The sequence below is a fragment of the Halichoeres trimaculatus genome, unplaced genomic scaffold (genome assembly GCF_033239565.1).
Source record: "Halichoeres trimaculatus isolate MK-OKI-2021-1 unplaced genomic scaffold, fHalTri1.1 fHalTri1_scaffold_37, whole genome shotgun sequence".
Taxonomy (NCBI): Eukaryota; Metazoa; Chordata; class Actinopteri; order Labriformes; family Labridae; genus Halichoeres; species Halichoeres trimaculatus.
In genome coordinates this window covers 114436-186524 of record NW_027437215.1, presented here as the reverse complement: position 1 = coordinate 186524, position 72089 = coordinate 114436, and the positions used below count along the sequence as shown (strand labels likewise).

At 42.2% G+C, this 72089-nt stretch overlaps 2 protein-coding genes across 3 annotated transcripts; one reads left to right on the top strand and one right to left on the bottom strand.

Annotated features, from left to right (window-relative positions):
* Positions 1 to 29203: 29203 nt before the first annotated feature.
* LOC141786518 (uncharacterized) lies at positions 29204 to 42204 on the top strand. Its single transcript, XM_074665130.1, has 7 exons — positions 29204 to 29270; positions 29598 to 29795; positions 40726 to 40854; positions 41008 to 41148; positions 41384 to 41495; positions 41611 to 41824; positions 42120 to 42204. Exons 2-7 carry the CDS (start codon positions 29757 to 29759, stop codon positions 42202 to 42204), a joined length of 720 nt encoding a protein of 239 aa, XP_074521231.1. The 5' UTR covers positions 29204 to 29270; positions 29598 to 29756.
* A 7175-nt stretch (positions 42205 to 49379) lies between these two features.
* On the bottom strand, positions 49380 to 53097 carry LOC141786521 (uncharacterized). 2 transcript variants are annotated; one of them, XM_074665132.1, is made up of 6 exons: positions 52975 to 53097; positions 52510 to 52675; positions 50699 to 51430; positions 50539 to 50607; positions 49856 to 49899; positions 49380 to 49619 (listed from the first exon to the last, which is right to left on the bottom strand). In XM_074665132.1, exons 2-6 carry the CDS (start codon positions 52631 to 52633, stop codon positions 49602 to 49604), a joined length of 987 nt encoding a protein of 328 aa, XP_074521233.1. In that variant the 5' UTR covers positions 52634 to 52675; positions 52975 to 53097; the 3' UTR covers positions 49380 to 49601. The 2 variants fall into 2 exon arrangements, with proteins under 2 accessions (XP_074521233.1, XP_074521234.1); XM_074665133.1 differs by having other exon boundaries at positions 52987 to 53051.
* Positions 53098 to 72089: the final 18992 nt, after the last annotated feature.

Here is a 72089-nt window from a genome sequence, read left to right as displayed (position 1 = left end):
GAGTGGAGGGCTGACACCAGGTTGTCAAGTTCAACGTCAGTAAGCTCACTATACAGAGCCCTTACAGACAACCCCCAATCATTCATACGCCTGCGCAGAGTCCGCTGAGAAACCCTGACAAGCTTTGCAATGCACTGAACTGACAGGCCCATGTTGAGAAGCTGAGTTACATACCGGTCGTCGTCATTGAGCACAACTCTGGGGCACCCCCCAGTTTGCCTCTCCAGGACAACAGTTGCACAGGTCTCCTTGTTATTCTGACCAGTCACTAGGTGATGCAAAGCTGTAAGTGCATGATTAACAGCTCGTGCGGTGTCAAGCTGGCTTGACAATGCACTGAATAAAATTAACTCTTGATAGTCTAGGGCCCTCCTCACAGGAGGGCGGCCCCGTATCATCTTGGAGTCGGCATCAAAACATGTATCACTGTTTACACATCGTATTGTGCATAGGCTTGTGCATTTACATAACGCAAAACTGTCGTCGGGTTGCCCGTCTGGTTCTGCTCCGAGGCGGATTCCACGTCAACAAGTGCTCATGCACGCGTAACATGCTGCGTCTCTGCATGAGCACTTGTTGTTGTTGCCATAGCTGGTGTTGTTCATGCTCTCTGAGAAAATGTTGATATAATAGTGGAAGCAATATTTGTAGCTGCTGGAACAATATCAGGGGCCTGTACTACGAAGCTGGATTAAGTCATCCAGGATAACTCTGTGACAACTCGCTGAACTTCACCGGATCTCCGTTATCCAGATCTGCTGTACTACAAAGCTCGTTATCAACTCAATAAGTAAATCTGGCTGGGAGCTGTGCGCGCACACATTAAATGGGCGTGGTTAGTGGCCCCAGAGCATTTTCCACAATGGAGAAGAGAGCAGCCTACTTTAAGGCTGAGGAGCAGCTAATAATCCTGCAAAAAATACGAGGAGTACTGCAGTATTATCCAGGCTGGAGGGATTGCTGCAAAAAATCACCGACTCTGTGAATGCGTAAATTTCCAAAATGCTGATATTAATAGACCTATCTCATCACGTGACGACACGGGCAGTTAGGTCCTTATTCATTAATGTTGTCAGTCAGTGTGTGTGTGATCAGCATCATATCCGACCTCATAATTAGAAAGAGTCAACTTTCCTACAAATTCCAAGGAAAACGCTCATTATTGGCAATTTGTATTGCAGATGCAATAGCAGTGGGGGAAAAAATGACGTGGGAGCCCATAAAAAATAGATATAAAAGCATCCTTCCAAGTGGTCAGTATGAATTTCCTGAATTTCTCTTTGGTATTTTTCATTTAGTTTCATGTCATGAAAGATTCCATTTGCACACACTTCTACTTTTCCCTGACAATGTCTCAGTTATGATAATCAGTAAGATATCGTTTGCTCACAGCCCATAAGAAAAAATGGTGGGCCAAAAAGACAGGGGGCGGTCCCGCACCAGAGGACTTCACTCCGGCTGAGCAAATTGGTGACTGAGTGGTCTTTCATGCCCGCCCGAGAGAACCAATTGGTCAGCGGGCGGTCTGTCACACCCTGTGAGCTCTTATCCTGGAACTTAACCTGCTCTGGACCAGGGCTGTTTCCCAAAGCCCAGGTACCTTGCCTTGCCTTGCCTTGGTAGGCGGTGCCTCCGGAGCCACTTCCTTCCAATCCAAGGCAAGTGTCCTGCCTCTGCTCAAAAGGAGATGCTAATGGAACAGCCTACAAAGGCATATTGTGGGAGGAGCTCAGACGGCTTCAAATATTGTCATAACTTGCCACTTTTCTACACTTTCTGCTTTTTTATTGTCACATCATTGACACTCTGCAGGTGCAGCTTCTCAGTAATTATAGTTATGTGAGTGACACACAAAAGAGTTAAGTGGTGGACATGGTATAAGTTGTTATTTTCAGAGGTGTATTTTGTTACTTACATTTAATTTGGAATTTACCACGCGCCTCCGCTGGTGCGTCTTTTCCTTCCATTTTTTTTTTCCTTTTTTGTAGATTCACGCGTTGCATGTTGGGTATTTATAGCCATGGCAAGGCAGCGAAGGATAAACCTGTGTATCCTTGGTCAATTAGCCACATGCTAACCAAACGGAGGACATATGCCTCCGGAGGACATGAACATTGGAACAGCACTTGGGCAGCGACTGATGATGTGGATGCCTGCCCACGCCCACCCCACGCCCACATCAGACCAAGGCAAGGCAAGGTACCTTGGCTTTGGGAAACAGCCCAGGTTTGGCGTTCAGCATCAGTTACCGGGGCAACGTGTCTGGATAATCCACAGTCGTAGTACGGAAAACCCGAAACTTATCCTGGAAGTTGTCTCTCTAAGAGCTATTCCAGCTTCGTAGTACAGGCTCCAGAATCAGTCCGCCTGTCGCCATCGTTGTTGTTGTTGTGTGTGACATCGTGGGTTGGGGGGCGGGGAGTAGGAGGGGTACTATGAGGTCACCGTCTTTTCCGGACTTATCGGTTTATACCAAGTACAGCATGAAGACGAATACACAGATATGCACCTGTAGACCCGTTTTCAAAAAAGATGCGGAGTCATGGACAAATACGGGTCTCTGTGTGTCAATATCACTGGATCGATACTTTATTTTACCGGAGTCATAGAAATTCGTACTCATGTAAGACCCACATAGGTCCAGTGGGGCTCGGTCAAGGAGACTTGAAAGTATTATGGACAGCCTGTCCAGTAAGTGATTCAAGAGCATGTCCTAAAAGAGAAAGAGACAGGGAAGGGGTTGCAATAGTACATACAATAGTACGATAGTACAATAGTACATAAATAGTATGTACAATATGTGAGGAAACCATGAAACAAAACATTTTATAGTATTTTGTTTTAATATTACTGTTGCATAGATGTGTATGTTGCCTTTTACTGCTGTTTTTATTCAGGGCTATGCTCACTTAAGTGTTAAGAACTTGAGCACAGAAATACAAACACAAATGCAAGACACAAAACAGTGGGCAAAAAAGAGTATAATCAGAGTCCAGGCAGAGTTCGCTACACAAAGAGCCTTCTTTATGCCTCCTCACCTGCACCCGCTCCCGTGACCACATCACCCCCGTCCTCCAACATCTCCATTGGCTTCCTGTCACCTTCCGCATACAGTTTAAAATTCTCCTCCTCGCCCATAAAGCCCTCCACCACAGGTCCCCTCCTACCTCACTGACCTCCTCCACCACCACATTCCCTCCCATAACCTCCGTTCCTCACACACCAACCTCATGTCTCCCCCTCACAGAACCAAGCCCCGAACCTGGGGAGACGGAGCATTTTCCATAGCTGCCCCCACTCCCTTGAACTCTCTCCCCACGTAAATCCAAAACTGCTCCGACTTCTCTTTATTTTAAATCTCTGTTAAAAAATCACCATTTTAGATTAGCTTTTAACTTGTGATTGTACTGTTTTTTTGTTTTGTTTTGTTTTGTTCTGTTTGACTTCTGTTTGACTTCTGTTTGACTTCTGTTCATTGCTTGTATTGATTTTAACAGTTGTTAAGTGTCTTTGAGTTCCTGAAGAGCGCTATATAAATAAAATTTATTATTATTATTATTATTATTATTATTATTACAAAAGGCGGTCCAAAACAGGCAGAAGAAACAGGCAGACATGGGGCTAAAAGTAAGGTCAAAAAAGGCAGGCAAGGATCAGAACACTGCAAAACTCGAGGTGCGTTTCAAAGCAATAAAGTTCCATCCTTCCTTCCTCCATTTGCGTCGTTCAATTGCATCTTAGTCCCTCCCACCAGAGATGCACTGAGAGAGGCGAGGATATGAAGAGAGGAGCGAAGATGGAGGAGATTCGTTTTTAGAGCAATGGGACATCCTCTCCTCCAGAGCGTCACATGAAGCAACGTGTTTCATTGATGATGGCATCAGCTGATCACCTCTGGATCATCCGTCGTTCAGCTCTAACAGCTGTTTGTGTGTCTGCACATGTGTGCTGTAACAACTCTGATAAAACATAAACAGTAACAGAACTTTGTCTGTTCCTGAAACCAGTTTAAGAAACACATTGCCATGAAAAAAACCTGCTCTCTGTTTATTCTGTGTGCAGTTAAGAAGCTCGAGGATCACTTTACCGGTAAAATGTGTAATTGTTAGATTTGTGAATTATTTATCCTTTACCTAGATCACATCTGATCGTGAACTCTGAAACGTATTAATAAAACCAAGTTTATTGTGTCGCAGGAAGATGTTATTTACTAAATTTTAGTATTCAGTATTAATCATCCGTCATGTTGATTCAATGATGGTTGTGTTCAGTATTTTGTGCTTTAAACTTACAACATTTTATTACCAGCTTTATGATCAGTTTCGGAATGATCCTCAGTGCCTGTTTTCAGCTCTTTTTTTTTCCTCATCAAACTCTGTTGTGTTTGTGAAGTTTCATGCAGAGAAGTCTGAACTGCTGCAGCGTTCAATCAGAGAGTGATATTCCATATGGGGGCATGTTTGTCACTGAAAAGACTTCCGCAAAGCCAGCTCTCCTGTTTTCTCGATGATGGCTCCTCCAATAAGTCTCCTCCCTCCTCTCCCCTCCGCTTTGGGGCAGCCTTAAAAATGGCGACTCAAAGTACTTCCGGTGCCTCAGAGGAGAGAAAAGAGAGGCGGCATGAAATTATCGCTGAGACGCACCCTGACTGCGACTGTGAGTGAAGGCTGGGATAAAGACTGTAAAGTACAACAAACTGGCAACAAGACAGTGAGACGCATAAGACACACAAGAGGTAATGAGGGTGATGCATACCCAGCCATCAATATGTCTTAGGACGTCTTAAGATGTCTTGATAACGAGATCAAGACGTCTCAAGACATGTTTGTATGTCAAGACGTCTTAAGGCATCTTAAGACAAAACTTTGAAGACGTCTTAAGACATGTCAGAGCAGAACATGAGATGCACCTGGACCAATTTGTGTCTTGAAGACACTGAGTGTCTCAAGATGTCTTAAGACATGAGACATTGAGTGTCTTAAGACATCTTGAGACACTCAGTGTCTTCAAGACATTGAATGTCTTAAGATGTCTGAAGACACTCAGTGTCTTCAAGACATTGAATGTCTTAAGACATGCTTCCTTTGTCTTGAAGGCATTCACATCTTAAGATTGCTTAAGACATGGTATGTAGTGTGGACCAATTATAGACACTTTTAAAGTGTTGGTTTTAACTCCCTAGGAGTTGAATCAACACTTCTGAATTTGCTGTGCAGGATCTTCAGACATTTCCGCAGTTGATGAACGTCTCTGCTGCATATTTTACTTCAACAAAAACACAAATAAATGGACTCCCACCGAAAAAATCTGATATCGGTCTGCATTCACGCTTTATTTAGAGAATTTTCAGCGTGTTACTGTCACGCAAAAACACAGCTAAATAGGGCTCTAGTTGTCACCGTGTCTCTTCATCCTGGCAGACTACCTGCATTTGTTTATTTCTGGCACGCTGCACGCGGACTGATACACTAAGCGGCGAGCATCTCGTAGCCAGCTGTGGCTCTGCAGCTGAGGTAGCGCCGTTTTACAACATGATGAGAACTAGTGCCTTATTTAGCGGTGTTTTTGTGTGAAAGTAATGCGCTGAAAATTCCCTAAATAAAGCGTGAATGCAGACCGAGAGATTTTTTCGGTGTGAGTCTGTTTATTTGTGTTTTTGTTGAAGTAAAATATGGCCCCGTCTGAATGCATAGGAAACCGGCTGACGAGCAGGGAGGGGGTGTTTGGTGCGAGTGCTCTGGGCTTCTGCTGCACAAAAACACTGCTGTAGGGGTAATTTCTGCCCTAAACCTTGTGATAGGACCCAACTTGTTCCATTCCAGAGTATCACTCTAAATGTGTTTTATGATTCATTATGCGACTGATCACTGTCGGCCTGTCTTCAAAAATGTATTCATTCATTCAATTCATTCAACACAGTGCTTTTTTATCAGTGCATCCAGCACACTGATATGCTCTGTGTTGTGATCAATGCCACATTTGTGCTCTCTACTTGCTCCAAAAAGCTTTCAAAATTAAACATCAAACTCCTGAGGTACCCACAAAAAGCTGACAGAAGCGATAAAGATATCTTCAGTATCTTAAATCATAAATTGAATCATGTCGTGGTGTTTTTTTTTTTGCTCTACAAAGACTTCTATGCATTAAACTGTAATGTTCTCTTTGTTGTGCTAAGTATTTAACACATTATCCCTTTTAAGCTCATATCACATAGCTTTAAGTAATACTTTTTGAATGAGTTGTTGCTGTTGAGTTGATGTGCTAGTTCACTCTGTAGAGTAGAAACTCAGCTATGGCTTCTAAAAACATAAAGGGGTTGTTGCTTTTTAGTGAGAAACTTACTAATCAACGCTCACAATATTTTCATTTGCTTCATAATACAATATCAGCAAGTTGTACTGTCTTTAAGGTACTTGGAACTAAAACGTGAATAGAAAACAAACCTTTACATTGTGACCACAAGATGGCAGCATGTGACTACAAGAGAAATCACTGCAAAAAATGTTATCCTCGTATTCAGGCTGAACAATATTGAATTAAAGATACAACACCCACCAAACCCAATTTATGAAATTAACGGTACAGGTGTGATTTTGGTATGTCTTGTTTGATGTGCGCGCTGCACAGGATCTCATGTGTTCACCTCTACTTTATTGTTTGAACGGTGGCACAGCAGCAGCGTTTGGTTTTCTCTTCAAGCCCCTCAAACCTTTTCTGTGCATTTTCTGATTGATGGGAGTTCCCAACTAGATCATCAATTTTTCCCTGCCTTGCATTTTTGTTAATCTAATCTCTAACGCTGTGATAACTTAAATCACTGACAGTATTACACACAGGAATTTACGAAAAGTGACGATTAATTCATTTCAAAATACAAACAGAAAACTAAACTATACCAAAAAGTATTGGGTGTATGAAATCAGTAATGTCAGTGGTGTACATGTGGGTGTGTGTGAAGGCATTAGAGTGTATGCGGTGTTGAAGAGTGCGTTAACAAAATCCAAACTAAAACAACGGGTAACTCCAGCTCCTGGCCTAGGCAGAACAGAAGAGAAAAAGGAAGGGGGGAAGAGCAAGAAATGCCCCCTTTTATCTGGGTAGAGCAATGAGCCCAGGTGCTCCAAATCACCCCAGCACCTTGAAAGACACAGTAACAACTGTTAGTCAAAGACGACCAGTAGGGGTCATCACAGTTATCTTATCTTATCTTATCTTATCTTATCTTATCTTATCTTATCTTATCTTATCTTATCTTATCTTATCTTATCTTATCTTCAGGGACCATGAGTATTTTTCTTGAAAAAAGTGTGGGTTTTTTATTTGACCCAAAAGGATAATGATAATCGCTGAAATTAACCTAGTGTGGCAGATTGCACTGCCAATCACTTATTTTAGACAACACAAGGCATAATCACCCAGAGAATTACTTTCAGATGATCTGCAGCATGAAAAGGAGACACACATTCCTCAGCTTAATAAACGGAACACTATTGACAATTGCCCTCATCTTGGTCCATCATAAAGGAGCACTTTTTTTTTTTTTTTGAATGATCATTGCTGCTTTTGCCAGATTCTTCCATTTACATTTTGAGTCCAGAAAAGAAGCAACAAATCCAATATAAAAGTCAGTTAAGTTCGGGGGTAGTGTTTTACTCTGTGCTCCACTAGAGGGCAACGATACTTCAGTGTTCAATGTCTATTGCTCTGTCATCTCTGTCAGTCTACTCTGTGTTGGAATAAATATCACTCTTCTTTTAAGGATTATTTATCCCCTAAAATGCCCCAGCTTTTAAATCTCACCCCTACAGAAAGCTTTATCATTTATTTTGTTATGCATAAGCTAACCAGGAGGAGCCTACATCAAGTCCCATCTGATGCTTACGATAAAGTGCTTGGTTAGTTGCATTAGGTGTGCTTGGGACAACACCTGACTTTCCTATGTGTCCTCTTAGATGCAGTTCTATTCATGGAGTTGAATTATTAGAAAAGAGAACAGCTATTACAAATTGAATTTGGTTTTGCAATTGGGTATTTAATTATTAGTTATGTTGAATTATAATATATATATATGTAATGTAAATAGAAACATTGAGTATTACTTACGTATCTAGTTCAAACTATTTATAGATGTGGGCAGCTATGAGCCAGAGCAAATGTGCCCAAACTTACTTTTGAAAAAGGACAAGGTCAGGCAGCTTTTGCTGATGTATTGTTTCACCCTGAAAGTATAATCTGAATGCTTTGTGTGAACTCTTTCTTTGAGTGATTTCTGTAAAATCAGTCCCTCAGTGAACTCAAACCTCCTTGTTCCATCTCACAGACTAATGACATCAAAGCTCACCTGTCCCTCAGGTGTCTCTGATCCCAGATGATCAGTGGTCAGTTTTCTGCAGTATTACGTGATTGCTTATACATCGGTAAACTCTGCTTCTGAACCAGGAACACATTTTCCATTAGGGGGCAATATGAGCAATACAAATCAGGATGTTTTTATGTCATGATCAGGATCTGGATTTGATCAGGATTGATTTTCATGTTCATACTATTCCGACCTCAAACAAGACTTCTAGACCAAAATACAGGTACATCTCAAAAAATTAGAATATCTTGAAAAAGTTAAATACATTTCATCACTCATTTCAGAATGTGTAACCCATACAGTATACAGATTTATTACAGATAGCGTGAAACATTTCAAACATTTATTGCTTGAAATTTTGGTAATTGTGGCTTATAGATAATGAAAACTTAAAGTCAATCAATCAATCAATCTTTATTTATATAGCGCCAAATCATAACAAATGTTATTTCAAGACACTTAACAAAAGTGTCTCAGGATATTAGAATATTACTTAAGATTAATAAAAAAAGATATTTTAAACAAAATGTCAGGCTACTGAAAAGTATGTTCATTTCCATGCACTCAGTACTTGGTTGGGCCTCCTTTTGCATGAATTACCGCATCAATGCGGCGTGGGAGCAATTAGTGTGTGGCACTGCTCAGGTGTAATGGAAGCCCAAGTTGCTTTGATAGCAGCCTTCAGGTCATCTGCATTGTTGAGTCTGGTGTCTCTCATCTTCCTCTTGACAATAATTGAGTTTGCTGGCCAATCAAGCACAGTAACACCATGGTCCAACCAGCTTTTGGTACCTTTGGCAGAGTGGGCAGGTGCCAAATCCTGCTGGAAAATGAAATCGGCATCTCCATAAAGCTGGTCAGCAAAAGGAAGCATGAAGTGCTCTAAAATTTCCTGGTAGATGGCTGTGCTGACTGTGCACTTCAGAAAACACAGTGGACCAACACCAGCAGATGACATGGCTCTGCAAATCATCTCTAACTGTGGAAACTTCACACTGGACTTCACAACATGGATTCTGTGCATCTCCACTCCTTCTCCAGACCCTGGGACCTTGATTTCCAAATGAAATTGGAAATTTGCTTACATCTGAAAAGAGGGCTTTGGACCACTGAGCAACAGTCCAGCCCTTTTTCTCCTAAGCCCAGGTAAGATGCTTCAGACGTCTCTGATTCTGTCCACTAAAAACAGCCTTGAGACCTACTTATGGGCCTCCATCAACAGGTTCAGAACCACCGCACTTGTAGATTGAATTTGAAGCTCGATCCTTCAAACATTGCTTTTTTATCATGAAGAATATGAGACCCGGGTAACCTCAGGATGAAGTAATCATTTTGAAAACAGTCAGTCAGTGAAACAGAGGATCAGAGCTGGGAGTGGCTTGACACGAAGAATACAACATTTGAAGCCCATTTCTAAAATTTGTCTGTGTGAAGTGGCTCTTGATGCACTCAGGATACCTTTGCATGTGTTTTGAGTTAATTAGTTGATTAGGGTGTGACACCATGACTTTACAGGAGAACTTTTTCACAATATTCTAATGTTCTAAGACACTGCAATTTTGGTTTTCATTATCTATAAGACACAACTATCAAAATTTCAAGGAATAAATGTTTGAAATTTTTTACTGTATCTGTAATGAATCTATGTAATATATGGGCTTCACATTCTGAAATAAGTGATAGAAAATTTTCATGATATTTTATTTTTTTGAGATGTACCTGTATTTCTGATTTCTTCATTCTGAACATTTTTTTCTGCCCCATTTCTAACTTTAATCTGCTTGTGTTTTCTGATGTGTTTTTTTGAAGTCTCACATTTTCACATCCCGATGAATCCAAATTTTTAAAGACATCAGCTGAAGAGTTGTTGAGTTCTGCTGAATGTACAGAGCTTTAGCTTCAGACCAGCAGCCTTTGCACATTCCAGATGGAGTTTAGTGAGATCTTACAGATAGACTTTGGTTTGGTTTGTGACTCTGACATAAAATGTAAATGTAAACATGATTTAAAACATGATTGGTAGCAGTGACATACATTGCAAGATGAAATGGAATTTCAAGCCTGACTTTGGACATGCCTGAGTAGAGGGCAAAAAAAGACACTTCATCCAACAAAAGCATTCCTTTAACAGAGTTATTCTAAAACATCAAGAAATGAGTGCTGTGCATAGATGTTACTTTGATTACTTTTGAGTTGGTAATTGTAAACTCGTTTCATACAGAGATAATCAAAGGGATCCCACACATGCAGCAGATGGTCTTGGGTCTGTCACCACAGGGCACTGCAATGTGTAATTTGATTTAACCCCTATACTTTAGCATGAGAACACGTGCTCGCTGTTAAACCACAGCTCTCCTGTTGGTGACATTTCACCCATGATGCCTTTATTAAATACTAGATAATAGCAACATAAATATTGCAGTCTAACATGGAATTGCTGTGTCTCTATGTGCCAAAACATGACCAAAAGAACTCAAACCAGACCAAAACAAAAGAAAAACGTTTAAAACTCTCCCGATGTACATGCTTCAGTCTACTACCAAATGGACTGCAGGTGTTAGATAAAACCCGAAATTACAGGCACTCATAAAAACAAGCAATGAAGTATGTGCATGTGTGCTGTTCATACTTTTATGTGTGTGTGTGTGTGTGTGTGTGTGTGTGTGTGTGTGTGTGTGTGTGTGTGTGTGTGTGTGTGTGAGTGAGTGAGTGAGTGAGTGAGTGTGTGTCTCCACTCAGTCACTCAGTGTCCTATTCTGTGGTGAAGCTATAGCCACAATTTGTGCGGGCTTCCTGACACTCCCACCACTCCTTCTGCCAACCAGAGGGAGGACTGTCACCACCAAGTTAGGGCTTCACTCTATCCACTCTCTCCTCACTGTGGCATTCATCACGACATACTGAAAGAGCAAGGTAAGCCCTGTCATGTCTTTTCTGTTGTGTAACTTGTCTTAGCAGCTTTTTAAAGAGGATTCCTCTCATTGTAAACAGATATTGAGAATACCAGTGTCTTAAGACATGGAAATGAACTTATGAAGTGAAAGTGATGTTTGTCTCCAAAAGAAAGCATTCCATCAATACTTGTGATTAGTAAGTGGCCCCTTTTGTTTAATCTGCTTTTTTTGGTTAATAGGATGGTTGTTTTTCATTTAGCAACTATGTATAAATGCATGTTTGTTTCTTGCTGTTACTTTTTAGCTTCTCCTTAACTTCATGTCACTGTTGCATGAGTTTGGTTTAACCACAAGTGACCAGCTATCAGGACAGAGAAGACAAGCTAAATATACAGTATAACTGCATACATGCACCTCTGTGATTATAGGTCAGCGAGGTCTCCTCTGCCTGAGCAGATGGCACAACTTCCCCTCTGTCTTTCGAGCTCAGTTGGCATTTCAAGTTGCATTTTTAGCATAGCCTAAAATAATTTGTTGTTCCAACCAAATTACCGAATATAACTTCTCTAATGTAATTGGAAGAAATGGAGAAGGTGAGTGGGATTGTATGCAAGACAGTCAATGGATGACTCTTAGTTTTGGATGTGTTCCCACACATGCAGCATTAAAGAGCTCACTTATCATGTATTACCACAAGTTTTTTTAAGGCAGGAAAGAAATCCTTTTTGTAGCTTTTCACTTTGAATGGAGTTGTACAAAGATTATTTATAGATTTTACACTACATTGTTTCTTCTTCTCTAAGCAGAAAGTATATGTCTACAAGCAATGAAACATGCACCAGCCCATGTTCAGATTAGACATGACTTATCTTGATTGAAAACAGCCTGCAGAAGCTAGCTGAAGGGAATGTCAATCAGTGTTAACAAGCATAAGACTTGACCTGCATGTGTCACCCTTTGATTTGGTCACATACTCTCTAAACATACTGTGATTAAATATAAATTCAGATCACAAAGCTAACTATGAAAATAGACTAAAGTGGCAAGTGGCACAAATACATTTGATAATATCAAAATTTTTCTGTGACTGTTTAGATCCTGAATAAGTGTGTCAGGTGAGCAGCAGCTAATTTTTACCCTTATATGCAATGAAGTATGTGAGAGTTGGGTGTAGACCTCTGGTGGTTGTGGTTGTAATGAATGGTTCAATCTCAAGCCCTCTTACAGTGGGGGGGGGGGGGGGGGGGGGGCTGACACACTTAACCAGGAGCCACATGAGACACCTAAATTGTGTCAGAGAGCCATCAACTTTCTTTCATTGTAAAATGAATTATTTTGAATAGCTGATACTGATAATCAGAAGGATAAAGCACTCTGTAAATATTTATATTGGGTTAAGTGAAATTGTGGTTTATAGGTCAAATAAGAAAACAAAATCAATTATTGAATCCTTAAATGATAGAGAAAATGTCTTTTCGTCTTTGTCAATCTGCATCATACATGAACTCACTTTTACCAATCGAGAGTGCTGGCAGGCTGCCAACACTCCTGAATATGGAGGCACTCTCCTATTTTTTTTTTTTTAACCCTTTTCCCCGCTGGTCTGCTGGCTTGTGGTTTCTCCTGATTGTCCCCCAACTTTAAGTATATTTCAGTGAGCTCTAATATTTTTCCAAGTCAATCAAGACCCGTACTTGGGCGTTATATTGAAAACTGAAAAAACATCCACCACTCTCTCTCTTAGTTGGTTTGATCCAAAGACGCTGCAGGACACCTCAGAGACAGAGACAGATAACTATGCCGCACTTGTTGATGCAGAGTTGATCAGAGCCTCAACTGTTTTCTTTCTTTCTTTTTTGGTGTTGACATGGCATGTCGTGAGTTAAACTAACCTAGCTCTGCTCTAACGCAGCATCCTCTCCAATAAGGAGAGTTTAGAGCAGCGTGAATCTTATAGTGAGAAGGCTGACTCTAAAATAGTGAAACGCTTGCCTTTGTTAAGCTCTGTCTGTCTTTGATGTGTGATGCGCATACGCGCTGCGCGTGTACACGACAGCACTCTTTCTTCAGAACAGGAGAGAGTGCAGTTGGAGGAGACTGACTGAGCCAGTGAAAGAGGGCAAATTCAAACCACAATGTCTTGGACAGTGCCTGTGATAGATGAAGTATTAAAACATAGAATAGAATAGAATAGAATAGAATAGAACTTTATTGTCATTGTAACGAGTACAATGAAATTGAAGTCACAGCAGCAATCAAGAAAACAAAAGTAAGAAAGTGTGTAGAAAGTGCAAAAAGGTCCATAAGAAAAAGTGATGACAGCGTGTCCATCATTCTCCAGTCAGCCAGCCTCCACCTCCACAGGGTCCAGGACTGAGCTTCTTCAGTCATGCTCCATCTCTGTCTTCTGTATCCTGTCTGCTTACAGTAGGTGAAGCTCTTCCAACATGGCGTTGGTGTCTGATGTTAGCTCTGTTAGCCATGTCTGTGAAAAGCATGATGCTACTCCGCCCTCTGGTTTTCCCTCTGTTGCTGGGTTAGCATGGCTAGCTCTTCCATCATATTGGAGATAGATCTTACATTCTAAAGAACGATGGATGGAACATCGTTGATGACATGGACAGGTCCATGTCATCACTTCTATCATTGATATATGCTTACTGGTGCTAGAATATCATTGCAATTTCCTGTATACGAGCAACAAGATCACAAAGCTAAAGCAAATACTAAGTAAGCACTGTGTTTTCTGTACTGCTTTTTTGTATTTGCTTTTTATTAGATGCAACATGTTGAATATGTTGAAAAGGAATCTGGTGTCAGAGGGTAATGTAAATTTCTTTTTGTGTTCAGTTCTTTAGTCAAACTTCAAGTAGAAAATCCTGAATCAGAGTTTTCTTAGAAACTGTCATCTGCTAAGCTAAGATAGCTGGGGCAGAATAGCCAATGTAAGGCTGGCTCCTCCAGGGTGATGTAAAGAATCAACAAGGGAATGTTTAAAATTAAATGGTAAATGGACTTGAGCTTATATAGCGCTTTTCTAGTCATGGACCACTCAAAGTTGCTGTACACCACAGGTCACACTTACCCATCCACACCCATTTGCTCTCACATTCACACACTGATGGATCCAATCTTTACTATGACAGCTATCCATCAGTACATCTAACACAGTCACGCCCTTTCATACCCATTCACACACCACTGGCGCAGCAGTGGGAGCAAGTAGGGGTTAAGTGTCCTGCCCAAGGACACATCGCCATGTGTCGCCCAGAGCTGGGCTTGAACCTGCAACCTTCCGATTACCAACCAAGCGCATTCTCCAGCTGTGCCACCGACGCTGATGATGTTGATGGATTGAACCATTTCTAATTGACCCTTATCAATACCCACCCCAAAACACCAGTGAATCTTTTCACATCAACAAAATATATAAGCATACCTATAAAATACTTATAGGCTCACGGAAGAAATTTTGCTATTAATCTCAGTCCCACTTTCCGAATCTGAAGACCAGTGAGGCTAAAAAACAGACCCAAGAAAACAAGTCGCACTACTCAATACCCTCAAAAGCAGTATGCAGTACCTCCTGCTACCATCACTTCATTTTCTAAAGGGGCAAGCAAAGTAGCCCTTCAGTCAAGAATCGCACCACTTGATACACCTAAATATTCCCCATAGTGCACCCTTAAACATTGAAGCAAAAATGTTTGTACTGCATTATGAGATATATTCTCTGATGCATCTTGTTAAGTTAAAGTAAGGATGGGTTCATTATGAGAAGTCTGAGCTTTACTGGATGTTATTTTTAATGAGAAGTTTGCTTACTCCAGTCATCTTTGTAGAGAGGTCAAAGACGCTGAGCAATCCAACATCATCTGCACATAAAGAATGCTCTGTGATGCTGAAGCCAGTGGAGTGTTTTGATGTGGTCAGTCTGCAGCACTGCTGGTTTTCCAAATGAAGAGTGAAGTTTGGAGGAATTTAGGTTTACTACCCACCTATCCACACTGTTTGTCTGTAATGACTAAGAGGCTTTAACATGAAAGAGGGATGTATAGATGAATCTGAGGAAGGTAGAAAGTGGAGCTTCTTTTTTTAGGATTCCAGATGAAAGACTTTTAGAAAAGTGACACATTTGATTAATTCTCCAGTAGTATGCTGAGAGTGTTGTTTACTGCAGGCACGAGGCCTCAACATTAGACTCCATGGGCTTCTTCGGGCTGAAAATTCATCACCGTGAAGGGCAGATTGATAGAATGAATGGATATTTGGAAAATAAAGTTGAAGGTTCAACAGCAGGGAAAATAAACAAAAACAACCTAGCAAACACAAATTCATTAAAATCAAACAATTTCTGTTGGGTGTTGACCTGAGGATTTCTATGGGTTTCATGGAGTCTTTGAGCAGTGGTGATTTTAGGGAGTGGCCTGGTGCCACCCCTAAAAACTCATTGGCCACCCCTTTGGCCACCTCAGATCTGATAGGTAGTTGGCCAAGTTCGTTAACACAAGAAACAAGAGAAATGCTGTCAATCAATGGTGATGGCTGACTGACTGATCTAGAGTCAGTTTTACACTTTTAACTACCACAATATGGTCGGACTGAGGCTGCAGAGAGCTGATTTCTGATCACTGGAAAAACAGTGACCATGCAGATCTGGGATCAGTAGAGCCATGAGATGAGCACGCTGCATCTCCGTGTCACCTGTAGCTCCAGCAGAACAGGACAGAGACAACATTCATTGTAACTTGATAAAAACGGATTCAGACATTTGAGAGGTACAGTGTTGGGCAGTAACATCAAATAGCATCTAGTTAGTAATTTAACTACATTTTTCAGTAACGACGTGGTAGCATCGTTGTTTACAAAAAGAAAGAACTTTTCAGGCTTGGGTGAAAGTCGCTGAGGAGACAGGAAGAGGCAGCAGGCCTTGATTGTGATCTCCAAGGCTTTCACACACTCTCCTGTCATGCTTTTGAAACCATAGCTGATTGTTTTTCAGATGCTCATTTGGGCTCTTGGTCTATAAGTGAGCGGGCTCTCTATTCTGCCTGCACTGTCAAAATAGTCCAGCGTTGAGACCCTGGTGTTCATGCAACGCATTACAGGCATGACGCACGTTTAAATTCGCAAATTCACATTTGGTGTGGCCGCCGTATTAGAGTTACCTTCACCCTCAGGAACGGAGGTTATTCTTAAGTTATATTTACGTTTGCATAGTTCACATCTGGAACAGCGCAGTGCAGTTTGACACCATCTTTTGAACTAACACAAATAACAACCATAACAAAGATTCCTGATCCTGACTCAGGTTTTGGTTTTTAGAATAGGGGAGACCAGGTATGGTTGTAACATGGGGAGAGTTGTAATACTACCAATTCCACCAATCAGGGATAAGATAGGAGTTATTTTTTCATTTTCTAAACTGCTTATCCTGTTCAGGGTTGAGGGTGGCTGGAGCCTTTCCCAGCTGTCATTGGGGGAGAGGCGGGGTACACCCTGGACTGGTCGCCAGCCAACCACAGGGCTGACACATAGACAGAAAACCTTTCACGCTCATACTTACACCTACAGGCAATATAGCTGTTGAGCATGCTTTTGCAACACAGTCTCACTCCCAGCGTGTCAAAAACCGACGCTTGGTCAGGGCCCTTTGGCGTCAGAAGCTGACGCAAAAGTTCTCCCTCTGCGTCCTCATGAGACGCTGCGGGTCTCCAGTTCACTCCAATGTAAACCGACTGTGGCGTTTTACAACGCTGTGAGCTCACATCTGATTGGTTAACGGGGGAAAGAACATCCGGAAGTGCTATCCTGTCTGACAGTTTTCACGTTCGTCGCTATTTTACTATGTTATACGCGATATTTCTCTACAAAAAAACATATATTTGTCATTGTTAATTGCTCAATAAGATGTGTCAATGTTTAAGTCCATCAGTTGTCTTTATGTTCCTTTCGATTCAGAGAAATAATGAATTCGATCTCACTTTTGGATGGCCGAAGGTACTACACTACCCACAATCCCGTGGGTTGTTTCCATAGTGACGACACCCAAAAGCTTTGCTTCACCAAATCTTTTTAAAACTATTTATTTAAAAATAATTTAAAATGTTGATGTGAAGTGAATTTACTTATCATTGAAACGCTTTCTTAAATAGTTTGTTTCAATAAATGTTTTAGGGACGTGTTATGACGCCATGGTATAGCCTACATAGCCTACGACCAGCGACGATTGCGGGTGCTTCCCGCTTGCGTATTTTTTTTTTGTAGGATAGATGCGGGAATCTCATACTGTTACGTCTTCTTATAGGCAGATGCTTTCATGATTGGCTGTTGCTATTGCACGTATTACCCAACGGACAAATTGGATCAAGTCGCAGCATGAATATTTATGAAATACCCGGATGGATCCTACGAGAAAAAAAGCTCACCTCCCGCTGTCCCCATTTCTCCCCTGCTTCCTGTAAGTATTAAATGACTGAGGAAATTTAAAACATTAATTTCAGTATCTGTCTATTCAGTTGTTTGTAGGTAATAGTTTACTTTTTAATTTCATGAAGATAAAACAGACTTTATGAGTGTTTTATGAGTCAATCATGTAATGATTTTATTTTGAATGTTGTTTTGAACGTTTCCAAAAATGTACTTGCCGGTCATGCAGGCATTATTTTACAAACTATCCTGCTTTAGGCAAACCCCTTCAAAATATTACCTTTAATTTATATTAATAAAATTGCTCTGAGGAAGTATATAGGCTAATCTCCATAAATGATATATTTTTATTCACTGCGTAACACCATCTCAAGATAGTTGGTCAGTAGCCAGTAATAAACACAAGTGGCTGATGCAGGTTGTTTAGTTTTTGGTAACTTGTGTCTGTTATTTCCCCTCAACAGATCCTTCAAATTTGTCATCTCATATATTTTGGTTTGAAAAATCCACAACAACCCAAAGGCACTTTTAAGAGCCCTGTCTGTCTCTCTTGTTAACTTGTCCTTGCTGTTGACTTGTCTCACCTGTTAGCCTGTGTCTGACTCTATTTCTGTTTATATTTGTCTTACCTGTCCATAAGTCTATTGTTTCCAAGTTTGTTTCTGTGATCGTGTTCTGTCTTACTTTTTGTCCCTTGTCCGTATCCTTGTGTTGTGTTCTGTTCTTCGTTTGTATCTGCACAGTCACCATGAGTGATTCTGAACTTCAGGAATTGCTTATGGCTGTGGATAGCCTGACTGATCAGTCACAGGTCAGTGGTGATTTAGCAAGTGCAGATGACTTGCTCAGGGAGCTGCAGGGAGAACAAGCTGCAGCAGCACCAGAAGCACCAAGACCTACAGTGAAGTGGAGAAAGAGAACCTGTGAAGGAGACTTAATTCATGGACGGCCAAGATCAATAAGGAATCAGTCTAATCAAGGTCAGTATTGTTTTTACATTATTAATATTAAAAAAAAAATCCAGATTTTAACTTGCAAAATAAATGCAGTATCACTGGTCTTGGATCATTTTTGAAAGAGACACAATAAGGCCACTTTGACTTCTGTGTCAAAGGGAGTATTAAGTTCTGTATGAGCTTACAAAAGTTAGCACTGCTGTCAGATTTATTACATTGTCTTGAAGTCTTGCGAAATGTCTTGGCTTTAGACCTAAATGGGGTAGCATTGTTGCTTTCATATCAAATGTTTCACAATGTTTAAGATCTTTTTCTTTTTATACAGCCTGAGATTTTGAAAAAAAAAAAAACAATCATTATAATGTCACAATTTTTTTTCTCTATATTTTTTTCGAGTGTAGCCCGGCTGACTCGGAAGACTGATCCTCCTGCTGATGCTCCTGAGATTGTATTTGCCCCAGCCATTTCTCCAGAGACACTTGGTATTTACTTAATTTATTCTCCATTATCCCACAGCATAAAGTTGAGTAATATGTACTTGTTTCTGATAGAACTGCAATTTATAATACATCTTTGTATTACATCACAAATACAAATAGAATTGAATAATGGACAGTTACACCATTCAAAGCTACTTCATATGGTACATTTTAAAATTGAAAAGATCTTTGTTATTTTTTTGTACCATTTTAATAGAGGGGTTCTTACAAGATCTGCAGCAATCCCTCAGTGATACCACTGGAGATGAGGTGGATGAGCCAACCCCAAGAGCTTCTCTTCCGGCTTTATCAAACTGGAGCACAAGAAAACTCTCTTTTCAGAGAGTTGGAGGGCAGAGAGACCACGTCTTGTGAACACAACCATAGCACAAGAAAATGCAGCAAACCGTGTCTGCCAACAGTGTGGAAGGAATTCAGCTGTTGTCCGATGTCGTGATTGCCAGCCATCCCCCTTCTTCTGCTCTGAATGTGATGTCAGCATGCACACCAGACATGTGCTTCACAACAGAGATGCCTGTACAGCAGGATTCTTCCAGCCTTTGCCTCCAACAACTTTTATAAAGTGTAACACCCTTTGCCCATGTGGTATGTTCTGGTTTGTAAGTTTCAAAAATATATTTTCTTACTGGATTTGTTGAGCACTTTAGGGTTCAATTGCAGCTTCTTCTGGGTGATTTTAATACTTTTCAGTCATGTGCTTCATGTCACATTTTTGTCATGTAGGTAAACTGTAGTTGAATTGGGTCAGAAATTTGTCACAACGCAATATAGTAATTAATTCTTCTCTCATGTCATTCATATGGTGTTTTCTTGTGCTTTTCAGTGCGTTTTGTACCCATGGAAATCCTTGACAAAGTCTGTGATTGTCAAACACCGTCATTAAGTGTCAAACCAGGGAAGACTGTGGCAGTGATCACAATGAATGGTAAGAATGTAATGAACTTTGGTCCTGATTGAAATGTTTGTTTAATAAGATCTGTCTCTTCTCAACAACTCCCACATGTTGCCATACATTGTTAGAAGGAAAAAAAATCACATGAACATCGAGTGATGCATTCTGCGTTAGAGGGAAAAAATGATTATCTAGGGCAGTTAACATTACAGTGGATTTCCATTTTTTTTTTCCAGGACGCCATGAGCTCAGCATGCCTGAGTTGGTATGTGAAACAGGCCAGGTCAGTTGGATTGCTGGAGTTGATGACCTTCTTCGAAGTGACTACTGGCCAGCTACCCTTCACTTCTCCACCATTTTTGCCATTGTTACTTTTATTTCATTTGAAGAAAGTAAAATGGTTGCACCAGGACTGTCCTGTCAGGCATTTTTAAGAATGCTGGATCGGCGAACTGTCCGCTTTGGCCGTGTGAGTATTGAAGGTCTTTGTCCCATGTTATTTATTTGTATATCTTTGTTGAAAACTGGTGTCCTTAAAATGCATTTGTTTTAGTATCATTGTTTGTAATTTCCCTGTTGATGTTTTTTTATGATAGAGTGGACAGATCTCAGCTGATAGCTTTTTAAAGAGTTTTTTTGAGTGGGAGGCTGTTCAATTTGAGGTCAACAGCATCTGCAAGGAGGAGCCCTTCGCCTGTCCTGCTTGCAGCCCGGACATGCTTGCAGTTTCTGTTGATGGAAACCGCAAGCATTACTGCTTCAAAAATGCAGCTAGGTACTTCAAAGTATATATATAACTTCACAGTGTTTAAATTAATAACAATGTAAGTCTTTTAACCCGAGAGTGTGAGATATCATCACCTGTCCCTTTGTTTTATTTAGATCTGAGGAACAGGCCATCTTTGAAGGCGTCTTCATAGCAAAGGATGAAGACGTCTCAAAATTTGTCGACTACATACAGAGCACAACCAAACATGTAATATTGCAGACTGTAATTATATATGTTCAGGAATACAATTGTGTTTTATGGAAGTGTTTTTTGAGGTCCGTCTTTCGACCGTTTTAATGAATAAATTTTCATATTGTAGGTCTCTGGGAGAGGTATTTGTGGAGGGGAGTGGTCAGCAGCCAGAGAGACCTCCCAAAGCAAGCTAGATGAGGAGGGACTGGAACTTGCAGTCTGTTGGCATGGAGTGCTCCTGTGTGCCCTCAATATGTACAGAGGAGAAATTTTTGCCTATCCCCTGTACTTACAAAATAAGCTAGAAAATAGGCAAATAACATTTTTTTGCATGGATGTGACCTGCAAGTACTGGCCCTACCTCCAAAGAGTCACAAAAAGCTGCCCAGAGCTCCAGTATCTTTTAAACATGAAGCCCTTCCTCTCAGTGTTTCATGCCAAAGCCCATGACTTCAAGTGTGAAGTAAGTAACAATTAGCATCAGACAAAATGACTGTCTACATCTCAATATCAGCACTGAGAAGTTATAATTGGCATTGTTTTTGGAATATATTTTAAAAAGGTGAAATGGAGTGGGGCATATCAGGAGGGGGCTGGGTTGACACTTGACGAGGAGGTGGAACAGTGCAATGCCTTCCTCTCGCGGATAGCAGTGACCACCAAACATATGTCAAAAGGAGGTGAGGTGAAAACCGTAGAAACTCAGGTATACCAAATGGTACAGGATAGAGGTAACACATTTTCTGTTACAGGACGCACAGACATGCTGACACACATGGCCATGCGCTGGAATCAGCAAAAGTTTCACAACCTGGCCACCTCACTGTCCCGCAATCTGAAAGTAATAACGTTATATCCTTTATTATTACATAAGTATTATTTGTCCTTTCAAGTATGAAATATTATTTGATAGGAATAGTTGGGGATGTGAACTGAGTGTTTATTTCATTATTTTTATTACCTGTGATTGTTTGTGACTGTAGACCTCAAAAGCTCTGGAAAACCAGCTGCAGAACCTGGAGTCCATGAAAGCCCAGTTGGCAGTGACTGAGAGCCAATTGGAAGAGTGGATCAGCGATGTGAAGGAGTGGGTAGAAAGTAAGAAAACTGTTCATGAAGCTTTCAGGGTTTAGTCTGATACTTTGTAATTGATACCTGTTCATGTTGAAATACACAATAATGTTATGTTGACACATGACATCCGGTTTAATCTCTTAAAATAAGGTATGGTCTCTGTAGGCTTTCATTTGAGAGCAAGCATTGAACACTCAGTTTTGCAAGCCATTAACTTATAATGCCATTCGAGAATTAAATAAAATTAAGATTGAATTGCACTGATATTGTAAGTCACTGAAGTGCAAAACAAATATACCCTCTCTACAGCAAAGACCAACACCTTGACTGATGCGGATGCCTTGGCAAGCAGGATTGAGTTGCTGGTGGCAAGTATCAGGAAACGTTCCCAGCGTCTCTACAAAGATACAGACAGCAACAAAGGTCGTGCCAGGATCCGCCGCAAAATCAGGGAGGAGAAGGGGATCCTGAGTTCTGTGGTTGAAAAATACAACAAAATGGGACCAAGTACAGGAACTCTGTGTTTGGAGACCATTCTGTCTCAGGAGACAGCTTGGCCATGGCAACGACCACAGAGTGGTGTGTACACTAATAAGTTGACTACCTTCAGTAAATGTAACAAGTACAGAATACCTACATTGCCTTAAATTGTTCTGTAAAGCCATAAAACTTTGTGAAGCCTTTGAATTCCTCATTATGAATTGACCTTTTTATGGAAGTATAACTGTGCCATCAGGATTTGAACATGAATTTCTAACTCTGAATTTTTTCAGCATCGAAATTGGACTTTGAATATTAAAAAACATCGAATTTTAAGCGCTGATTGGTTATTCTCCCCCTTTTATATTTGTCCATGTTGAAATAAATTCAGTGTAAAAAAAATCAACATCTCAAAAAATCCAGTCGAAAAAAAATTAGTGTTAAAAAGAATTCAACATAAAGAAATATCTATGTCTCGAGAATTTCGGTGCCAGAAAATTCAGTGTCAGGAAATTCAGTGTCAAAAATAATCCAGTCTCAACATCCGGGTAACCAAGGGGAAGCAATCGATCCCTTGGTCAAGTCGTACAACGCTCAGCCAATCAGGTTGCGCTCCACTGGTCTTATGACACCATGACAGTTTCGAGTGAACTATGTCGACCAACTCCAATGATGCGGCTTTGGTAAGCCTGTTTATGCTATTTGTCATTTGTGTTTTGAAAATTGCATTATAGCTACGACTTAACATGCTGCACGTTAACCGGCTATTTTGAACGATAACAATACTCAACTTTTATTACGTGGCGTTCGCCAAAACTGCGTCAGCAGCTTGCTAACGGTACGTACATTGTGTTTTGGGGCAACACGGATGAACGTTTTTGATTTGAGGAACAACGATGTCGTTATCTGATTGTTGTAAACAATCGCTGGGTTATCTGGCAAGTAATGACAATCTCGGCCTGCTAAAACTTCTTCGCCGTGGTGTGGGGCCGCTGCGGTAGCTCACCTCGTAGACCCGGTGTGTGTTAGCCTCCTGAGCCTCGCAGATTCGAGTTCGTTCTCACTTAACGGGACTGGTTTATCGTGTTGTTTATCTGACACAGAAGTGTTTTTTACTGAAATATCATACCATGTGATGTTTCTTCTGCTGAGAGTTGAATGAAGATAATTTTGGGCATAGTTAAGCATGTCTAATAACCCTGAATTAGTGTCTTTTCCCAAAGAAATACATAATATTGTTTTCAGAATCAGAATCAGAATCAGAATCAGAATCACCTTTATTGGCCAAGTATTTTCAAGAATACAAGGAACTTGACTCCGGTTTAAACTGCACTCTCTCAGTACAAATGTGGATAGAATTACAAGAGTAGAAAAATAGAGTTTAAGTAGTAGAAAAAGAATAATAATTATTACAATATTAAATAAAGAACTCTGCACAGAGTAAATACAAAAATATATACACAATTTAAGTTAGGAAAAATAGTGCACTGAATAAATGTCATAAAAAAATGTGCAACTTGCAACAGGGAATGGAAGATGGATGTGCAATAGAAACAGAAACAGAGAGACTGTGGCTGTACATGAGGTATATGAGTTTTTTTAAAGCAGGTTAAGTGTTCATCAGAGTGACGGCCTGGGGGAAGAAACTGTTCCTGTGTCTGGACGTCTTGACGCACAGAGCTCTGTAACGCCGACCAGAGGGGAGCAGTTTAAACAGTTTGTGTCCGGGGTGTGAAGGGTCTGCAGAGATGTTGCCAGCCCGCTTCCTGGTCCTGGACCTGTACAAGTCCTGGATGGAGGGCAGGCTGACTCCGATGATTTTTTCTGCAGCCCTGACAGTTCGTTGCAGTCTGTGCCTGTCGTGTTTGGAGGCTGAGGAAAACCAAACCGAGATGGAGGAGCACAGGACAGACTGAATGATGGAGGTGTAGAAGATGATGAGCAGGTCCTGGGGCAGGTTGAACTTCCTGAGCTGTCTGAGGAAGTACAACCTCTGCTGTGCCTTCTTCCTGATGGAGTCTATGTGGGAGGTCCACTTCAGATCCCGGGAGATGGTGGATCCCAGGAACCGGAAGGAGTCCACAGTAGACACAGTGTTGTTCAGAATGGTGAGGGGGGGCGGAGGAGGGGGGTTTCTCCTAAAGTCCACTGTCATCTCCACAGTCTTGAGCGGGTTCAGCTCCAGGTGGTTCTGACCACACCAGAGGACCAGCTGTTCCACCTCCTGTCTGTAAGCGGCCTCGTCACCATCCTGGATGAGACCAATGATGGTGGTGTCGTCTGTAAACTTCAGGAGTTTCACAGAGGGGTCCCTTGAGGTGCAGTCATTAGTGTAGAGGGAGAAGAGCAGTGGGGAGAGCACACACCCCTGGGGGGCGCCGGTGTTGACTGTCCATGTGCTGGATGTGATGGACCCCAGCCTCACCTGCTGGGTCCTGCCAGTCAGGAAGCTGGAGATCCACTGACAGGTGGGGGGTGGCACAGAGAGGTGGGAGAGCTTGTGGTGGAGGATGTCAGGGATGATGGTGTTGAATGCCGAGCTGAAGTCCACAAACAGGATCCTCACGTACGTCCCTGCAGAGTCCAGGTGCTGTAGGATGTAATGCAGTCCCATGTTGACTGCATCCTCAGCTGACCTGTTTGCCCGGTAGGCAAACTGCAGGGGGTCCAGCAGGGGTCCTGTGATGTCCTTCAGGTAACTCAGCACCAGGCGTTCAAAAGACTTCATGACTACAGAAGTCAGGGCGACGGGCCTGTAGTCATTCAGTCCTGTTATGGAGGGTTTCTTTGGGACTGGGATGATGGTGGAGCGTTTGAAGCAGGAGGGCACCTCACACAGCTCCAGAGATCTGTTGAAGATCCGGGTGAAGATGGGGGCCAGCTGGTCCGCGCAGGCCCTCAGACATGAGGGGGAGACACCATCAGGTCCTGGAGCCTTCTTGATCTTTTGTCTCTGGAACTGCTGGCACACATCCTCTTCACGGATCGTCAGTACGGGTGGGGTTGCAGAGGGGGGGGAGCTGTCCAGGGGGGCAGGTAGTCTTTTGTTGATGGGATGAGTGGGGGGTGTGAAGGAGTCTGTTTCAAACCTGGTGTAAAACAGATTCAGCTCCTCAGCCAGATGAGGGTTCTCCACAGGGTGGGGGGATGGTCTCTTGTAGTTGACGGCCTCCTGAAGGCCCCTCCACACCGACACAGGATCGTTAGCTGAGAATTGTCTTCTCAGCTTCTCAGAGTAGCTCCTCTTAGCTGCTCTGATCTCCTTTGTCAGTGTGTTCCTGGCCTGCTTGTACAGGAGCCTGTCCCCACTTCTGTAGGCCTCCTCCTTGGCCTGGCGAAGCTGCCTCAGTTTCCCAGTAAACCAAGTTTTATTGTTGCTGTATGTGCGAAAGGTCTTGGTTTGCACACACAGGTCCTCACAAAAACTGATGTAAGTCCATGAATGTCTGTGGCTGCAGCTTCAAAGACGCTCCAATCTGTGCAGTCAAAACAGGCCTGGAGCTCCTGCCTTGACTCATCCGTCCACTTCTTCACTGACTTCACTACAGGCTTTGCAGATTTTAATTTCTGCCTGTAGGTAGGAATAAGGTGGATCAGACAGTGATCAGAGAGTCCTAAAGCTGCACGGGAAACAGAGCGATATGAGTCCTTTATTGTGGTGTAGCAATGGTCGAGAATGTTCGCGTCCCTGGTGGGACACGTGACGTGCTGTCTGTATTTTCGGAGTTCATGGCTGAGGTTTGCTCTGTTAAAATCCCCTAAAATGATGAGCAGGGAGTCTGGATGCTTCCTCTCCACGTCTGTGATCTGGTCGGCGAGCTGCTGCTGCGCCTCTGTTACGCACGCCTGAGGTGGAATGTAAACACTGACCAGCACAAACGAGGAGAACTCCCGCGGTGAATAAAACGGGCGACAGTTTATGAAAAAGGATTCCAACTGGGGGCTACATGTCCTCTTCAACACTGTGACATCTGTACACCAACCTTCGTTAATATAAAAGCATGTTCCGCCTCCCCTCGTCTTCCCTGAGAGCTCCGTTACGCGGTCCGCGCGCAGGAGCTGGAAGCCGGGCAGATGTAGAGCGCTGTCGGGGATGTGTTCACTGAGCCAAGTTTCAGTGAAACACAGGGCGGCGGATCTGCCAAAGTCTGAGTTTTTCCTGTTGAGGAGCAGCAGTTCATCCATCTTGTTTGACAGAGAGCGGACGTTGGCCAGGTGGATAGACGGGAGCGCAGTGCGTAATCCCCGCTGCCTCAGTTTCACGAGCGCGCCTGCTCGCTTCCCGCGCCGGCGTCTTCTGTAAACTCCATACAGAGCTGCTGCTCCTCCGACCAAAACATCTGTAAAGTTCCCTGGTTCAGTAAAAACCGGTGGAAAAATTGTACCAGATGTCAGGCCAATGTTTATGAGCTCTTCCCTGGTGAAAGTGACCAGAGAAGGAGAGCAGAGTGCACTAAAAAAACACAAAAACGCACAAAGTACGAGAGAGCGCAGTACCGAGGCGACCATCCGCGGCGCCATCTAGATAATAGTTTTATAGCTTGTTTCAAATTGTTGTATAATGTAGGACGCATATCTTAAGTGTTCACCCTTTGGAAACCACAGTAGGGTCACCATAATTATAGTGCAGTAACGAGTAACTTTGTAAAATGTATTCATGTTCTCGTTCTGCCAATTTTTAATGCTCCTCTTGCTTTTTCTGCATTGTTGCAGGGCAGTCATGCTGATAATATTTTACAGTCAGCCAACCGCCTTTTACAACTACTCAACTCATCAGGTCAGCAGGGTTCAGCAAGTGTTGGAGTCACAAATCAACAAATGAGGTTTAGTATTGAAATTTACTTTGTGTACATATGGCTTATACTACTCATACATTTTAGATGTATTGATTATTGATAGATTTTCTTGGATACAATTCTGCAGAGAACAGAGACGAACAGAACCAGTTCAAATGGAAATGACCAGGTGAAGAAAAGTTTGTTTAAGTTTAAAACATAAACTTCTCACTTAAGGCTAATATTAAAGTAATTATGAAATGAGCGAAGTTATAGCAGGACTTGATAATACATAATCTTCTAATAATGTCACATATGGTTGTAGTTAGTGTTTTTTGTTTGTTTGTTTTCTGTAGGTCCTTTCCAGGTATTTTCACCAGGGGCAGGGGAAAAAGGCGATTTCCCACAGCAAGTCTTGTTCCTGCCAGGAGGCCTAGGCCACTGGATGTGGCTTTCTATTTGTTGCCAAAGCGATGTGAAAAAACTCCAAAAGAGGAGGAGCAAATAGCCCATATGCATGCAGGACTGGGCCGTAGGACTGCTCATCTAGATGAAAGCACAACACATGAGGAGGTAAAAACATGCAATTGTTAACTTAGTATTGTAGGTTTTGAAGTTATATGGATTTTTTAGAATTCCATGCAGTGTTATTGATGCTCTTCATGATTTCAAGTTTTGACACTATTTTTGGGAAAGATTATATGTGTATACATTTTTTGCTTACAGTTATGTGATGCCCTCAAAGTTTTATTCCCAAAATTGGGGTCAGTTACTGGTGGGTGGCTGCTCTACAAACCTTCAGGTAGGCCAACACTAGTTTGTGTGATACTGGTACTTTTTCATAAAACAAAATACTTAAAATGTATTCTTCACAGTAACCTCTATACTTTGAACTCTGCATGTTTAATATCAAGCATATCTGAGCTGAGGTCAGAGAGCGCAGACCTCCACCAGCACCACAGTCCTCACTCAGATTGTAATTTTCACCATTAATGTTAGTCCTACCTTTATTTCATCTAACTATTTAAAATCATTGACTATGAAAACATACCATTAGCAAGTGGATTCATAATCATATCTAATTTAGTTCAGTGGTTATTCAAAAAAATTGCATTTTTCATCATGCTGGATCCAGACGGTGATCAGGATCACTCCCAAAATGTAATCATTTGTTTCTTGTCCCAATCCTGACATTTCCTGAAAATTTCATTGAAATCCGTCCATTTTTTTTTTTTAGATATGTAACAAACAGAGAAACAAACAAACAGATGCTGATTATTGCATAACTTCCTTGGCAGAAGTGGGAAAAAACAAAACAAAAAAAAAAAAACACCTGGTTTGTTTTAGGTTACTTCTTCAGCCTGGTCTGTTCTGATGACATATTTAGGTGCTTTGACTAAATGTTTGGATTATCTAATAACTTTTGATTGTAATGTAATCTTCCACTCCTGCTATCTGTAGGTGGATGGGGGAGCCGACAACTCAATCTTGTGACTCCCAGTGATACTGGCTATACTGGCGTGATGCTGAAATCTTTAAGTCGTGGGTGTAAAAACCTTTACATTGCCCCAATCCAAGAAGAACTCAGCACAAACCCCCTGCCACTAACTGATGTAGCATTCAGCAACATGCCAAAAGCCACATGTCAGAAGTGTGGATTAGAAGTTCCCCTTCCACTCCTGACAGAGCACATCAAATCTTGTGACGTCATGGATTTCTGTAGCGACGATAACCTGGCCAATGGGGAAACCAGTCGGCTTGAAGAGAGACAGTGTAAGAACTCTTAATGTTCAGCTTTTGTGAGTATTGGTATTGAAAAAACAGAAACCCCTTTTTTGAAAATAACACTCTTCTCAACCTCTAATCAGCAGGTGTGCAGGAATGTCCTGTCTGCACGAAGATGATTCCTACTGATATCATTGAGGTACATACTTCCTCGTGTGTGGAAAGGTATCTATGTACTTTTTATTCTCATTGTCTTTTCAGTCTTTGTCCTGCCTATTCTACAGTTGTAACAAAAATAATTTTGTGAGGGTAGAAGGGCAGGGAAAGAGGTGACACATGAAAGCGTTACATTTGAGGGAGACCAAGAAGCAATGCCTGGACCATCCAGATCTTCTACAGCTATTACAGATGGTAGGTGCTGTTCAGGCTTAGCAGTAGCATAGGAAAGTTAAGGAAGATATAATGTTACATCTGAAATTTTGAATTCTTTTTGCTGTCTCAACAACAAATATTGGTAATGAAACAACCTTATTTCCTTTGTTTTCATATTAGACTGGTTAACCATCACTGACCCCAGCAAGGCCATTTCTCAGTGTGCTGGCAGTTCTCTGCGTAATCATGATACAGAGAGTCCCTTACTTCTCAGCATGGACATCAGAAAAAGCCTTGAAGAACAGGACATGGCACTGATCTCCTTCTACAAGCGGCCTAATGTGGAATGGGGACGACCCCTCAATTGCAAACTTGAAGGTAGCTTCAGTTAAAAGCTACAATTGTCAAAATCTAACTCACTTATTTACCTTGTGCTTTTGCTACCAAAATTGACATTGTTTTACAGGAGATACTGCTATTGGAGAGGGCGTAACCCATTTTTTCTTCTCAACATGCATAGAAAAACTGAAGTCAGGGTTTTGCATAAATTTTGGTATGTATTTTTTTTTTTTAGCATTTTCAGCATTGTCAAATTTCTAAAAGCTCCTCTTAATGTTGGCCAGACTATCACCAAAATAAAATGCAGTTTCTGAGGAATCACTCTCATACACACCCAGGGGAAACACAAATGCGGACAGAGCCATGTTCATTTCAGTGTATCGCCACATTTATTCTGTGGTCTCAACATCAACAAAGTAACAACACCACAAAGCTACAGTGCCACCTATGGACCAAACTTAGTATAGCACTTCTGGTAATCCAATATACTACAAGGCCTATTTCTTCTTATTGTTCTTGATTAATGTTTTTTATGTCTTAACAGCAGGTAAAAAGCTTACACGTCTTTTTGAGGGGGAGCCTGGGCATTTAGTCCCCTCAGCTTCTCACTTTCTAGTGGAGAGTGAGATGTTCATAATGGCGGGGAGAATGATAGGCCACTCCTTTCTTCATGGAGGACCATGGGTGCGTCTCAAAGCTCCAAAGTTCCATCCTTCCTTCCTCCACTTGCGTCGTTCTCTTGCGTCTTAGTCCCTCCCACCAGAGATGCATGGGAGAGACGCGAGGAAATAAAGAGAGGAGAGAGGAACGGAGGAGATTCGTTTTATAGAGCAATGGGACATCCTCTCCTTCGGAGCGTCACATGAAGCGACGAGTTTCAGTGATGACGGCATCAGCTGATCACCTCTGGATCATCTGTCAGTCAGCTCTAACAGCTGTTTGTGCGTCTGGGCACGTGCGCTGTAATAACTCTGATCAAACAGAAACAGTAACAGAGATTTGTCTGTTCTTTTAACCAGTTAAACACACACGTAACCATAAAGAAAACTTGCTCTCTGTTTATTCTGTGTGCTGTTTAGAAGCTCACGGATCACTTTTCCGGTAAAATGCGTAATTGTGAGATTATTTATGAATTATTTATCCTTTATCTTGAGCCCATCTGATCGTGAACTCTGAAGCTTCAGAGTTCACGATCAGATAAAGTGGGTTATATTACTATCAATATGACCCACCTTATTGTGTCTCAGGAAGATATTATTGATCAGTCAGTTTTTTGTATTAATCCTCTGATTATATTGATTTGATGATGGTTGTGTTCAGTGTTTTGTGATCTAAATGTAACAGAGTTAAAAATGCATTTTATTTTCTATATATTTTTGTAATTTATTTTTGAGGATTTGTATTACTTTTCTTTGAATATTTTAATGGGTGTTTGTGAATTTTATCAATCAGTTATTTTTATTTGGAGTTATTTTTAATTTTCCTGCGGAAATTGCCATTTCGACCTTTTATGCTTTATGTACCTCCTAACTTTCCGTAGCTCCTCCGCTTTGCCCCTCACAGTGCTAGTCCGCATTGATGAGGGTAAGTTGTATGTAAAAATGCTCCGATATCATTCTGCTGGTTATATTATGAAATAAGCTACATAAACCGTACATTTTGGTGTGTAGTGCTGCCTGTTCATAATATTACCTTGTCCTGTTGTTTTGGCGCTGTTTCGAACAGTTTAAAATAGAGTTTAGACGATCTTTTCACATTAGTTTTTAGGCGCGATTCCCTGTACTGCGTCCCGCCAGAAGCTTTGTTTTCATTCAGAGCAGATTTACTGTTTTATTTACTGTTTAACATCTGTCGTTCAGGAGCTGACGTGCAGAGTGAGGTGCAGAAGGAAAAATATGTGTTTTGTGTCTTCTGCAGACCAATAAATCCTGAAAAGTGTTCCTGTGTCGGTCTCCACATCTATGCCTTAACCACGTCCGTTACACTGGTGCCGTGACCCTTTGGATCATCAGATCAGCTGGATGCTCATCGCCGTGGATGCTGCGCTGCCATCCTGACCTACGCGCCTGGATTAATGAGTGATCTGTCTTTAAAGGGACTGTGGTTGAGGGCATTGTGTTTTCAGCTATTAGGTTAGACTGAGTTAATTTTAGAGTTTTGAGCACTATTTTATGTGTCTTCTGTTTTTCTGTCAATGTAAATATACACAACGCAAGTACATTTGAGGTTTTGAAGCACTAAAATTAGTGATGGATACTTTTTGTAGCCCTAACTTACCTAAAGGTAGGGGTGCTTGGCTCGGTGACTTAGCTGATAGTAGAACAGTGGGGCACTCAAAAACAGTGACTGACGGGTTGACAGACACAGGGTTAGGTCAGAGCCCTATTGTTACCCCTGGTAGTGACTTCATGAGGGAGGGTCCACACACTTCTACTCCTGATGGTGATGCTGATGCCATGAGCCGTCTCACAGATATGGTGGGTCAGTTAGGTGCCCAGATTGGCGAGTCCATTGTTGCTAAGCTAATGTCAGCTGGTGTTGTAACCATGAATGGTGGTTCCAGGACTGCCTCTGCTAACCAGTCTGCTTATGATGACACTAATGGACATGACGCTACACATGTGACAGTTCATGTTACCTCTGACAGAGAACTTCAGACATTCAGAGGTGACAACTCTGACAAATACTCAGTCCAGGACTGGATTGACATGACTAAAACTTACCTCAGAAAACGCAGCATTCCTGTGTGTGACCAAGCGGAAGAGATAATGAATCACTTGATGGGCAAGGCCAGAGATGTGGTGAAGATCGCCTTGAGGAGTGACCCTTCACTTGATGTTACTCAGAGTCCTGAACTAATTTATGACGTCCTTCTCCACTATTTCAGTGATGCACCTTCATGTCTCCCTCTAGCTGACTTTTATGCGACTCTGCCCAAGCACAAAGAGAACCCAGTTGACTACTGGATAAGACTGAATAAGGCGGCTGATTTGGCTCTAGAGGGACTGCGCAGACGTGGAAAACAGACTGAAAACATGAATGATGAAGTGGCCTTGATGTTCGTCAAACATTGTCCTGACCCTGAGTTATCCTGTATCTTAAAGTGTAAACCAATGCATGAGTGGACCTCACGGGATGTTCAGTTGAGGATTGATGACTATCAGAGAGAGCTGAGAGCCAGCGGCAGGTTGTCTAGTATTGCCCAGCTTAAAAGCCATACCACCACCGTTACCTCTGAGGGGCACAGCCAATCATCCCCAAGTAAGACAGTGATTAAACCTTCCCATGCTCCTGGTCCCTTACCTTCCTCTCTTCAAGGCCAGCATCATGTTTGTATCCCTTCTTGTACTGCTCCAGCTACTGGCTCAGTTCAGAATGAGTCCCAGTGCACTTCGAACTATGCTTCAGTTCCGGTTGTGGCACAGAACCTACAGCAGTCTGAGGAAAAGCTCCTCTCCCGTATGATTGACATGTTTCAGGAAATGATGGAGAAACTGCAGCACCGCGACGTTTCTCATTCTACTCGGGGTGGAAAGTTCCAGCATGCTCGTTCTGATAGACGCTCCAGAGAGGCAGCCTGCAAGGTCTGTAATAACCCCAGTCACACGACCACTTCACACTGCTTTTCTGACAAGCTGTGTTTTTCCTGTTTCGCTCCTGGCCACACCAGACTGAATTGCCCAGCTAGTATTCCTCCCCAATCCCAGCCTGGGGGAAACTGGCTGACCTGTATTCGGTGGGAGGCAGTACAGGTCTCATCACAGACTCCCAAAATGATGACATGTCAGTTGCTGAGACAGTTTACACAGAGGTGAAAAACTCATGTAAGAACTCTGAAGTTGTTGTTTATCAGAACATCCACAGAGTTGGCAGCAGTGACAGCCTTTTCTACACGCCTGTGACATTCCATGACAGAGTGACGATGGGTGGGATGTTGGACAGTGGCTCAATGGCGTGCAGTATCAATGAGGCAGCTGTGATGAAACTGAGAGAATCTGAGGTGATAACTGACCAGGGACTGATCGATGTGAATGTTGTGCTCGTTGGATGTGGTGGACTACGTGTGAAGCCCAAATGTGCTTTCAATGTGGAAATGGAAGTGTATGGCTGCAAAATGATGGTTCCCCTGCTCGTTGTTCCTGGACAGCATGATGAATTGATACTCGGGTCCAATGTCATAAGACACATCTTACGGCAGTCTAAATTCTGTGAGTCCTATTGGAAGACAGTTTCTGGCCCCTGCCCTTCCACAGACCCTGAAGTCGAACAGTTCTTGTCCATGCTGTCTGGTCTGAACCCATGGAAGGGTGAGGATGTTCCTGATAAAGTTGGTACCGTGAGGTGCAACTCAGCTACCTGTCTTGAGCCTGGCCGTGAATATCTCATCTGGGGAAAGTTGCCTAAGAACACTGCTGTTTCTCCAGGCAGCACAGTCATGACAGAGCCAACGTCTTCTCGCTCAGCTCCCAGAGGTGTCTTGGTGTCAAGAATTGTGACGCCATTGTGGGGTGACAGGTGGGTCCCATTGAAGCTCATCAATACGTCCAACAGACCTGTGATGCTAAGGCGCAATGCAAAGCTGGCTGATGTCTATTCCTGTGTGGCGCTTGAGGACATGGATGTTGATGAGTGCTCAGAGGTTCCCCTGGTTTGCAGCAGCCAATCAGCTGCACCATCTACCGCTGATGTAGACTCTGTCAAAAGCAGACTTCAGTCAGTCGGACTCAGCAATGTCGACATTGAGTCATGTGAAGTATCTGAGGACTGTAAGAAAAGGATGGCTGACCTGATTTTGTCGTACGAGGACATCTTTTCACGTCACCACCTCGACTGTGGGGAGGCAAAAGGCTTTGTTCATCGCATACATCTATCAGACAGCAGACCTTTCAGGCTCCCGTACAGGAGAGTGCCCCCCGCTCAATACCAAAAGCTTCGTCAGGTTCTGAGTGAGATGGAGGAAAAGGAGATCATCAGAAAGTCAACCAGCGAATATGCCTCCCCATTGGTGCTTGTGTGGAAAAAGAATGGAGAGCTCCGCATCTGTACAGATTTTCGCTGGTTGAATAAAAGAACGCTGAAGGATGCTCATCCACTCCCGCACCAGGCGGATTGCTTGGCAGCACTTGGAGGGAACTCTCTCTTCAGCACCATGGATCTGACTTCAGGCTTCTACAACATGCCGCTCCATGAGGATGACAGAAAGTACTCGGCCTTCACCACTCCAATGGGGCTCTATGAGTACAACCGTCTGCCTCAGGGCCTCTGCAACAGCCCTGGGAGTTTCATGCGTATGATGACCAGCATTTTTGGGGACCAAAACTATATGAGCTTGTTGTGCTACTTAGATGACTTGTTGGTGTTTGCGCCTGATGAGGAGACTGCTTTGCAGCGTCTGGAGATGGTGTTTGACAGGATGCGTGGACATAACTTGAAACTTGCCCCCAAAAAGTGCTTCTTTCTCAGAAAGTCTGTCAAGTTTCTCGGCCACATAGTCGATGAGAATGGTGTTTCAACGGACCCTGGTAAGGTTGAGAGTATCACAAACATGACAAGCACTGACCTCATGGAACCTGATGGCAAGACCCCATCCCAGAAGAAAATAAGATCCTTTCTAGGGATGGTCAACTACTATCAGCACTTTGTGCCGAGGTACTCTGCAATCGCCAAGCCGCTGTTTGATCTGTTGAAAGGTGAGAAGAGGAAAGGCAATCAACGAGTAAACAAACAGTCCTGCAGAAAGTTGTGTGCATCTGACTGGACACCAGAGCAAGATCAGGCTTTTGAGAACCTGAAAACTTCTTTGGTTCAAAGTGTTGTCCTCGCTCATCCTGACTTCACACGTCCCTTCTTGTTGTCAACTGATGCTTCGTTGGATGGCATAGGTGCTGTTCTGTCTCAGATCTGTGAGGGTGACACACGTGCCAGACCCATCGCTTTTGCCAGCAAGTCGTTGTCTCGGTCCCAGAGGAACTATCCAGCACACCGTCTAGAGTTTTTGGCTCTGAAATGGTCAGTCTGCGACAAGTTTAGTCACTGGCTAAAAGGTCATAAGTTCACCGTCTGGACTGACAACAACCCGTTAACTCACATCCTGTCGAAGCCAGAACTTGACTGTTGTGAGCAGCGGTGGGTAGCCAAGTTGGCTAGTTATGATTTTGACATTAAGTATGTCCCGGGTCAGCAGAACATCGTGGCTGACGCCCTGAGCCGTGTGCCATTTGCCAAAGAGAGTGTGGGCCGCAGACTGCTCAATGAACCTTTTGCAGGTCTTCTCACAGAGGTCAGAGATATGTCAAACATTTCTGTCCAGAATGCCTTCAAGTCATCTAGTGGTCACGGGGGACCCTCTTCAGTGAGTAACAATCACCAGTCTGTGTCTAATCCACCTGATGTTTGTGCTCAGTCTGTTACAGTGGAGGATGTGTCAGCTGTTCTGCAGTCACATGTGGAATGGGATGCTGGTCCGAGAGCCCGTGCTGTTGAAATGCTGCGGCACTTACCCCAATTGATTCCTCCTGGACAAGACGCATTACCTTCTTACACTCAAAAGGATCTCAGAGACATGCAGGTGGAGGATAGGACACTCTCTCGTGTGTTGTGCTACATCGAGAGATGTCGGAGACCCTCTCGGAGAGAAAGATACAAGGAATCTGTCTCTGTCTTAAAATACTTGAAGCACTGGAACAAGCTTTCTGTACAAGATGGTGTGCTGTACAGAGTTTCAAGGGACCTGACAACTAAGGCGAAGCGTCTCCAATATGTTGTCCCTGACTCACTCAAGTCTGAGGTCCTGCAGGGCGTCCACGATGAAGCTGGACATCAAGCTCAGTCCAGGAGCCTCAGCTTGACAAGACAGAGATTTTTCTGGTTGAACCTTGACAGAGACGTCAGAGATCATGTTCGTCATTGCCAGCGATGCATTGTTAGCAAGACAGTTGAGCCTGAAGGCCGAGCCCCCCTGGAAAACATAACATCGACCAGACCACTTGAGCTAGTATGTATTGACTTTTGGTCTGCGGAAGACTCCAGAAATAAATCCATCGATGTCCTGGTGATAACGGACCATTTCACACGCATGGCCCAGGCGTTCCCATGTAAAGACCAGTCAGCTAAGCAGGTAGCAAGAGTTCTTTGGGATCGCTATTTCTGTGTCTATGGGTTCCCAGAAAGGATCCATAGTGATCAGGGTGCAAACTTTGAGAGCCGCCTGATTAGTGAGCTGTTGAGGGTCTCTGGTATCAGGAAGTCACATACAACCCCTTACCACCCGATGGGAAATGGGAGTGTCGAGCGATTCAACCGGACCCTGGGCGGCATGATCCGTGCACTGTCCCCTGGAGAGAAAGTCGACTGGCCTCGACGGTTACAAACTCTGACATTTATGTACAACTGCACTGCCCACGAGACGACTGGTTTTCCCCCCTTTTATCTCATGTTTGGACGGGTCCCTCGTTTGCCTGTTGACGTCCTCTTTCGTACAGTACTTAATGACCCTGTTGTAACAAGCTATGACAAGTATGTGTCAAGTCTTGCAACCGACCTGAAAGAAGCGATGGTGATTGCCCAGGACCATGCTGTGAAAGAGCAGAACAGACATGCTCAGCTGTACAACAGGAGAGTAAAAGGGTCCGACATTGAGATTGGGGACAGAGTACTCTTGGCAAATAGGAGGGAAAGAGGCAAAAAGAAACTTGCTGATCGGTGGGAATCAACAATTTACACTGTGGTGGACATGAATGCACAGACTCACACTTACAGGATCAGTGATGCTGTCACAGGACGGAAGAAAGTGGTCCATCGCAACCTGCTGATGCGGGCTAATTTCCTTCCAGTCGGAGGCTCACCTGATGTATCTGACCTGACTTCCTCCTTGCCTGCGACAGACCAATCTACCCCAGACACTGATGTTGTGGAAGAGGCAGAGAACACCTTGTTTGAGAGAGAGAGTGAAACTCCTCGTGTGAACAGTGAGGAACTTGATTCTGAGGGTAGCAGTAACTCACCTTTGACTGCCAACACCAGTAAACATCCCTCAGCGCGTCTGGAGCCTGTTGACTCCGAGTGGAGAACCATCGAGTGGATTACACAGCTCACCCCTAGCCTGACTGACTTGACTGAGTTGACGAGTGTGACTTCCAAGCCCCAGAATGAGCCTGATTTCCCTGAGGATTGCCTGACAGACCAGCCTACGACTCCTGACTCTGTGACAGATGTTGGCTCTTCAGCTCGTGTGGGACAATCTGAAACTCTGTCACCTGTTGTTGTGACTCAGACTGGCGGTACTGACGCTTTGCACTCTGTTGATCAGATCACACCCGCACACGGTGCTCAAGCACAGGTCAGGTCAAGATTTGGTCGCCTAGTCAGACCTGTGAACAGGCTCATACAGACCATGTCCAGGCAGGATGTTGTTCCTGACAAGTTCAGTGTTAAGGCTGTTTGTAAATCTGTATTCCAAGTTTTTTCTGACTAGAGTTCTGTTGAGGAAGTCTGCCCTTGCAATGGTCTAAGAAATTTTTTTTTTCTTTGTATGTCTAGTATTGGGCTTGCACTGCACTGGGATTTTGGGGTCTGTGTGGGGTGTATAAGGCACCCTGTTGCCAGTTGTTGGATTGAGAGATAAGCGCTGCTCTCATACCACTTCATCCTTATGGGATACTTTTCATGTTGGTTGTCTTTAGGCTGACCCTTTTGTCGATTTGTTGTGATTTCTTTGGTGCATACTGTGTGGCTCATGCTCTGAGTTAAGCTCATGCTCTGATTCAAGCTTATGCTCTGATTCGATAAAATTCAGTGGGGGTGGATGTAACAGAGTTAAAAATGCATTTTATTTTCTATATATTTTTGTAATTTATTTTTGAGGATTTGTATTACTTTTCTTTGAATATTTTAATGGGTATTTGTGAATTTTATCAATCAGTTATTTTTATTTGGAGTTATTTTTAATTTTCCTGCGGAAATTGCCATTTCGACCTTTTATGCTTTATGTACCTCCTAACTTTCCGTAGCTCCTCCGCTTTGCCCCTCACAGTGCTAGTCCGCATTGATGAGGGTAAGTTGTATGTAAAAATGCTCCGATATCATTCTGCTGGTTATATTATGAAATAAGCTACATAAACCGTACATTTTGGTGTGTAGTGCTGCCTGTTCATAATATTACCTTGTCCTGTTGTTTTGGCGCTGTTTCGAACAGTTTAAAATAGAGTTTAGACGATCTTTTCACATTAGTTTTTAGGCGCGATTCCCTGTACTGCGTCCCGCCAGAAGCTTTGTTTTCATTCAGAGCAGATTTACTGTTTTATTTACTGTTTAACATCTGTCGTTCAGGAGCTGACGTGCAGAGTGAGGTGCAGAAGGAAAAATATGTGTTTTGTGTCTTCTGCAGACCAATAAATCCTGAAAAGTGTTCCTGTGTCGGTCTCCACATCTATGCCTTAACCACGTCCGTTACATAAACTCACAGCAAACCCCTTAATACCAGATTTATGATCAGTTTCTGAACGATCCTCTGTGCCCGTCTTCAGCTCGTCTTTTCTCTCATTAAACTCCGTTGTGTTTGTGAAGTTTCATGTGAAGTCTGAGCTGCTGCAGCGTCCAATCAGAGAGTGATATTCCATATGGGGGCGTGTCGGTCAGTGAAAAGACTTCCGCAAAGCCGGCTCTCGTGTCTCGTCGATCATAGCTCCTCCGATCAGTCTCCTCTCTCCTCTCTCCTCTCTCCTCTGAGCGCAATTATCGCTTTGGGACAGTCTTCAAAATGGCGACTGGGAAAGTACTTCCGGTGTCGTGGAGGAGATAGGACGGAGGAAGCACGAAGTTAACGCATTGAGACGCACCCCAAGTCTTCAGGGACTCAGCCCTGCTTTTGTACATATTCTGCTTGGTGGGAGTCCTGACACTGCCACCGTTACATTGGAGGACTGTCCAGACCTGGACATCAGGGAAACAATTAGGCTTGTATGTTTAATTAAAAAACAGTTTTCTGTCTTTCGGTAATACGTTGTACAATGTGGATACCTTTTTATTTGATCAATCTTTATTTGTATAGCGCCAATTCATAACAAGTGTTATCCCAAGACACTTAACAGTAGAGCATAAAACTCTTCATTTTGTGGATACACATATAAACATATATAAAAACTAGTGCTGTCAGACGATTAAAAAAAATAATCTAATTAATTAGCGGATTTATTATTAATAAATCTAATTAATCACATTTTAATCTCATATCTGCTTAAAGTACCCTAATAAAGAATTTGAATTCTAGGATATTATAAAATTTTTGTGCATGACTAATCAAATGAATACACTAAGAAGTGAAGATTTATAAATCCACATTTTTATTGGTGATTAAATAAAACAAAAGTCAGGGCAACTTGTCCAGAAAATTCTTAGCTCAATCAGGCAACTCAAATTTCACTTTCAGTGTGTTTCATAAATCAAATTCAAAATAAGAAAAAGGTTGAGGACATCCAGCAAACCAGTTAGGCCTGATGCATTATTAAAGAATGTAGTAAAAATATAGATAAACCAATTCAATAATAAAACAAGACTAAGTCTTAAATATGCCATTCCTGTTGTCACCTGGGCTTTGTTTTGTTTGACTAGAGACGCATGTGTGAAGTGACGTGCCACTGCCATGTACGAGTCCTCCTGCTGGCCAATATTAAAATGTTTGTGTGCTATGATTAATTGCGATACATTTTTATGACGCACTAATTTGTGGTGTAATTAATCTAATTAATGCACTAAAGTAACTGCCCTATAAAAAACAAAAACACATATGTATACAAATATATACTCCCAACACCAAAATGAATCCGTATATCCCTTTTATTGTGTATCCATTAGGAATGTGTGTTAATATCAGCAGAGTATTTGTATCAGCCCACAACATGCCATCACTAACTGCCATCTCTGGTATCCATTGTCCTTGACGAGATATTTTACATCCCTTATTGTCTTAAAGCTTGAAGGGGGATCCATACTGTCTGATAAAGATAAACAAAGCATCCAGGACTTGGCCTTTGCATGGGACCTCCCTTCCCTAACTGAGAACAACAGGAGGTGGCTTTTTGAGAAGCTGTTGATCCATGCTGTGAGTGAAACTTAGTTTGATAAATGTCTATCCAAACAGACTGTACATTTGTTTTTGAGTCTTTTGAGTTACTTTTTGGTAAAATAAAAAAATAAAAAATACTGCACTTTTTCCTGATGGTTTCTGTTCTTACTCTCTTTTTACTTTTAACAGGTAATAGGACGTGTGACACGGCAAATAAAACAGCTGAGACGAGGTCTTAAAGAGACACCATTGTGGACACTGATGACCAAAAGACCTGACACAGTGGCCCTACTCTTTCCTAAAGATGTGGCAGGAAATGTCTGCGCGGAGGTTGAATTTATTTTAATATTATCTTTTAGTGCTGTAGAAAATGTTTTTTATACCTTGTAGGCATCCATTACTGTCCATTTTTGTCTTGTTCTTGTTACTGATGTATTCCTATACATTACTTACAATTGACATCATTGGTATCAACCAGTTATGTTTGACCAAAGAGTGTAATGAGTATTGATTTAAGAATCAAAATTATTGTCTTAGTCATTCTATTTTCTTTTTTTCAACATAGGTACTTCTTCAGCGAATCACATGGCCTCGTGAGGATGACAGTGATGATGAAGACTGTTCCATCGAAACTAAGTGCCGCATGTCAGGCTATCTGCGACAGTTCATAACCAATGGTAAGTTTACTCGTCTTAAGAGTTTGTCTAATCTTCTGTTAAGTTAAGCTGTTTGTGCAATAGTTGGCTATTTATTCTAATGACTAATCATCACCCATTTGAATCTACTTCGTAGCAACACCAGCTGAACTCACCAACTTGGTGAAATTCTGGACCGGATGGGAGGTCGTACCACAGAGTCTCTCTGTGGAAATCATTGGGGGCAGATACCCCACATCATCTACCTGTTTTGAGACCTTGCGCATTCCAGGGCATTATAAGGACTACCCATCTTTCAAAAATGACATCCTGGCCTGTATTTGCACTTGTCATACTGGATTTGGTCTTGTGTGAGCTACATCTGGGCCTCAGTTTATGCTTATCAGACATAGTGGCTGAAGTTAAATGTTGTTTTCAAGCTTAGGTGTTCATTATGTCTTGAAGTTGTACAGATATAGTTCTCTTTCTTTTATCTCAGACATTTAGATTCTTCACGTACCTTGACATGTTTCGGCGGAAACTTCCGCCTTCCTCAGAAGTGTCAACAGATGATAGATATGACGTGTTAAATCAGCTGGTGTTATGGAGGTGTGACTCTCCTGTTAATTTTTCTGACGGGGTCACGCTGTCCATTCCCTTGAGCAGGACGCTGCTCCAGGTGTGTGAGAGCATGTATGCCCCCACCTCCCTGTGCATCGTCCCTGGGTCCCGTTTCCTGAATTACGAATAGGGAAGCCATTGAGATCAGGAAACAGGGCCCAGGGATGATGAACAGGGAGGTGGGGGCATACATGCTCTCACACACCTGGAGCAGCGTCCTGCACAGGAGAACAGACAGCGGGACGCGTGACCCTCCTGTCAGAAAATTTGACAGGAGGGTAACACCAGCAGATTTAACACGTCACACCTATCATCTGGTGACATTTCTGAGGAAGGCGGAAGTTTCCGCCGAAACATGTCAAGGTAGGTGAAAAATCTACATGTCTGAGATAAAGAAAAGAGAACTATATCTATGTTTTCAAGCTTGTTCAGACTGATCTGACAGTACATTAAAGGTTCAACACAAAACAAGTCTTCCTGATCATTTTATTTAGGTATCTTGAAATTGCTCACAAAATTGAACTGCAGATATGTAGATATCACAGCCCAAAGACTGGGATGCAGCTCTTGGGTTGATTGCATCTCTCAAAGATGTCAGTTGTTCATCAGTCAGTGGGCATGCAGTGTGTGGAACAATGACACTCAAGTGATCATCACAAGGAAGTCCACTTTCTTCCCAGTCAATGTTGGGGATATCCATGCCCTACAAATAGAAAGCATTTTAGATTGTATAAAGTAAAAGTGGACACACTTCAAAATATTTTGTGCTTTTAGCAGATCTGATTCAATATCTTTAATTAAATGATTTGTTCTAATTACACATATGCATAACCTCTATGCTGTCTGGTCCCGGAACTGGATTATGTGTGCGACCAAGTTCCCACAGCTGGTTAGGAGTCATGTGGCCCTCTGTTCTTAGTGAATGGTTGTCCCAGCCACTGTGGAAAGTATCGAGGTCATCCTGCAGGCGTGGGAGGAACACAAAGTGGCAGCAGAAGAGGTTCATTTCATTGGCGATGCTGAGGAAGCCCTCTTCTTCAAGGTAGTGGAGAACATCATAGTAGATGCAGGTTACAACTGTCCACAGGTCTCTCCACAGCCGCTCAATTCTGGAAAATGTAAATACATTTTTAAAAAATAATCAAAAAAGTGTTTCTAATTATCTGTTTAATTTGTTTAAAATATTTTTATCCCCAATGGATGCACAAAAAATAAATGTTAAAATATCAAATATATTTCAAACAATGAATTTCTTTATTTTGTATTTTTGCACAACCCACTTAAGATTTAGAACTTGTTTCATACATACTGCATGTCAATACAGCCTATGCATATGTGAAAAAAAATTGTACATGAAAGTTCCCCAGTAAGTAGTTGTCTGCCAACATACTACCACAGCACAGTATGAAAGAGGTGGCAACCTAGCATCTGGTATCACTATTACTGAACATACCATTGGTTATGAACACTCTTCCCGGATATAAATGTTTGTATGTCAGTATGTTGCTCTCTTTCCTCCTTTTCTAAATTGATGAGACTGTGAAGCTGTGTCAGTTCGTTTAAAATAGCTGGACAAACAGTCAATTGACCTGACAAAGCATTCAAAAACACAAGTTCTTGTGTGCAAGTAAACTCCAAGAAGTCTAGGTCCAGAGGCATACGTCCCAGAATATTCTCCAATCGAGAGCGAAGCCTTTCCAAAAGATGATTAAGCAGTTGCTCCTAGGAGAGAAAAAATTAAATTAAAAAAATTACCCATAGAAAAGCAGACCCATGATAAGTTCTACTATTTAGAGAGTGCAACTTGTAATAGTAATTGCTTCAGATACTTGAACAGTTTAAAATTAGATGGCTATTGACAATTATTACACAACAACTTGACAGTGACCTTCTGATCCTCACTCTCTACATTTATAACTAGCAGGTATCTGCGTGAAAGAGTCCTTTCTCATGCGCAACCCTAAAGTGGTATATAAAATGAATGTTAAACTATTGTATCACAAAATCAATCTAAAATTCACCGGATGAAAGGCAAATCTGGGCCTCTGCAGGACAATATTAATCATTTAAGGCTGTCATGTCCCACCTCGGTGAAGTTCGTTTCAGGTTGGATCTTCCCAGGCACCTGTTGGTCCTTATATCCATACAACTGCTTAACCGTCGAAGACCCAACGCAAAACTAACTTCACAGCGGTGCACAACCAGACTGCTGCGTAAAGCAGGTAGGTCCGTGGAGATATGCCCGCTGTTCCCCCACCCCCATGCACCCAAGGGCGGCGGCCAAAAGAAAACTGACTAATGTAAATTACGTTATACTGCAACCGTGTATCACAGTTTAAATGTCGGTGTTTAAAGAGCAACTCGGGTTTTTTGACACCTGGACCTTATTTATAGGTGTTTGCATGCTCTATACTCATTCAGACAAACATCGTGCAGCTCGGAGTCCTTCAGAAGTTATTTAGATCCAACCAATTTTAGCCGCACTTCGCGGAGGCCATGGCAAGGGAGCTTCAGCGCGGCACATAATCTCTGCAAAATCGCTCATTTCGGCTATATTTTGTCATCCATCGCTATCCATCGTTATCACAAACACGCTCCTCTTCTGTTGCCATAGGCGAACACTGTCCACAAGCGCACCACCAGTTCGCATTGAGTCGTGGACATGCTAAATAAGGTCCAGGTGTCAAAAAACCGGAGTTGCCTTTTAATGTCAGTAATACTCACCGAAGCGATATCTCTTCCGTTGCTCGACATGGCTGAGTAGCCGGTTTCTTCTTGTCTCGTTTGTTTGTATGTTTTTTTTTAACTTCTTTTGTTCTCTTCCTCCGTATTTTTCTCCTTCTGTTCGCTGCTCCTCTTCTCACGGTACCTCTTCTGCTTTGCAAAACGAATTGACCCTTGGTGACCTGTCATGGTGTCAAATGACCAGTGGTGCGTAACCTGATTGGCTGAGCGTTGTACGACTTGACCAAGGGATCGATTGCTGCTTGGTTACCCGGATGTTGAGACTGGATTATTTTTGACACTGAATTTCCTGACACTGAATTTTCTGGCACCGAATTTCTCGAGACATAGATATTTTTTTATGTTGAATTCTTTTTAACACTGATTTTTTTTCGACTGGATTTTTTGAGATGTTGAATTTTTTTACACTGAATTTATTTCAACATGGACAAATATAAAAGGAGGAGAATAACCAATCAGCGCTTGAAATTCGATGTTTTTTAATATTCAAAGTCCAATTTCGATGCTGAAAAAATTCAGTGTGAGAAATTCATGTTCAAATCCTGATGGCACAGTTATACTTCCATACCCTTTTACCCTTAATGTTTACAGCCTATGTTGATCTCAGGACCAAGAGAAAAGCCTTTGACATTGTCATGGCAGTAAGGAGACTTCAGGAGGAGAAAAAAATTCTTGTCATGGAGATGAACCACCATTGGAAATCTCTTTCAGCTCGTGGTAAATCTCTAAAGGGACAGTCCTGCTTGGTTTCTGGAGCAGTGATTCAAAGTATGTATTTGAATTTCACATTGCATGAATGTGCAAATCAAAGTCTGCTGATAACATTACTAAAACTGTTTTTAACTCTTAATGTTAATTTAAGATTCACCATGGAACCTAAATGAAGATGAGTTACAGGGTCTGCACAGTGTCATTGGAAAAAAGCAGCAGAAGATCAGAGAGATGATGACTCATGCAAGACGCTGCTACCTGCAAGTTTTGTCTGGAGCAGAGGACATCGACTTCCTGCAAGATGATCAGGCTGATTACTCTGATAGTGATTCTGAAGGTTCAGATGATGCACTGTGGAAGCCTAATCAAAGGGCCTTCAGTGCTTTTAACTTATTCACCTAAATCAGATGCTTAAAAGATCCATGTATCATTTCATATGGACATTACAATCAAAGCAACAATATACAGGAATTCAGTTGGATGGAATTTGGTGCTGCGGCAGCACGGTGGAATATAGCTGAGCACTTGGAGCTAACACAACCTGATGCTGGTTTGTGGATTTTTCATTTTCACTGAATGTTTTTTAGCAGGTTTGAATGTTTTGCATTTTATTATTCAAAATTTCAACCTCATGCAATTTTTATGTATGATTTTATTGAAAATCTTTAGGACATATTTTTTGCTGTGATTCTGAGTACTTCATCAGTCTGGTTGTCTTGTTGTCTTCAGCTGTGATGTGACTTACCAATTTGCATCATTTATTTTGTTTTGCTTCTTCTTGATAATAAAGACTATTTTTGCAACTTGGCTTAGTGAATTCATAAAAACTTGGATAATCCTTGAAAATGTCATTGCTTAGCAGGCTTTGGTGTTCTAATAAAAATGTAAAATTGTGCTAAAAGAATGATAATATTAAAAATAAATGCTTCACTGTGTTAAGCCTTGGTCCTATTGAAATCATTGAAACAAAACAATACATCCCTCCAGAGCAACCTAAGATCTTTTTCAATATTGGAAGCAATGAAATTACACATCGATCCAAAAAAATGTGGACAATGGGCCTAAATTTATAAATCCCTGTATCTACATTTATAGAACAGAAAGTGCATTTCATACTTCGGAAACCGGAAGTGGTAAAAGGACCGTTTCACATTTTTAGAAAATTAAAAAAATTATTAACAATAGAACAGCATATTAAAATTTTTTTAAATAAAAACACTCAAGTGGTTTTTCTGTAAGTAATTAGGCTAACAAGTTTTTTAAATACATTATCAAGAAAGAACTTTAAAGGTGGCCCTATGCTCCCTTCAAATTTAGAACTACAACCTTTGGATTGATTTGCATGAAGCAATATGGCGCGGTTGGCGGGAGTTGTAGTTTTTTTTCTTTATGAAATATTAGTGTTTGATTATCAAAAAGTGGCAGTTGTTAAAACTGGAAAAAGTAGTACACTCGGACATATATGATGATGATAAACCAATGTATATAATCAGATTTCACATATCAAATTTCTTAATAGGAGAACTTTAATTTAACCCTTTTTTATTGTGCCCTTATCTGTTGATTATATCCATGTGATAGCAGGGCTCAAGAGGTTTCCATAACACTTTGTACCATGTCTGTACCCCTTTCTGTTGATGAGTTATAACCATTTGAATATCCTCAGAAGTCAGCAGTCAGGGGCTTGTATTTCAAAGCAGGAAGCATGTAGAGCCTTCATACTGACATATGTTACTCTCCACTTCAAGACCTTTCCAACGATGTATGTGGTTTAGATATCAGACAATTTTTGAATTTTCAGATTTCAGGGCTGCAGGCCGGCAGATGAGTGGGTTCGGAAAGGGACTTGACAGTCAACTGATAAAATTAGACTTTAAGCTCTTTATTTTTTTTATTTTTTTTTTTACTTTTTTTTTTGCATTTATTTTGTAATTATGTACCGACCAAAATGAGACAGCCTTAGATTGAGATAGACAGTGTTTAAAACACTTCATTGTCTTTTTTACACTCCTTACATACCAAAAAAGATCACACCCCAGATCTTTGTGAAAAGTGTCTGGAGGTTGGTAGCTACTATCAGTACCTCTGGCAATGTAAACTGATTAAAAGGTTTTGAGGTATAATCTCTCAAGAACTAAGTAATATCTTTCTTGCAGGTTGAATTTTAAAGGGACCCAGGCTTTTTGTGGTCGGCCTGCCATCTAGACATTTAACACTTACACACTCACAGCTTAATCCATGTGACAAGCTACTGTTATGGACCAAGTGTCTTCTGATTTCTGATTAACTCGATAAAAGATTTACTTTCAAATGTCAGTGATATGCAGAGATGGTCAGGGTTCTCCTTCATTCAGAATTAGTGTTGTATTGAGAGGCAATCAGAGGTGTTTTACAGAGCTGTGGTCTCTTCTTTTTGATTATTTGCTGACGGATCAGTCAGAGATCGATGGCCAAGCACCTGTAGAATAACATTAAAGTTCATTTTTATTCATTCATGTTCTAGACTGCTTATCCTTTTTTGGGGTCGCAGGGGGCTGGAGCCTATCTGAGCTGACATCGGGTGAGACTAGGGTACACCCTGAACCAGTTGCCAGCCAATTGCTGGGCAACATAGGGAGACATACAACCATTTTCTATCAGACTCACCTAAGGGCAATTTGGAGTCACTAATTAACCAAATGAGCATGTATTGGTCTGTGGGAGAAAGTCTGAGTACTCAGAGAGAACCCATGCATGAACAGGAAGAGCATGCAAACTTTACATAAAAGAGTCCTGCCTGACCCAGGGATTGAATCAGCAACCCTCTTGCTGTGAGGCACATGCACTACCTGCTGCACCACCATGCCGTCCAGTTTGTACTGAACTTGAACTTTTTATATATTTATCTATTTATTTCTTCCCAATCAAAAAAAAAAAAATCTGTGATGTGATCTGATGACAGAACTATGATGCTATTTTGCTATATATTGTATTTATGTTCATTAAGAGATACTTTTCTTAACTTAAGCTGCCTACACTTTCACATAGTTGAGACTATCCAGCTGGAATAGAATAGAATGCTCTTTATTGTCACTCTCAGTGTGCTTAGTGTACAACAAAGTTGGAAGTGTATATGTCCTTTGAGGGGCCGATGATCTTCAGGGCTGTTTCCACAGTCTTCTGAGGCCTCGCTCTGTCTGCCTGAGTGCAGCTCCTGTACCAGGTGATGATGCAGTATGTCAGCAGGCTCTCTGTGCACGAGCGGTAGGAGGCCAGCAGCCTCCTGTCCAGATTGTTCTTCCTGTAGACTCAGGAAATGTAGCCTATGAGTCTTAATGAATGATGAGATGTTGTCTGTCCAGGAGAGGTCTTTCCAGATCTGGATTCACATGAACCTGACTGTGTGAACCCTCTCCATACACTTGCCGTTGATGTAGGGGGTGGCTTAGCACTGGTCCCCCTGAAGTTCACCATGTTCTCCTTCGTTTTTGTGGATTTCAGTGCCAAACTGCCAAACAAGTAAAAGGCTAAACATTTAATGCAGTAAATGTTGGATAATTGTTAAGATACTTCAGGGTGTGAAGGTACATGCTGATTTACAAGCCAGGCTCAGGGAATGATCATGATTAATAAAGTGCACTAAGACCATGATAGCCACTTAATGTTGTGTTCTTTCTCTTGTCATGAGTTCAAGATGATTGAAGGCAGTCATCGGCTCCTCAGGTCACCCCAAAGCTTGACTTTTGGCAGTCAGATGACTATTGAGTGTTACAACCCCCAGAGCCCCAAACTTGGACACCTTCAAAATATTTACTGTTTGCAAACAAAACAACAAAACATTATGACACCAAAACAACATTTAATAATCCAACAACTCATAACAGGGCCACACACTGTGAAAACATTGTTGTGTTAAATTGCTGTGCATAAAGTGTAATAGGCTGCTAATAACTGGATAAATTACCATAGCTGAAACTAAGATTTACCTCATGAAGTGAACATATTAGTGAACAAAGTATACAAATTGAACTGAACAAAACATTAAATGTGGAACTTTTTTACAACTTAAACTGATCGGCCGGTTCCCATGTGTCATCCCATGTCTTGCCGCTGCCAGGATAGGAAAGACAGAGACATAAACACAGGAAATAAAGATCAGAGGCTAAAATTTCTTCTGACATATCAAGAAATTTCATGTCTATAATTTCCTTAGTAAACCTGTCTTTCACATTAATAATTAAGCTCTAGTAGTGAATTTCAAATGAGATAGCAACCACTGGATCACAGCATAAATCTTTTGTCGATAGTTCAACATACCGGTTCATGGTCGCTTACGGAGCACTTACCATTGTGAGCATGGTGCCCACCTCACTTTCACTTCTTCTCTGCCCTGGAAGGCAAGCAATAAGAAAAAGGGTGCAATTTGTTAAGAGAAAGGTGTTTTCTTTAATAGACAGAGCCATAACACATATGTGCACTTTTAAGTAGCTAAGTATTATGTAGAAATTCTTTATCTATTCAAATAATTTCTCAAGAACATAGACATCACAGCATAAAGTAGAATCTTTTTAAAAATATGACTTCAATATAAATTTAGCCCTCAGTAAACATGACATACTATATGTAAGCCCAGGACTGGAGGCTTATGCAGAGGGTGACTGATATTTCACAGACCATTTTTGGTACCAGCTACAGAGTATCAATGATGATAGTAAAGATGTCTGTGCAGAAACTGAATACTACAAGAAAGCAGACACCCAGCCATAGACTGTTCACCCTGCTGCCATGTAGTATAAAATATAGAAGTATCCACTGCTGTAGCACCAGACTATAAAATATGTTCTTTGCTCAGACTGTAATACTCCTCAAACTTCACAATGGTTTGGTATTAGAAACCATAAACTGAATATCAAATTAATTTCCTTTTGCAACACATTGTTACAGAGTGGCCAATAAATACAACCCAGAACCTTGCTTTTACATTGTATTTCACAATGAAGCCAAACATAACAAAGGAGAACATACTTACATTTACCAGGCTTCGATTGGACAACATCCTCATACTTAAACACCCTCTGCTTCCTACGTCTTAGGCATTCTAAAAATAGAGAAAAAAGAATCTTATGGGGCTAGCCTAGCAATTTGAGAAGAACTATATGCCTACATAATAATATAAAGGGATATCTAACCTTTCTTTTTCTTTGCTTTTCTTTGTTTTGGTGGGAGGACAGGGCACAAAGATGACACAGGATATGGGGGGGACTGAGACATGGGAGAGGATGAAGGAAGGTGAGACAATGTGGAGGCCAGAGGAGGAAGAGAGGGAAGGGGGCATGGAGGATGAGAAGAGGTGGAGGTTGGTGAAGGATTAGTAGAGAGGGGAAACGGAGGATGAGAAGAGGTGGAGGCTGGTGGAGGATGAGTAGAGAGGGGAAACTGAGGATGAGAAGAGGTGGAGGTTGGTGGAGGATAAGAAGAGAGGGGAAATGAAGGGGGAAAAGAGGTGGAGGTTTGTGGAGAATGAGTAGAGAGAGGAAACGGAGGAAGAGAATAGGTGGAGGCTGGGGGAGGATCAGAAGAGAGGGGGAACAGAGGATGAGAAGAGGTGGAGGCTGGGGAATCATCAGAAGTGGTGGAGAGTGGTGGATGATGAGAGGAGAGGGGGAACGGAGGAGGGTAAGAGGAGAGGGGGGATGGAAGTTCAGTTGGCAGGCAGGATGTTGAAGGTTCAGAGGGGACAGAGGATGTAGGGTGACAGTTAGAAAGAGAAGAAGGTGAGGTATTTGGGATGAGGTGCAGGATGATTTCTTCCTCATCTCCTCCTGACTGTAGTGTCACAGGCTGAGCTGCTGGACAGCTGCTGTCCTCAGGGGGCCAAGGAACTGCTGCCGGTGGGCTGGTGACACTTGGGGAAGACAATCCTGCAAAAATGGAGAAAAAAATGTAAATATTCTCCTGTCACACCATTTTCATTCCTATGTTAAGGATAAAAACTAATTGTACCTGCATTCTGCATCATGAACTATTAGCTGCAGTCACATTAAACTTGTTGAGACAGATAATCCATCCCAGTGTGTGCTCATACTACATCCTTAGTTTATAAGACAGAGAGATGAAAAATCATGCAACCACACTGAGATGAACCATTGCACATTTTTGTGATACTAATCATCTGAATTTTGACTGGGAGTAAGTCTGAACACATGGTAAATGATCTGAGATTATTAACAGCATTGGCATCACTCAGGTATGGGCGTATCATTATCACGGTGTCCACTCAGATAACATGCTTGCCTGACATCTTTTGTTTCAGGCAACAGCAAAAGTTGTTCTCTCTAAAATGGCTTAGAAGTAAAGAGGTTGCAATGTAGCAATGAGCTAGATGTAAAGCCAGGGGTCTGTCTTTCTCACTTTTTGACACTGATTTATTCATCTTGAGAACCACTCCTCCAATCAACACCAAACTTGGCTGATTTCTTGCTTAGAACCTTAAGAACTTTCAATTTTCAGACAGTTTGAGTAAAATAATATGAGATGTGTAAACATTTTCATTATTTAAAAAAATGTATTAGTGACTGACTTCTGAATTCACTATAGGTTGCAGTGCAGCAATAATCTGTCATAATTCAGAGGATGACATAGTGAAGTTTCAGGTATGGAGAACATTCAAGTGACTTAGTATTTAATGACACATGTAGTATCACCAGCATTCATTTAACACAACTTATGAAATAGCTAAAATTGAACTGAAAAATAAGCTCTGATTGCATGTGACAAGCTTCTTAAAGTTTTCACGATATCTCCCTTTGATTTTTACAAGGTAATCTGGTTGAGCTATACTCAAGAAAGCTGCAGTGACCATTACCAGGGCATGAGAAACTAGACAAGCACATTGTTAATGGGCACTAACGTGACACAGAGTCCACCAACAACTACGCTATAGGACAACAAAGTATAACATATCATAAGATAGTTTTATTATAAATAATCATAGTCTTACTTTTCAATAGGTGCTCATGCAGTTTCTTCATTTTCAGAAGAAATTCTTGAATGATCCCATCAGTCGGTCCAATGTGATGGACCATGTCCCCATAAAATACTCCGTTCCTGCCTTGATGGGCCATAAACAGGACTGGATATTTGTCCAAGGCATTCAGCTTCAAAACCTGAAAGACAGATTTTGAAGGGAAGAAAAATTTAAGTCTGTTATTATACCTCAACTCGAGAAACCAACAAAACAGAAGTAAAGGCACGTGTTCATCTTTTTCTAGATTATACTATCCTCCAGTTTACTGGAGTATAATATTTTATATCTTATCTAGGGCTGTCATTTTAACGCGTTAATTAGATTAATTAATTATACCGCAAATTAACGCGTCATAAAAATTAACGTAATTAATCTGGATCCCAAACCCGCGAGGCGTTCAAAGACGCACTCATTTTCAAATGTCTAGCATTTACAAACCGTTTGTCCTACATGAAAAAAGTTGTGTTCTCGTCAGATTTTCAAATTTCTGACGGTCCCTGAATGTATCACATCTAGCAACATGCTTTGAGCCGAGGGAAGAGAGCGCTGTTAAAGGATAAGTTCGGTTCATACAGCTTTTACATTGTTTATAGAATGAAGTAGAACAAAATACTCACCCAGAGGGCTTATCTGATCCAAGGAGTGCTTCGGGAGATATTTAGATCCAAAATCGTGCAGCAGACGTCCGTATAATGGGATTCATCAGGGTATAGACAGCACCGCTCCTAAAACTGCAGTTCAGAGGTCATTACAGCCGCACAGCGCTGTCTGGAGTGACACAGACTGCAGCAGAGGACATCTGGGAGCCGACCATGAAGGAATATTGGTGAAAAACACGAGTTTTTGGACGATTAATGCAGTTTTAAGGAGCGGCGCTGTCTATGCCCAGATGGATCCCATTATACGGACGTCCGCTGCACGATTTTGGATCTAAATATCTCCCGAAACACTGCTTGGATCAGGAAAGCCTTCTTGGTGAGTATTTTGTTCTACTTCATTCTATAAACAATGTAAAAGCTGTATGAACTGAACTTATCCTTTGACGGCGCTCTCTCTTCCCCCCGGTTCAAAGCATGTTGCTAGATGTGATACATTCACGGACCGTCGGAAATTTGAAAATCTGACGAGAACACCACTTTTTTCATGTAGGACAAAATCTACAGAAAATCAACCGTTTGCTCTAGCTCAATTCTGTAAAAAACAGGTAATTTTACACTCTCTACTGCATCAAACAAGTCCTGAATTATCGAAAAAGGTCTTGTATTTAAATCTAAAGAATTATATGAAAATTTGCTTCCATCTTCCTGGTGTCATGTTTCAGCTTGGGGCTGCTCTGCACCAATCAGTAACAGTTTGTGTGTTCAGAGCATGTGAAACTGAAAATACTTCACTTTTCTTTGATCCAAGACTTGAATAAAGTGTTTTGTACATAGTTCCTCACAGTTTTTAGCCTTTAGCCCTGGTTCTCTTGACCTCATAGAAGTATAGAAGTTCATATTGCAGTGAAAATGGAGTCCACATCGAGTAAAAATGTGAACAGTAGCAAAAAACGTCCTAAAAATCAAATCAGCTTATCTTAGGTGCAGGACTGTGTAGATTTTGTAAAGATAGAACCATAATACTTTTTTCATTTGTTCCTTATGCCTCAGTGTACCTAAAAATGTGTTGTATATATTCCCAACTTATTTTTAAATGTCTTTTAATGTAATTTTAATGTCCTGGAATTCAAATTCTTTATTTTGGGACCTTAAGCAGATATGAGATTAAAATGCGATTAATTAGATTAGTTAATTACAAATCCTGTAATTAATTAGATTAATTTTTTTAATCGCCTGACAGCACTAATTTTATCTAATACAGAAACTTAGACCCCAGCACAGTGATGTGGGACTGTTAAGCTCTAGCTTGCCATTTGTGCGCATTATGGAGCGTTCCACCTCCTTTTACAAACCACCACCAAAAAGTGAAAGTGTTGTTACCATGAGCATACTAAAGAACTGTAATGGAGTCAATTAAGTAGTCAACTGAGAAAACATTTCTTCTGCCCTCAAGGGCAGTGGCTGGATCCTGTCTGAGGCGTAATAGATGGTATTAACCACATACAGTATTTTAGCTCCAAATTGTTTCATCAAAAGGGATTAGAATGAGGATTATGATTAGCATTAGCAGTTAACGTGAAACACGCTAGTTCCAGTTAAATGAATAACTACATGATCACCTCATAACAGCCAAGCTTTTTGAAAATATGAAAATAAAATTGAAAATATAAATATGAAACTAAAAATGTGAATATGAAATTGTTGCTAGGCACCTGTTGGCTATGGCTGCCTTTTGAAGCAGCTCTCTCTTCTTTGTCCGATTCTTGTAATTGTTTTGTCTCTTTTTCGTCATCTTTGTATTTGGAGTGGCTCTTTACTTTATCTGGTTCATTGTTGGTCATGGACACCAAACTTTTTGTGGCTTCAGTGATATTTTTACTACTTTTTCTCCTGTGTTTGTCTGGAGATCCTACATGTAACCATGGCTGCATTGTTTACATGTGAAATCAGCTGTTAGCAGCCCGTAGCATGTCAATGCTAACTGGTGTAAAGCTTGATGATTTCCCTCAAGGTGAGGAGGAGGAGGTGAGGACAACATGCTGGTTCTCCGGTGTGAGCTCGGAGGTGACAACGTGGACCTGTCCTTCCATCCATTGTTGTTGGGAATGTGGGATTTATCTGGGATCTAACGTGGGATGGACGAGCTAGCCATGCTGGCCCAGCGGCAGAGGGGCTGCCAGAGGGCAGAGTGGCATCGTGCTGTTCACGGACGTGGCTGACAGAGCAAACACCGGACGCCACCGCCACATTGGAGAAGCCTTACCTGCTGTGAGCAGACAGGATCTAGGAGACAGAGACTGAACAGACTGCTGGGGAGGCTCAGTCCTGGACCCTGTGGAGGTGGAGGCTGGCTGACTGGACAATGATGGACAAGCTGTCATCATCTATTTTCTTATGGACCTTTTTGCACTTTCTATACACTTTATTATTTTTGTTTTCTTGATTGCTGCTGTGACTTCAATTTCGTTGTACTTGTTACAATGACAATAAAGTTCAATTCTATTCTTTTCTAAATATTTTGATCATTCTTACATTATGTCATTACGTGAATATGTATGCAGCATATAGATCAATGATTAAAATTACATGCACCACACAAGACTGATAGACAAATTAGATAATTATATAATGTATGAGAAACTAATCCCCTTGTGAAATCAAAGTGACTACAACTTACAGATATCTGGGCCGACTTTACTGTCCTGCATGCGTTTCGATTTTTCTTTACAGAAGACGACCAGGTGGAGTCTTTGAGCTCAGCCTGTTTTTTTTTTTTTAATTTTTAATTTTCTGGCAGAGGACAAAGGCACTGAGTGCAGCTTCTGCACTGCAGTGCATTTGGGGCCTGGCAGGAGGGGCAACACTTGATTTTTGGCTTCGTCATTCTGAAAAAGAAAGTGAACATTGGATTATTTATGATACTATGTATGCTGTCACATGATATATGTATCAATTTGGATATGCAATTTGCAAACAGACAAATATAGCACAGAGCAACATTTTATGCAAACACAATATTTCTATTGCAATATGATTTTAGATAACAAATTGTCAATACTTGAAAAAATGTACAATCATTAAAAAGTGTATCAACCTCCAGTGCTTTAAAACTGATGACTACATTCAGGTTCAATACACATTCAAACACCAATAAAGACTGAAGGTTTGTACAGTCAAAGTTGACATCATTCTGTGAATAAGGGCCAATGTGTGCTGTCACAGGTAAACACTTATGTTAAAAACATGATTTACATGTCAAGGACAGCTCATAGAGCAAGCAGTGAGGGTGTGTTTTCTACAAAAATCTGGTTTGTATGCAACGGTATATGTAACAATAGTAGTTAAGTTCAGTGCAGTATGAAATATCTATTTTGCAGGATGTGAACTTATCATTACGCAGCTGAAATAAATTAAACCAGTGCGATTTGAGTTGACTTTGATAGCGCTACCTTCACCCCACGTTAAGCTAATTTGAGCTGCTACTACGTTGTTTATACAGATGAGTTAGCAACGAAAAAAGAAATGTTGCAGAGAAAGTTCTCTTTAAATTTCTCTCTCTCTTCCAGAAAATGGTCCAACAAGACATATTATTTTTTTTGTTATGTCTGTTTTGTTATCGACATTAAAATGATCGGGAGAGTTTACAACTTACCTGGCTTTTGTGTGATCAATAAACAATTCTTGACATGAATAACGCAGCATTAACTGGCAGGATCCTTGAACACTACGACTCCCAAAGGGCATTGCGTCTTACGCATCCAATCACCAAACTTGAGACTGACTCACCAAACTTTTGGCGGACTGAAGCTAAGTGCAGATATTTTTTTAACAGCGTTTCAATAATTAGTCGCGTTTAATCACTTCACTTCAAATATATCTGACAAAATCTTTGAAATGCTTCCATTTTTGATTGGTTTAAAAAAGATTTGGTGAAGCAAAGCTTTTGGGCGTCGTCACTATGGAAACAACCCACGGGATTGTGGGTAGTGTAGTATCTTCGGCCATCCAAAAGTGAGATCGAATTCATTATTTCTCAAAATCGAAAGGAACATAAAGACAACTGATGGACTTAAACATTGACACATCTTATTGAGCAATTAACAACGACAAATATGTTTTTTTTGTAGAGAAATATCGCGTATAACATAGTAAAATAGCGACGAACGTGAAAACTGTCAGACAGGAGAGTTCTCACAGCGTCTTAAAACGCCGCAGTCGGTTTACATTGGAGTAAACTGAAGACCCGCAGCGTCTCATGAGGACGCAGAGGGAGAACTTTCGCGTCAGCTTCTGACGGCAAAGGGCCCTGACCAAGCGTCGGTTTTTGACACGCTGGGAGTGAGACTGTGTTGGCTAGACACTCTTGAAGCAGTTTGTGGGGTTGCCCTGCTCTCTCACTCAACTCTGCTTTGGGCTGAGCAGGAGCTCACTTTGTGAGCTTCACTTCATGTGATTATCAGCTGATCAGATCATTATAGTGATCACCAAGAAGCACTGCTGTTTTGCCTAACGTGGCTTCGCCTTACGCCGCCTGGTATTACTGGACTTTGCTTTGCTTTATATGTTCTGCCTTGACTCGGCTGGGCCATGGTACACCTGGGTTTGGCTGCCTGAGTCATATGTGTATCCTGCCCAGAACCAAACTTAATTGTCGTTGAGCCTGCTGAGTCTGAGCCTTACTTGTGCTCTCTCAGCCGAACTTTACTTGGCTCAGAATAACTGGGCCTATTTGTTTTAAGTGTGTGAAAGTGAGTTAATTAATTTGATTTGGATTTCTTCTTTTGGATTTTGGTTCAGCACTGATTTGAGTCATTTTGTTTCGGTCTCCTTTTCTTCCTGGTTTGATATTTCCTTTTTCCCCTTTTGGTTTATTCACTCATTTCCTTGTGCCTTAATTCTTTTGTTGTCATATTAGAATTTTGGACACAGTTATTTCTTTTGGTTTGTTTCTTTTGTGAATAACAGTTATTTCTGAGGGTTGGTTTGGGTACCCCAAGGGTAATGTGGTATTGACTGTTTATTTGTGGTAAAGTAATTTTGGTTCAGTTATCTGTTTTCTGTTATTTCTTTATTATCCAGTGTAGTAGTTGTGTTCAGGCTACTTTAGCAGTTACCTTTGGTGACCTTAAATGTATTTTTGATTTATTTGTGGGTTAGTTGGGTTTTTGGTTTGTGTTAATTGAATTAATTTTCTCTCCCTCTCCTTATAGGACTGGAGTCTGGTGGTGGTGGTCCTGGGTTCCTGGTGGTGGTGTTCCCCCTCCTCGTGTGTGATGTGGTTCTTCTTGAGTTTTTGCACAGTTCAGTGTGTGTTTTTCACAAGTTACTGGGTGTTCCCTTCCCCGTCACATCCCAATCCAGCCCACTGGTGAGCCCAGTCCTGCCAGGTCCCCTTTTTCCATTGTTTTCTTGTCTTTTGGAGTGTTTGGGTGCTTTTTATGAATTAAACCTTTTAATCTGTTCTTGTTTGAAAAAGAAAGTATCTGTGGACTTTCTAATGTGAACCACGTCTCTGGTTCCTCTTTATGGACTGACCTGTGTGCCTATCATCAGTGAAAGTGAACCCTTTCCCTGGGTGCAAGTCCAAGGGTGGCGTTGCCTGGCTCTATTATCAAAAGTAAATTAAGGGAAACTCAGACCCCGTCCACTCTAGAGAGAGTGTGTGTGTGCTTGTTTAGGCTGGTTTCTTTCACCTCCTCCACTCGCCACATTTTGATAACAGAGCTTTGCAACTTCTATATAACTGGTTGATTGTTCCTTACTTGACCTACTGTGTTGATATATGAGGAAGTGCAAGTTAAACTTCCATCCTGCCAAACTTCATTTTACAAAAAAGAGCAATAAGGAATATTAACAGAAGTCCATACAGAGCTCCCTTAAACCCCAGTATTCATTAAGTTACAGTTGCTGAAGCTTAATAATAGATTTTAACATGCTACAATTTATGCAAAAAGCTAATAAAAAGCTCTGACCATCAAACATTCAGTACACATTTATAAAGGGAGAAAGCATTACAAGTTGAAAGGATTAGAAATATTTAAAAAATCAAGATCCAGAACCACTCTAAAGGAGCACAGTATTACAGTTAAAGGTTTCTCTTTATGGAACAACCAGGACAGGGACTCTAAGGAAACCAAATCATTCAGTATCTTCACAATACATGCATAAACAAATACAGGGATGAAAGATATTCTTAAACCTTCAACTTAAAATAAATAAATAAATAAGTCAATAAATAGGAATAAAACCACCAAAATATTTACTGACAACCATGATACGATTTTTTTTGTTGGGTTTTCCTTTTGTTTGATGTAAATTTGCATTTAAGTTGTGAATTGCTTTGCCTGTCTTCTTTCTGCAAAAAAGAATGAAGGCAAAGCTGAAAGGCATGCTGGAAGACAGTATTTTTGTTTTTATCTGATCATGTGTTTAGCATTGAATGAATGAAGGGGACTTTTTCTCTTTTTTGCTCCTTTTCATTTCTTTGAGATTTGTGTTGTTTTTATATTGTACTTTTATTTTATTGCAACATAAATCCAAAAAAAAAAAAAGTTAAAATAAATAAAATAAGAAAAAAAAAACCTTCATCCATCTTTCAGTGAGAGCTGTCCCTTCAGCAGGCAGAGGACAACTGGTTTCTCTAGTCCATGACACACAGTGGCCCTCATTTATCAATCTGAACGTGAGTGTAGGGTACGCTCAAATCCCACGCCAGGTCTGAGTTTGTGTTTGCAAGTTTCATGTCATTATTAGATCATATGAGCGTAAATCATTTTCAGACAGAAAAACAGAGGTTTACAGAGAAATATTTAAATATTAATAGTTAAATTAGATATGAAACAATAGTGTTTCTAACATTTCACTCCTCTTCTGTCAAGCTTTCATATACATCACTTATGCAGAGAGCAGAGAGCTGTCAGCTGATAAATAAATATAATAAATCCATAAAATAAATAAAAAAAGATTACTCTATGGGTTTTAAAAATAAAAAATAGAGGCTGTTTTTAATACACTCCCATGTCCATGATAAAGTCTCTGCAGAGAACATTCAGAGGATGCTAAATCAAACTTTGAGCCAGGATTTTTTAAGGAAGCCGTATTGATTACAAAATATACTGTGAAGATGATTATTTCACCCCTCATAATTTTATCATGTAAACGTGAATTGTGTGTGAAAAAGTGACCGTTTCATATTAAATTGTGTTCATTTACATGGGATCACAAACAACCCGCTCGTCTTGTGGTACAAGTAATCATAAAACTCATTGACACACTTCTTGTCCAGACACCAAATCAACCACGAATAAAGTTAATGGGATCAGTTTTTAGGTGCACTAGTTTGCAGAATTGAAAATGTTTTATCTGTATCTGACACACAGTGCAGGTTAGTCTGTCCCTCCACCACTTCTGCCTGAAACTAACGCAGAGCCGGTGAGAGCTCCTCTCCCTCCTCAGTCTGTGACAGGTTCAGCAGGAGGGGGTGGAGAACATCTCTGCAGTCACTGTGTGAGGGTCTCATCAGGTCCAGGATCAACCTTGACCTCAGCTTTTATAGACAGCCAGGAGACCTGGACTCTTTCAGGACCATGTGGTGCTTTAAGGGCATTTTGAGTGATGTGGCAGACGGTGACCTGAAGTTTGGGAATGTGCAAAAACTATGATGTTTTTATTTATTTATTTATTTATTCAATATTTCAACAGAAAGTTTGTTGAAATAATAATTTTGAGTTGAACTGACTTACATGGGTAAATTGAGTAAGAGCAGCAAATAAAGTGGTTCAAAAAAAAAAAAATCTGTCCGTCCGTCCGTCCGTCTGTCTACAGGGAAACATACTATGCCTCAGGTTGTATTTCCATCCTTTTGCCATTGAAAGTTATTTCCACTCCTGTGGCTCTTTTCTTTTGATCTGGTTCAGATGAGTGAGTGATTTATTGTTGCATTATGTGTGTGGTGTCAGTGACACTATCCAGCTGCTACCAGCCAATCAGAAACCACATTTGGACAAACAGGCAGTTTGATATGAGAGCAAACTAAGCAGCTATGTGTTACGGATTAGCCCATCCGGGTCCAGAACATAACAGAAAAAAACATATAGCTAACCCCTAACCTGAAGTGTACCAGTGATCCAAGACAGCTAGAGAAAGAATGGACTGGTTTTCACGCAGAAACAACCGAAAGCAGGATAAGCTCACCCACACGTCCTTCGGCCGGGCACCTGGCGAGGATTGCTCCGGTCGGCGTCGAGTCGAATGGCGGACTCTGTCGTAGCTATGAGCGGCGAACCCAGTCTGTATAGCGGTGAGCGGCGAACCCAGTCGGCTTTTTCTCAGTTCAGTTTTTATATATTGGTTGGGGTTCAACAAAAAGGAAAAGAAATGTTGGTTTTTCTCGATTGGCAGCTGTGTTGCATCCACAGGCGTCTGTCCGTCGGCGTCTTCCAAAATCCTCCCAGCCGCAGCCCATTTCACCTAATGGCTCATGAGGTCTTACAAAAAAAGGAAACAGGCGTCCACTTCTGGCGCACCTCAAACATGATGCCTTCAAGTCCATCAGAAAACACAGTTATGCCACCACAGCTTAACCCACTTTATTTCCATCGTGAAAACCAGTCCAAAATAAATGAGAAAACAAAAGAAACCCCAAAAAGAAGAAAACGAAAGAAGAGGATCCATCTAGCCTTACATTCCTAACATTCCTCCCCCCTTAACAAAAAAAAACAAAAAAACCCAACCTTCTTCTGTTTTTTTTCCTCTTTTCGTACATTTTTTTTTTTTTTTTCACAAATTTATATTGACATTTTAATTTTAAAACAAGACAGTTATATCCCACTTTCAATTTGGGCTGCCCTTACTCCCATATAGGACTTCGCAAAGGAACTGTCTCCGTTCATTGATTTCGTTGCTTCCCCTTTAAGCACGACAATCAACAAAACATGCTAAATATTCGAAATACTCAATATCGTCTCTCAACCCCTTGACAGGGCATCTGCTATTACATTGTCTCTACCAGGTACATGCCTAACAGCCAGACTGTAAGGCTGAAGAATAAGGCTCCACCTGAACACTCTCTGACTGGAGGTCTTGAACTTTGCCAGAAAAGTAAGCGGGTTATGATCTGTCAGTACCTCAAGGTTTCCACTTGCACTTGAGATATAAACTTCAAAATGTTGAACCGCGAGAACCAAGGCCAGTGCCTCCTTCTCTATTGTTGAGTACCGTTTTTGATGCCGGTTCAGTTTCCTTGAGAAATATGCTACAGGCCTGTCGATTCCTGACCCATCAGTCTGTAGTAAGACCGCTCCTACCCCTACATCACATGCATCAACTGCCAGCTTAAACGGAGCAGAGAAGTCGGGTGCCTGAACCTTGGCTGTCCTTGGCCTCACAGAACCTTGGCCCACCTGGTGGCCCAAATAGGTGACCTGCCCCTTTCCAATCTCACATTTAGGTAAGTTTATCACCAGGCCTGCCTCCTCAAGGTGCTCGAACAGCATTCTCAGATGTTTCATGTGATCTGACCAGGACGAACTAAAACAAACAACATCATCAAGATATGTCACTGTGTTCTGCAAACCTGAAGTCACCAGATTCATTAACCTTTGAAATGTGGCAGGCGCATTTTTCATGCCAAACGGGAGAACCTGACAACAGTACAAACACTCCGGTGTAACAAAAGCAGACACTTCTTTGGCACGTTCAGTCAAAGGTACTTGCCAATAGCCTTTTAACAAGTCAAACTTAGACACATACTGAGCACTGCCAATCTTGTCAATACAGTCCTCCAGGCGAGGTATGGGATATGCATCAGTTTTTGTCACATTATTTACCTTACGGTAATCAATGCATGGACGCACAGACAAATCAGGCTTCGGGACAGGAACCAAAGGAGAGCTCCATTCACTGGAGCCTTGCTCAATCACCCCGATTTCCTCCATGTATGTCAACTCTGGTTTCACTTGAGCCCACTTTTGCGGATTAATTCGATACGGATGTTGCTTTATTGGAGTTGCCACTCCCGTGTCCACATCATGTGTTATCAAGTCTGTAAGGCCAGGGGTGTCTTTGAAGAGAGCCTTAAACTCACTCACCAACTGCAAAACCTCTTCCTGCTGTTCAATGGCGAGATGAGTCAAGGATTCCTGGAGGCTGGCTAAAGCTGCTGAGTTCTTGAGCCTAGCTGTCACGGGTTCCACCGAAACTACCTCATCCTCCTCAGTCTCATCCTCTTCCACTACCATACCGACCACTGTGAAAGTATCACGGGCAAAGTATGGCTTTAAAAGGTTTACATGGCACAGACGCGATTTCAGTCTGCGGTCCGGTGTCTCCACTACATAGTTACATTCACCCACAGCCTTAATAATCTTGTATGGACCATAAAACTTCACACCCAGCTTCTCTGCTCCCATCGGCAACAGCACCAAAACCTGGTCTCCTGGCTTAAAGGTGCGTCTTACGGCCTTTCTGTCATATTGAGCCTTCATTTTACCTTTGGTCGCTGTCAAGTTTTCCCTGGCCAACTCACAAGCTGAACGCAACCTGTCCTGAAAAGATGCAACATAGTGCAACAAACCCCCTTGGCCCTCTCCTGCTGACTGCAACAGCTGTTCTTTGACCATCTTCAGTGGTCCACGTACCTGATGGCCATAAACAAGCTCAAAAGGACTAAAACCTGTAGCTTCATTCACAGAGTCCCTGATGGCAAACAAAAGAAATGGCATGGCAACATCCCAGTCGCCTGCATGGCTCACAGAGTAAGTCTTAATCATAGATTTCAGAGTTTGGTGGTAACGCTCAATGGCCCCTTGTGACTGAGGATGATAAGCCGATGACATTACTTGCTTAATCCCAAGATTATGCATTACGTCCTGAAACATTCCAGATGTGAAATTAGACCCACGATCATGCTGAACTTCCCGTGGTAGACCTACACGGGAGAAGAAATGAAGCAGCGACTCAACAATAGCCTTGGTTTTGATTGATCGTAAAGGCACAGCTTCTGGAAACCTGGTGGCAGTATCCATAATAGTCAAGAGATACTCATTACCTTTCTTCGTTTTCGGTAAAGGCCCAACACAGTCAATGAGCACTTTGGAAAATGGTTCTTCCATTACTGGCACAGGACAGAGAGGAGCCACTGGGATCGTTTGATTTGGCTTGCCCGTGACCTGGCAAGCATGACAACTCCGACAATACTGCACAACATCTTTATGCATGCGTGGCCAGTAAAAATGTCTTCCAACCTTCTCATGAGTTTTACGGATGCCTAAATGGCCTGCCATAGATACCTCATGAGCTAAACGCAAAACTTCATTTTGGAAGCTTTTTGGCAACACAATCTGAGTCATAACAGCCCAGGATTCATCTGCCGGACGGTCACGCGGACGCCACTTCCTCAACAACACTCCATCTTGATGAAAGAAACCTTCGGCTACTCCTTTAAGGTCCTCCGCAGAACCAGCTGTGGCTTTCAAGGAAGCAATTGAGGGGTCCTTTTCCTGCTCAGATATGAGAGCTTCACGCGAAAACTGAGAAGGAGACACTTCAGCTAGCTTGGCAAAAAAGGTATCTGCCAAACAGTCAGAGGACCCATGGTCCTCAGCAATGTTACCCTCCACGCTATGTTTGGATTGAGAGCGTGTTACCACACAGGCGGTAAAAACCTCTGGGTGCTCTCTCTCTAGTGCCACCGTCTCTGGAACCTCACAGGGGGTCTCACATACAACTGGGGTCACACATACCCGAGTACCAGCCAAGTCATTTCCCAATACAAAAGCTACACCTTCAATGGGCAACTCAGGTACCACACCTACTACAACAGGGCCATTCACAATGTTAGACTGCAAAAACACCTGATACAAGGGAGCACTGACAAAACCATCACCTACTCCTTTTACTGGGGTGGATGCATTCAGAAAGGTTGCAGGAGGAAAATCCAAAATGCCCTTCAGCAGCAAAGACCGATTAGCACCTGTGTCCCTTAAAATGTTAATTGGAACCCTTTCCCCCGAAGCGGAACAGGAAACAGCACCTCTGGATACGAATCCTTCAAATCCTTCAGATACCGGACAGATCGAGCCTCTCAGATCACCTGCTCCTATATCAGCAGCTTGAGTTGGAGCCCCAATTAATCCCACAATTTTTGCATCCCCCTGTTTTCTTTTCAGAATCAGGCAATTGGACTTCACATGACCAGGCTTTTTACAGTAATGACAAATAATGTCATTCTTCTGAAAGGATGGCCTCTCATATCTTTTACTCGGCACTGAAGAGGATGCCAAAGAGGTTACAGGTTTTGTCACGCTGACCTCTGCAGGCCTATCTGGAACCCTCTCTCTACCAGGCTTTACTTTGAGTTGCACATCTCTATGTGTAAGCTCATAGGAATCTGCTGCCATAGCAGCTTTCCTCAAGTCAGTAACTCCTAACTCGTTTAGATGTAGTTCAATATGTCGCGGCACACTGGATTTAAACTGTTCCGCCAGCATCAGCTGACGAAGATCCTGGAAGTCATATGTTTTAGTGCTTGAAAGCCACCGGTCAAACACCACTTCCTGCTGTCTAGCCAAATCAAGAAAAGTGTCACCAGGTTTTTTTCACAGTAATCTAAAAGTCTGCCTGTACGCCTCAGGTACCACTTCGTATGCAGCCAAGACCACTTTCCTAACCATGTCATAGTCCCTGCTGTCATTAATGCCCAATGCTGCATAGGCCTCTTGTGCTTTACCCTCTAACACGCTTTGGATTAATAAGGTCCATTTGTCCTGAGGCCAATCAAGATCAATGGCAATTTTTTCAAAAGCCTCAAAGAAAGACCCCACATCATCACGATTAAACTTAGGCATAAGTCTCAGACAGCTAGTAATATCAAAACGAGCCTCATGTTTACGCTGCAAGGTGTTATTGTTAGCTTTCAGCTTCTCTTGCTCCAATGTCAGTTTAGCTAACTCAAGTTGAAGCACCCTTTCTCTTTCCTCAGCCTTTGCTTTCTCCCTGGCTAATTCAAGCTGAAGTTCCTGCTCTCTCTCCCTCTCCTGTATCGGGTCATTCAGGCGAAGCACTTTAATCAAAATCTCGACAAGATCAAGCTTTTTGACATCAGGGCCAATATCAACTTCAAAGTAATGAGCAACTGCAACTAAATCCTCCTTTTTGAGCTTACGCAAATCAGAGCGCCCAAAATCGCTCTCGCAGAAATCCTCCAACTTAAAGGTGCTCATTTTTAAGGTCAGTTTCACCAATATGGTCCAAGCAAAAGGGAACCCGAAAACAGAATTACCCCTCTAGCAGCAATACTTAAACAAAAACCTTAACCAATTGACCAAGGGTTAGTATATTGACCAAAGCCGACACTCAAGAGCCCGTAATATTACACAAAACCACTGATACACTGGAATTAGGACAGATCATAGAAACGAACTTACGAAATGCAAATCAAATCAGCTATGAAAGCCGCCAAACCGTCAAAACATCAAGTCCAACTATCCTGTCAGTACACACGTTTTTCCCAATAGTTAGATTTAACAAATATACGCAAACATTGTATTACTGAGAAATTAGCACCGTGCAGCTAACCTGCCCGTAGCCGACATGCCAAGCAGTAAACCTAACGACACATCGCTTTTCCCGAGCTGAATACAACTCCCCGTGCTTTTCTCACAAAACAATGTTTGGACGTAAATATCCTGTTTAAATACCGAACGTCATTAACCTAGTTACTATACCGGCCGAGCCCCCATTTGTTACGGATTAGCCCATCCGGGTCCAGAACATAACAGAAAAAAACATATAGCTAACCCCTAACCTGAAGTGTACCAGTGATCCAAGACAGCTAGAGAAAGAATGGACTGGTTTTCACGCAGAAACAACCGAAAGCAGGATAAGCTCACCCACACGTCCTTCGGCCGGGCACCTGGCGAGGATTGCTCCGGTCGGCGTCGAGTCGAATGGCGGACTCTGTCGTAGCTATGAGCGGCGAACCCAGTCTGTATAGCGGTGAGCGGCGAACCCAGTCGGCTTTTTCTCAGTTCAGTTTTTATATATTGGTTGGGGTTCAACAAAAAGGAAAAGAAATGTTGGTTTTTCTCGATTGGCAGCTGTGTTGCATCCACAGGCGTCTGTCCGTCGGCGTCTTCCAAAATCCTCCCAGCCGCAGCCCATTTCACCTAATGGCTCATGAGGTCTTACAAAAAAAGGAAACAGGCGTCCACTTCTGGCGCACCTCAAACATGATGCCTTCAAGTCCATCAGAAAACACAGTTATGCCACCACAGCTTAACCCACTTTATTTCCATCGTGAAAACCAGTCCAAAATAAATGAGAAAACAAAAGAAACCCCAAAAAGAAGAAAACGAAAGAAGAGGATCCATCTAGCCTTACATTCCTAACATATGAAACAAACAAGATGACATAAACCTATTATATAGTCTGCACCAATCTGTCAACAATAACCTCCATTTATCATTCACTTTAACAGACAAACAAACACACAAAGGTCCGTACCTTCCTCAGACTGTGTGAATGGAGCTGCTTTCACCTGACACAGAAAGAGTTCACAGGTTTTTTTCTGTCATTATTCTTTATCCCACTGAGAAACAAAATCCCTTTCTACATACCCTCCAAGTGGCTCTGGTTGTAGAGGCCTTCAGCATCAGGAGGCTGCGTGTGATTGGAGCTGCTTCCACCTGACACAGAAAGCATGATCAGCTTCTGATTGAAACATTCTATCTTTGCATATGCATCCCCTCTTTTCAACAATCAATGCTTTTCCTGCTCACAGAGCTCACAGCTCACTGACACACCATCAACACTTTGCTTCAATGAAATCAACTCTGCATGAATGTTTGTGAATATTTGAAATCAAAGTGTAGAGCTCCACAGCAGCATGCTTCAAAGAGAAGAGAGCCAGCTTATTTGTGAGGAAGAGCAGAAAGAGGAACCCTGCAAACATCCTGACCGTGGAACGTCTCCTGTCACTAAGGATCCCTGTCCCTCAGACTCTCTGCAAGATTCTGACTTTACACATCACTGCCTTGTTGTGGAAGAGGGCAGGCCACACCTACAACAAAAGCTTGCTTCCTTCCTCTAAATGGCATCAAGCTCAACCATTAGCACACTGTGGGTAAATCCATTTTCTCCTCCAAACAAAGCAGTTTACTCCTCAGCACATCCTCTGTGGTGGCTCCAAAGTTTACCAAGAAAAAGCTTTTTAATGGAAGAGCTTCACCCAGCAGCTTCCACACAGCCATGTGTCATTCCTCTTCAGTGCTGTTGATCTTTGAATCCAGCCTGTTTTTAACAGAGATCAAATCACTCCCTCAGACTCCCTTAGTAAAGACTTAATAGACCACTTCAGGGGTCAGACTGACCAATGCAACAAAATCCCAGGGGAAGCAGCAAAGCAGCAGTCCCCAAACCAAAATGCATCTCTGCACTGCCAGCTGTATAAAGATCTCAAAGGCTGAAACCAGGTGAGCCTCTTTGATAAGAGCTCAATCCCAAACCACCCCCTACACACTACCCCTTCACTTCTGAGTATAACTCAAAGTGAAGTCACACTCCTGGTTGTGGAGGGCGCTCTTATTGAAGGGGGAGGGGACAAATATGAATGGCAGGAATGGGAGGCCCTCTTCACTTCACTGGGACACAGAATACTGGTCGCCATGGCAACAGAAAGACCCTCTCTGTGTATGGCTGTTAGAATAGAGTAGTATAGAAAATACTTAATTTATCTCTGAGGGGAAATTCAGGAGTCACAGCAGCATTTAAGAAAACAAAAGTTAGAAAGTATATAGAAAGTGCAAAAAGGTCCACAAAAAAATAGACAATGACAGCCCGTCCACCACTCTCCAGCCCAACCAGTCTCCACCTCCACAGGGTCCAGGACTGAGCCTCCCCAGCAGTCTGTTCAGTCTCTGTCTCCTGGATCCTGTCTGCTCACAGCAGGTGAAGCTCCTTCAATGTGGCGTCGACGTCCGATGTTTGCTTCGTCAGCCACGTCTGTGAACAGCATGATGCCACTCTGCCCTCCAGCAGCCCCTCTGCTGCTGGGCTAGCACAGCTAGCTCGTCCATACTACCGGAGATAGATCCCACATTCCTGTTACCGTCTCCCAAACATAATATAAACTGGCTCCAGACCGCAACATAAAAGGGACACCACAAGCAAGTTTTGAAGAAAAACAAGAATTTAATTTTATTTCAGACAAATCAATGTTCAACCAAAATGAAACAATAAACCAAAAAGGACTGGAGACCCCGGCCGAAATAATCAAAAGATGGGAAGCTGCCGGGCAACCATGCATTGGACCGTCGTACCCCATGCATTGGACCGTCTTACCCAACACCTTCCCCCAACACCTTCCCCTAACCTAAAAACAACAGAAAAAATCCTACTTCAAAGAAAACCCGATAACGTTTAGATGTGTGTGTACGTTCAGATGTGTGTGTTACGTTCAGATGTGTGTGTGTGCAGGTCTGTGTTTATGTACGTGTGTGAATTTTTCTAAACAATGGAATAATATTATTATTATTATTGTTATTATTATTGTTATTATTATTACCATAATTATTTCTATTATTATTATTTCTCTTATTATTTATATATTACTATATAATAGTATATATCTCTCTAATATACAATGGGCCAGGGTGGTCCGGGGTGTCCTTGACCCTCTGGCTGCCACGGCCCGGTGCTCTGAGTCTGGCGGATCCTGGGCCCCCCCTGCCCCGGGGGGCCCCGGGGAACAGGGGTGCCTATTGCTGCCAATAGGGCGGCTCACCCTCCAGAGGGGAGCTTTCTCCTCTCTGGTCTTACTTTGCCCCACAGCCCTCACTCCCCCGCTCATCTAGAGCATCCACACACTTAGGACCTTGAGGTGCACGTTCGTCAGGTGCGGTGGTAGAGGTCCTTAGGGACCACTTCTGCTACACCCTGATAAGACTTGCGCCTCAGTTTTACTTACACTTAGACATCCCTACATGATGCCAACTACTCTACACAACACACACAGAGACCCTTGGGGTGGGCCAAGTGGTATATGGTAGGCAGGGCACTTTGAGCTAACCACCTGAAGGGCACTGCCCCATGAGCTACGAGGCCGTCCACTCCCCAATTTTAACTTTTCTTTTTAACTGCATTAGGATCACAAACATCCACACACTACAGAGCGGGGGAGGTAGGGCAGGGGGCTCTTCTCACACCCCTGTTTCTACCATGCCCCCTGGGGCATGGGGTAAAAGCGGATCCGCTGCCTTGGGTTCTGGGCGAGTGGCTCAGCAGGGGTCCCGCGGCGCCCCGGAGGATGCCAATGGCTTTATATCTACTTATTTACTTATTTATTTAATCCTCTTTCTAAAATTATTTATATATGTACGAATATATATATGTATTTGTATGTATATGTATGTGTGTGTGTATATATATGTATGTGTATATATATATTTATATATATATGTATGTATGTGTATATATATATATGTATGTATGTGTATATATATATATTTATATATATATATATATATATATATATATATATATATATATATATATATATTTTTTTTTTTTTTGGTGAGTGAGGACGAAAAGGAGGGGTATTTCCCACCTGAGTGGCTGGAGGTTCTGAGTGCGTAATGATATGGTGCTGCCGTGTTGTGATATTGTTGTGTGGTCGTCTTGTGGTGCTGTGGTGGTGTTGTGCTGTTGTGTGAACGTATGGGTATGGATGGACAGAATGTTTATGTGCGGGTGTCAGGGTCCACGGTGGAGGGCTGGTGAGCTGTGATAAAGATGAGAGGGGGATAGGGGTGGGTTGGGACAGGAGGCTGTGTACGGGGGATACTGGGTTTCTGGGGAGAGGACTTCTGTGGTCTCTGGTGTCTGGCCGGGTGCGCTGGGGGCCGGCACCGACTCGTGATAGGTGGTGGCCTGGGCTGGGTCCGTCCTCCCGGGTGCCTGACCGAACCCCTCCTCCTCGGGGGTGAGTGGCCCTTGGGCACAGGTGACCCCTGGTCTTACCCCCTGCACTCGATCGGGGGCCCTGCGTCTAGCGGGGCCTGCAGACCTCAGTCCCTGGCCCCTGGGGTCCTCCCTCCGCAGTGTCAGGGTCCACGGTGGAGGGCTGGTGAGCTGTGATAAAGATGAGAGGGGGATAGGGGTGGGTTGGGACAGGAGGCTGTGTACGGGGGATACTGGGTTTCTGGGGAGAGGACTTCTGTGGTCTCTGGTGTCTGGCCGGGTGCGCTGGGGGCCGGCACCGACTCGTGATAGGTGGTGGCCTGGGCTGGGTCCGTCCTCCCGGGTGCCTGACCGAACCCCTCCTCCTCGGGGGTGAGTGGCCCTTGGGCACAGGTGACCCCTGGTCTTACCCCCTGCACTCGATCGGGGGCCCTGCGTCTAGCGGGGCCTGCAGACCTCAGTCCCTGGCCCCTGGGGTCCTCCCTCCGCAGTGTCGGGGGCCTGCCTCTAGCCTTCCCGGGACGCTCCCCCCTTGCCTCCTCCTGGATTGGCGTGCTGCTGTCTCCATGGTGGTCTGTCTGGGCCCTGTGCTCTGTTGTGGCTGCGGGACGCCCGGGGATGAGGGCTATCTCAGTGCATGTCTGGCCTCTGGGAGCAGCGGGGCCACATCTGCATGATCACTCCTTGGCATGATCACCTGACCCAAATCAAACCCAATTTTCTATACTGCCACCTGTAGCCCTATATGTGTAGGTGAGTATATGCGTCTGTGTATAGATCTATATACGTATATGTACCTCTTTGCAATTGTCATTGTTGTGCTCACTGCTACTCATGATTTCTCCAGTTCATCTCTCCAGGTTCTTCTCGTGATTATGACGTCAAAGACCCCAGGATACTGTCTCCTTTCAGGCTCAGTAGCTGGTTATTTGTTTCTCCTGTCTGTAGTCATCTGTTCAGTTGTTGTGGTTGTTCTCTACTGTTGTTTTGTTGTCTCTC

Bases quoted from the DNA above. Each gene is read 5' to 3' on its own strand.
- LOC141786518 (XM_074665130.1), top strand. From the start codon at position 29,757: ATGTGGAATGGGGACGACCCCTCAATTGCAAACTTGAAG. The intron at 29,796-40,725 runs GTAGCTTCAGTT...ATTGTCTTAAAG, and splicing joins CCTCAATTGCAAACTTGAAG to CTTGAAGGGGGATCCATACT. The intron at 40,855-41,007 runs GTGAGTGAAACT...TACTTTTAACAG, and splicing joins AGAAGCTGTTGATCCATGCT to GTAATAGGACGTGTGACACG.
- LOC141786521 (XM_074665132.1), bottom strand. From the start codon at position 52,633: ATGGCCCATCAAGGCAGGAACGGAGTATTTTATGGGGACATGGTCCAT. The intron at 51,431-52,509 runs GTAAGACTATGA...CCATTTTTGCAG, and splicing joins GCATGAGCACCTATTGAAAA to GATTGTCTTCCCCAAGTGTC. The intron at 50,608-50,698 runs GTTAGATATCCC...CTCTATTTTTAG, and splicing joins AAAAGCAAAGAAAAAGAAAG to AATGCCTAAGACGTAGGAAG.